The following is a 72,089-nucleotide window of genomic DNA, read 5'->3' on the forward strand; positions in this document are numbered from 1 at the left end:
GTAGAAGCCAGGTGAGGGCGGAGGGGGGCCAGGAGGAGGGACAACGACACGTACCGTGCAGAGTCCCAACAGGACGCCAGGATGGACAGCACAGTGAGCCATCACTGGACTAGCAGGAAGAGGCCAGGCTGGCGGACGAGCTGGACGTGGCGTCGTCGGTAGACTTACTTGAGACAAGGCAGATGGTGGCGTTGGAGGATCCACTTGAAACAAGGCAGATGGTTGTGTCGGCTGACCCACTCGAGTCAAGTCAGGAAACGGCGTCGGAAGTCCCACTGGAAGTGCGGGAGGTGGCGGCCGAGCCGGGCCCAGCAAAGTAGGCGGCGGCCGTGCCGAAAGGGAGAAGGGGTGAGCTTGCGGTGGGTTGGAACGGCACAAACCATCCATCCATCCATCCATCCATTTGCCTTCATATTGTGGATTGTCGCTATGGGGCCGGGCTGACCAGCGTCCTATTGGAGGTAAGAGGTGTGCCCAGGTTCAGCCCAGCAGACATGTGGCCCTAGGCAGAGTGGTTGAGGGGCTGTACATACCTGCAGTCCTCCTCAATCAGCTCGAGATGATAACAGCTGTGTTTAATCACCAATGGAGGACACCTGGGTTCTGATCAGCCTGGGCCATAAATGCAGCGGCTTGAACCTGGGCTCACTGTACCTCTGCATAGGACGCTGTCGAGTGGTAAGTTGCACACTCCACCTTCTTTCTAACAGAATGCTTGATGTATATACCGTGTGGACTAATTGATGCTTTGTCTGTTATCAGGCAACCAGTGTTGGACCAAACTAGTGCAATGAAATGCCTGATGAAAAGAACACTGACCGGGAGGATGATTTAAAGGCCTACTGAAACCCACTACTACCGACCATGCAGTCTGATAGTTTATATATCAATGATAAAATCTTAACATTGCAACACATGCCAATACGGCCGGGTTAGATTAGTAAAGTGCAATTTTAAATTTCCCGCGAAATATCCTGCTGAAAACGTCTCGGTATGATGACGTTTGCGCGTGACGTCACGCATTTTGGGACACCATTGTGGCCAGCTATTAAGTCGTCTGTTTTCATCGCAAAATTCCACAGTATTCTGGACATCTGTGTTGGTGAATATTTTGCAATTTCTTTAATGAACAATGGAGACAGCAAAGAAGAAAGCTGTAGGTGGGAAGCGGTGTATTAGCGGCCGGCTGCAGCAACACAAACACGTAGCCGGTGTTTCATTGTTTACATTCCCGAAAGATGACAGTCAAGCTTTACCATTGGCCTGTGGAGAACTGGGACAACAGAGACTCTTACCAGGAGGACTTTGAGTTGGACGTGAGTACGCAGCTGCGGCTTCCAAACATTTGATCGCTTGCCCGTACGTGCGTGCCGCTATGTGCATGTCACGTACGTAACTTTGGGGACTTTGGGGAAATATATGTGTTGTATGAACTTTGCGTAGGTGAACGGTACTTTGGGCTGTGGGATTGAGTGTGTTATGCGGGTGTTTGATTTGTATTGGCGGGTTATATGGACGGGAGGGGGGAGGTGTTTGTTATGCGGGATTAATTTGTGGCATATTAAATATAAGCCTGGTTGTGTTGTGGCTAATAGAGTATATATATGTCTTGTGTTTATTTACTGTTTTAGTCATTCCCAGCTGAATATCAGGTCCCACCCGCCTCTCACAGCATCTTCCCTATCTGAATCGCTTCCACTGCCCTCTAGTCCTTCACTCTCACTTTCCTCATCCACAAATCTTTCATCCTCGCTCAAATTAATGGGGAAATCGTCGCTTTCTTGGTCCGAATCACTCTCGCTGCTGGTGGCCATGATTGTAAACAATGTGCAGATGTGAGGAGCTTCACAACCCGTGACGTCACGCTACTTCCGGTACAGGCAAGGCTTTTTTATCAGCGACCAAAAGTTGCAAACTTTATCGTCGATGTTCTCTACTAAATCCTTTCAGCAAAAATATGGCAATATCGCGAAATGATCTAGTATGACACATAGAATGGACCTCTTATCCCCGTTTATATAAGAAAATTGCATTTCAGTAGGCCTTTAAGTTGACTACATTTCTTCCCTCCTCCACCGCCTTTGTTAAATAAACCCCTTTTTCTTGAGAACAGAAGCCTTCTCAGCATCTTGGTGTTTGGCAGTCCCCACAATATCCTCCAAGAAATGTGCGGTCCCAAACGTTGGCTACATGTCGCCAACAGGCGTCTCCGCGAGGTCCCTTTCTGGCTCAAGGATTCTGTCACGTACTCGCATGGCTGTGGTAGTCGTGACCCCAAGATGCAGGAGACAGGAGAATGACGTGCAGGTAAGACAAGCATTTAATGATATTCAACACAGAACGAGCAGTCATGCACACAGCATGCAGCTAACAGTAACAGAAACAATCCTTGAGCCGTGACGAAAGGGCGAGGCAGGCATTTGTAGAAGCTAGCTGATAGACAACCACGACCAGGTGTGGCCAGGCTGCTATACAGTGGCAGGTGAAGGGAAAGAGCGCTACACAGAAAATAAACACAAACGAAGGAGACATAACAGGACGTTACATGACAGACCGTCAAACTTGTGTGTTAGGCTTGTTGCTTTGTAAACAAACCTCTCCCACTGTGCTTCCTGCCATGTCTGCATTGAACTGCTGTGACGTACTTCCTAGGGTTACCGTAGTAATCGTACGTTACTCAAAAGTGCAGATTATAACCGTTTCTATAGTTTGCAAACATCCAGCAGGCTGCGTTGAAATCTTAATTTACCTTAAGTGAGTGTTGTGTTTTGAATCAGCAAATTTTTATACACTGAATTTTTCATACACTTAATTTTAAAACACTTTTTTTTTATACTGTATTATACACTGAATTTTAAAACACATATTTTGCTAACATTTTTTATAATGAAATTGTCAGAATAATTTGATTAGCTCACAAAATTCAAACGCAAAAAATTAAGTTACATAAATTCAGTGTCAAAAACAAAGCTTTCATAATAAAGATACAAATTAACCTCCATAGCAGACATCTACCATATTGTATGGGCATTTTAGAAGCAGTGCATAGACTTTTCTTTTTGCAGAATGCGAATGTGAAGAAGAATACGTTTTTTCACATATAGGAGACATGTCATTAATATATCTTCTACATGAAAAAAAGAACGTCATCAAAAAGAGAACAGTATCAGATACAAAACGCACCAATTAAATGTGTTTTGATCAGCCCCTTAAGTCATCCAGCAGCTATGAAATTTTAAAATGATATTGATGATTAGACAATGTCTTATACTTCTATTTTTGACAGTTCATATAGGCTGACAAGCATACTGCGCAATAGCCTCCTTTCTCACAGCCGTGTGTGTAATTGGGTCAGTTTGCACATACTTTTCAAACTTGCCAATCAAAGACAGTGCTCGCAGTTGAGTTTTATTCTTGATAAATTGAACTGCGTGTGCTAAATAATTATATTTGCATCTTTTCCCAGCATTGTGGCCGTTCAGATGATCGGCATACATTCTGCACATTCATGAAGACCGACACGCTAAATGAATTGCACTCCTTATTCTGCTCACTATAGAGATGCAATGTGCAAGTATAATAGATCAGCTTTGCACGTTTCCACGTATTTTAGTCAACACAAACCTTTAGTAGATCAGGCCAATAGTGTGTATTGAAAAAGCACACAATAATCAAAATGTTGACTTTGTAAATATGCACTGTATTTTCCGGATCAGAGGGCGCACCGGATTAAAAGACATACTGCCGATGAGCGAGTCTATTCAGGTCTATTTTCATACAAAAGGTGCACTGGATGATAAGGCGCATTTTTTTTCCTAAATTTAAAACGTTTCCTTGTGGTCTACATCAGTGTTTTTCAACCTTTTTTGAGCTGAGGCACATTTTTGGCGTTGAAAAAAACCCGGAGGCACACCACCAGCAGAAATCATTAAAAAACGAAACTCGGTTGAACTCAACGCAATTGTTGGATATGAACTTAAACCATAACCAAGAGTGCATCATTATAGCTCTTGTCTCAAAGTAGGTGTACCTGTCACATCACGCCCTGACTTATTTTTAGTTTTTTGCTGTTTTCCTGTGTAGTGTTTTAGTTCTTGTCTTGCATTCCTCTTTTGGTGGCTTTTCCTCTTCTTTTGCTATTTCCCTGTAGCAGTTTCATGTCTTTCTTTGAGCGATATTTCCCGCATCTACTTTGTTTTAGCAATCAAGAATATTTCAGTTGTTGTTATCCTTCTTTGTGGGGACATTGTTGATTGTCATGTCATGTTCGGATGTACTTTGTGGACGCCGTCTTTGCTCCACAGTAAGTCTTTGCTGTCGTCCAGCATTCTGTTTTTGTTTACTTCGTAGCCAGTTCAGTTTTAGTTTAGTTCTGCATAGCCATCCCTAAGCTTTAAGGCCTTTTCTTAGGGGCACTCACCTTTTGTTTATTTTTTGTTTAAGCATTAGACACCTTTTTACCTGCACGCTGCCTCCCGCTGTTCCTGACATCTACAAAGCAATTAGCTACCGGCTGCCACCTACTGATATGGAAGAGTATTACACGGTTTCTGTGCCGCCCTCCAGACAGCACCGACACTCAACAACAACACATCATTTGCAGACTATAATTACTGGTTTGCAAAAAATATCTTTAACCCAAATAGGTGAAACTATAGATAATCTCCCACGGCACGCCAGACTGTATCTCACGGCACACTAGTGTGCCGCGGCACAGTGGTTGAAAAACACTGGTCTACATAACATGTAATGGTGGTTCTTTGGTCAAAATGTTGCATAGATTATGTTTTACAGATCATCTTCAAGCCGCTTTCTGACGGTCGCTTCCGGATGCGCCGTTTTGTGGGCGATCTTATTTACGTGGCTCACCTTCGGCAGCATCTACTCCCCGTCATCTTTGTTGTAGCGGTGTAGCGTGCAAGGACGGGAGTGGAAGAAGTGTCAAAAGATGGAGCTAACTGTTTTAATGACATTCAGACTTTACTTAAATCAATAACAGAGCAGCATCTCCTCATCCGTGGCTCACTAGTGCAATAACAATGCCGGAAATGTGTCCTGTGAAAAACCGTCCAACCGGAACTCTCTGATAATAACTAAAGTTCCTTGGGTGAATAATGTAAACTCACTACACCGGTGGTTTTTAGCGCTTTCATAGCGAGTGTAATGACAGCTATAAGTTAGAACTTTATGCTACTTTATATTAGAAATGGCAACAGCTGAATGCCCCCTAACAAGAAGATAGAGAAAAAGAAGAAGCTTATCGTCTACGGTGTCGCCACGGACTCCAGTGACGGACGCGCGCAAATTTTGAGGATTTATGCAAATCCCAAATACTGTAGACATCAGCAGGTATCAGAAGGTAAAAAAAGTTGGTTTTGCATAACATTGCTAAACAAAACACTTGATAATATGTCTGCTAATGGGGGCCAATTTGCTGTCATTGTACACACACCATAATAATACTTGTATGTTGACATTCCATCAAGCGGTATGGCTTCATACCTAACCAAAGTCGTACTAAAACATTTTGACAGATTTTGGAGCGACGTGTGTAATGTTCTATATTCTCAATGGAACATTTAAAGTATTGGCGTTGTTTACTGACATCATCTTGCAGTCTACATGCATCTCTTATGTATGACTGCCATCTACTGGTTATACTTATCATGACATCATGTACCAATTAAAATAGCTGCGAGGTCGGTAAGAAAACCAGAATTATTCCGTACATTAGGCTTATCGGGTTATAAGGCGCACTGTCGATTTTTGAGAAAATGAAAGGCTTTTAATTGTGCCTTATAGTCTGAAAAATACGGTATCTCTATTCTGCTTTACAATACAGACAAATATGAAAACACACACAGTAACACATCACTCCTAATTAAAAGTGTCTACATACTTTGGTCTTGTATTGTCCTTTTAGTACCTCTTGGTCAACCTATAACTATGTCATGTTTACATTCCTTTGAATTGTTGCATAACTGACAGAAGATTTTCACTGCGTTTTTGGATTCTGACGTGCTCCTCCTTCATCCTCTCTTGCTCATGCAGCACCTCCTCCTGTAATAATAGTAAACACCATTTACGGGTGTGTCTACACATATATTTTGGACAGTGACATAGTTTTTATGATGAACCCCCTGAGTACACCAATTAAAGTTAAAGTTAAAATACCACTGATAGTCACACACACACTAGGTGTGGTGAAATTACCCTCTGCATTTGACCCATCCCCTTGTTCAACCCCCTGGGCTGTGAGGGGAGCAGTGAGCAGCAGCGGTGGCCGCGCTCGGGAATCATTTTGGTGATTTAACCCCCAATTGCAACCCTTGATGCTGAGTGCCAAGCAGGGAGGTAATGGGTCCCAATGTTATAGTCTTTGGTATGACTCGGCCGGGGTTTGAACTCACGACCTACCAATATCAGGGCGGACACTCTAACCACAAAGCCACTGAGCAGGCTACTATTATATTTGGATTGAAATAATCCACATGGGTTGCATCTTCCCGCTTATCTGAAGACGAGTCACGAGCGCAGCAGTTTAAGCATAGAAGCCCAGACCCTCCCTCTCCTAGGCTTCCTCGACCAGCTTCTCCCAGGGGATCACATGGAGTTCCTCGGCCAGCTGAGAGACATAATCTCTGCATCGTATCCTGGGTTTTCCCCGAGCCCCGGTTGTCCAGGGGGCATAACCAGGTGCCCGATCCCCCTCTTCCGGCTTATTATGATGTGGAGGAGCAGCGACTTTACTGTGAGTTCCTCCAGAATGACAGAGTTTCTAACCCTATCTCTAAAGGTAGAGCCCTGCCACCCTGCAGAAGAAACTTATTTCAGCCGCTTGTATCCACAATCTTGTCCTAACAGTCACTACCCAAAACTGATGACCATAGGTGAGTATAGGAATTTACTGTAGATCAAATGGTAAATTAGGAGCTTTGCCTTCCGGCTCAGCTCCCTCTTCACCACAAAGGACCGATGCAGGGTCCGCATCACTGCAGATGCAAGTCAAACTCATGATCCAAGTACTTAAACTCCTCTACTTGGGGCAAGATCCCTTTTTCCATTGGAGAACCATATGGACTCGGGACTTGGAGGTGCTGATTCTCATCCCAGTTGTTCAGATTTGGCTGCAAACCGATCCAGTGAGAGCTGAAGATCACGGCCCGATGGAGCCAGTAGGACCACATCATCTGCAAAAAGCAGAGATCCAGTCCTACAGCCAACAAACCGGATCTCCTCAACACCCTAAATGTGTCTAGAAATTTGGTCCACATAAGTTATGAACAAAATCTGCGACAAAGGACAGCCCTGGCTGATTATAACCCTTACTGGAAAGGGGTACGACTTATTGCCAGCAATGCGAACCAAGCTCTGGCACTGGTCATACAGGGAGCAGACCGCCAAAATCAGGTGGTCCAATGCCCCATACTCTCTGAACCCTGCGTTAGTCATTCCACATCGCTCACAAGGCTCACCAATGTCATGTGGAGCTGATTATGTTAAAGATGAAGTGCATGAACAGAGTTCATCTCCACTTAGCATTGCCTGGACAGATGTTGATAGCGGTTCAGAAATCTGTTCAGTCCCACTTTAGACACTCCAGCATTTTAGGGCTCTACTATGCAAAACCAACATTCCTTATCTATTGGTACCTGCTGTTTTGTATTTGAGAAAATGTGAAATCAAACCATGGAGGCATCACAAAGATATTAATCCTACTCAATGGCCTAGTGGTTAGAGTGTCCGCCCTGAGATCGGTAGGTTGTGAGTTCAAACCCCGGCCGAGTCATACCAACGACTATAAAAATGGGACCCATTACCTCCCTGCTTGGCACTCAGCATCAAGGGTTGGAATTGGGGGTTAAATCACCAAAAATGATTCCCGGGTGCGGCACTGCTGCTGCCCACTGCTCCCCTCACCTCCCAGGGGGTGAACAAGGGGATGGGTCAAATGCAGAGGACAAATTTCACCACAACTAGTGTGTGTGTGACAATCATTGGTACTTTAACTTGAACTTAACTTAATAAAACAACCTTACTTTCCTTTATACTTCCTCCAAAGGAGCTGTTTGGAATTTGCCCCATTTCAGACGTCCCACTGGTAATGTCAGCGGATTATCCATATATGGTAGAAATGGAGCCACGTAAATAAGACCGCCCACAAAACGAGACAGCTTTGTGGCAGCCAAACGTCTCCGCAAGTCCATCTTTTCTGAACATATCAACGGGCTGAGTCCATTTTTCTGTGGCCAATCAGGCACTGGGGGTCATTTTTCCAAATGCCTATTAAATGTCCAGCTCCATCTTTTGGCTGCCCAATAACAGCATGAATGCAAACTTTTCCTCGAAAAAGTGTCTGACAATCTTTGTGAACCCTTTCAAGTCCAGTTTTAGGGAAAATCATGAGACAGCCCTTACAAAAATGACTAATGATCAGTTGCTAACTAAGGATGCTGATGCATTACCTGTGTTGCTGCGACTTGATATCAGCACTGCTTTCGATACCGCTGATCATAACATTCTATTAGAACATATCAAAATATGTATTGGTATGTCAGACTTAGCCTTTTCTTGGTTTAACTCTTATCTTACTGACAGGATGTGGTGCGTCTCCCATAACAACTTGACCCCGGAGTATGTTATGGTAACGTGCGGAGTTCCATAACACTTCCCTTGTTTCTTTAATTACCATCCTTTGCTCGCCAGAAAGGAAGCTAACAAGCTAAATAATATAAGTTGTGGTTGATATAAAATTGCACGTTCAAATCTGGACCAAGGGGCCATTTGCGGAACTACCATGAGCAAGTCTAGACCAAAAAGTCATAGGACAATTTGTGTGTGTGTGTGTTTGTGTTCATTGACCCGCAATCTGTAGAGCTCCCTCCGCTCTTGGTCGTTCTCTTCAGCTCTGGCTCTAAGCCATGTTTCATTTTGAGAGCGATGTTTTTCCAGCATTTCCTGCAACTCCTGAGGCACACACATACACACACACACACACACACACACACACACACACACACACACACACACACACACACACACACACACACACACACACACACACACACTGATAGAGCACTATAGTTGAATATATTAGGCCTATTTTTTACTTCTGATACAATACAGATATAGAAGCCTTGAATATTGTCCGATACCGATATTAATACAATATCAGCACGAATCCTAACACCATATTTTCCGGACTATAGGGCGCACCAGATTATAAGGCGCACTGCCGATGAGCGGGTCTAGTCAGGTCTATTTTCATACAAAAGGTGCACTGGATTATAGGGCGCATTTAAGAAGTCATATTAAAAAAAACAATTCTAAATTGAAAACACTTCCTTGTGGTCACAAAACATGTAATGGTGGTTATTTGGTCAAAATGTCGCATAACTTAAGTTTTACAGACCATCTTCAAGCCCCTTTCTGACAGTCGCTTCAGGATGCGCCGTTTTGTGGGCGGTCTTATTTACGTGGCTCACCTTCGGCAGCATCTTCTCCCCGTCATCTTTGTTGTAGCGGTGTAGCGTGCAAGGACGGGAGTGGAAGAAGTGTCAAAAGATGGAGCTAACTGTTTTAATGACATTCAGACTTTAGTTCAATCAATAACGGAGCAGCATCTCCTCATCCGTGGCTCACTAGTGCAACAAAAACGCCGGAAATGGGTCCTTTGAAAACCGTCCGACCGGAACTCTCTAATAGCTAAAGTTCCTTGGGTGAATAATATAAACTCACTATACCGGTATGTTTTAGCGCTTTCATGGCGTGTTTACTGACAGATATAAGTAAGAACTTTACACTACTTTATATTAGAAATGACAACAGCGGAGGATGAATGTCCCATAACAAGAAAATAGAGAAAAAGAAGAAGCTTATCAACTACGGTGTCGGCACAGACTACAAAGGCGGAAGTGCGCACATTTTCAGGACTCATGCAGATCCCAAATACAGATCAGCAGGTACCAGAAGGTAAGAAAAGTTGCTATATATATTTATATTTTTGCTAAACAAAACGCCAGATATTATGTCTTACCTTATACACACACCATAATAATACTCGTATGTTGAAGCATAGTACAATCCATTAAGCGGTGCGGCTTCATAGCTTACCAAAGTCATACTAAAACATTTTGATAGACTTTTGAGCGCCATGTGTAATGTTCTATATATTCAATGGAACATATTAAATGTTGGTGTTGTTTACTCGAGTCATATTGCAGTGTACATATATCTCTTATGTGTGACTGCCATCTACTGGTCACAGTTATCATTTCACAATGTACCAAATAAAATTACTTTGAGGTCGGTAAGCACAACCAAAATTATTCCGTACATTAGGCACACCGGGTTATGAGGCGCGCTGTCAAGTTTTGGGAAAATTAAAGAATTTTAAGTGCGCCTTTTAGTACGAAAAATATGGTACATACTTTTATTTGTAATGTGGAATGTTAGAAAAGGCTTGACCAAGTTAAATGACTCGGAACAATGGTAAGAATGAAAAACACTAACCTAATATGCTTTTGAAATGAAATGGTAATTTGTTTTTGGAGGAGCTTCTATCCCACATTTTACACTAAAGCCAATATCATTCGATTCTTGTTTTTGTTTTTTGTTTTTTTTGCTGATAGCTGACTGATAACCCATGTCTATCCCATATCAGTATTAGACTGGGACATCTCAAGTAATGGAGAACATGTAGTAAATAATGAACCTGTTGATGTTGCTGCTTCTGTTTCTCCATGGCTTCTCTCTCTATTTGAAGAGCAGCAGCAGATTTGAACAACGTTGTCTTCTCCCTGCAAATATCAATTCAAATATTAGTAATATAATGAACTTATGGCTAATCAATTTATTATACAAAAAAAAAATTACCAAAAAACATTGTTGGTTGATCAGTCGTATACAGCATAATAGGTATTAATTACTGTATTTTCCGGACTATAAACCGCTTAATTTTTTCCTACTTTTTGCTGGTTCTACAGCCATGCGGCTAATCTAAGGATTTTTCTTCGGTAACGGCCATCAGGGGGCATCAGGAAGTGCAAAAACTAGAGATGTCCGATAATGGCTTTTTTGCCGATTTCCGATATTGTCTAACTCTTAATTACCGATTCCGATATCAATCGATACTGATATATACAGTCGTGGAATTAACACATTATTATGCCTAATTTTGTTGTGATGCCCCGCTGAATTCATTAAACAATGTAACAAGGTTTTCCAAAAAAAATCAACTCAAGTTATGGGAAAAAAATGCCAACATGGCACTGCCATATTTATTATTGAAGTCACAAAGTGATTTTTTTTTTTAACATACCTCAAAACAGCAGCTTGGAATTTGGGACATGCTCTCCCTGAGAGAGCATGAGGAGGTTGAGGTGGGCGGGGTTGGGGGAGGCGGGGTTGAGGTGGTGGGGGGGGGGTAGCGGGGGGTGTATATTGTTGCGTCCCGGAAGAGTTAGTGCTGCAAGGGGTTCTGGGTATTTGTTCTGTTGTGTTTATGTTGTGCTACGGTGCGGATGTTCTCCCGAAATGTGTTTGTCATTCTTGTTTGGTGTGGGTTCACAGTGTGGTGCATATTTGTAACAGTGTTAAAGTTGTTTATACGGTCACCCTCAGTGTGACCTGTATGGCTGTTGACCAAGTATGCATTGCATTCACTTGTGGGTGTGAAAACCCGTAGATATTATGTGATTGGGCCGGCACGCAAAGGAAGTGCCTTTAAGGTTTATTGGCGCTCTGTACTTCTCCCTACGTCCGTGTACACAGTGGCGTTTTAAAAAGTAATACATTTTACTTTTTGAAACCGATACCGATAATTAAGAAACCGATCCCGATAATTTCCGATACTACATTGTAATATCAGACTGCCGATATTATCGGACATCCCTAGCAAAAACCAAGATAGACGCAAGATAGACAGAATACCCCCCCCCCCCCCCCCCCCCCCCCCCAAACAAAACAAGCGGCAAGCGGGTACAGGTATGTCCCGGTTGCCAATCAAGAATGGATGTGGGAGCCAGCACTCAGTGGCCAGACAGGGGAAATGAAACTACAAAGGTAAAGGTACTGGACAGGAACTGAAACACCACACAAACAGGAAAAAACAACACAAGTCCAAAACAGTCACAAGAGTGTGACATTTGTGTTTTGAGCTGCACATCATCCGGTCAAAAGCTTCACCAATGGTGATTTATAAACGAGTGACCATGCCAAAAGAAAAACTCCCAAGAGACATAGTCTTTAAAGATGACAAAAAAGGGTAGATGATAGAAAGACTAATTGAATAATGGCTGACGGAGTGCTCAGGTGAGTGCCTGGGAACATTTTTTCATTTGAAATAACGATTGCTTGTTTTGGAAAGTTTACCATATAACAGATTAAAGCGACACTCCGAGGTGTTTGGGAGGCTTGGATGACCAGTGGCGAGAAATCATTCACAAAAACTGACATCACATGAAGAACATTCTCTTCTGAGGCTTATAGTCTTATAGTCCGCTGTGGCTAATATATAGTAAGTTTTATTTTAAAACTTAGTGGGTGCGGCTTAAATTCCAGTGCGCTCTTTAGTTCAGAAAACCAATTCCCAGCATGGATATCGGTACCGATTTTCGATACTTTTGTGTAACACGTAAATGTTAATTTGTTGAATAATATTATTTTCTATGTGAAATTAAACAGTGAGCTGATAATAACTGTGCTGTCCAGTTGTTTTATGGTATATCTTACACTTGCTGCGATGAGGTGGCGACTTGTCCAGGGTGTACCCCGCCTTCTGCCCGAATGCAGCTGAGATAGGCTCCAGCACCCCCGGCAACCCCAAAAGGGACAAGCGGTAGAAAATGGATGGATGGATCTTACACTTGTGAGTATCATTTTCAAGTGTGCATTCATTTCAGTTTGTTGTAGCTGTGTTGTCATAGTCAGGAAGTAGTCTTTGCCATTAAGTTGAATGTATACCAGTCTTGTCTTTTGTCTCACAGTGTTTATACTGTAAGTAAAGTACTTAGTGTACTGAGCCCTGCTGAACCGATTGTAATGTGCATCTTAATTGTATTTGCCATTACCAGATGAGGACGTGTTGAAATAGTCCTGAAAAATCGCTAATTGGAAGCATGTACCGTATTTTCCGGACCATTGGGCGCATCGGATTATAAGGCGGACTGCCGATGTATGGTCTATTTTCGATCTTTTTTCATATATAGGGCGTATTAAAGGAGTCATATTGTTATAATTTTTTTCTAAATGTAAAACACTTCCTTGTGGTCTATATAACATGTAATGGTGGTTCTTTGGTCAAAATGTTGCATAGATTATGTTTTACAGATCATCTTCAAGCCGCTTTCTGACAGTCGCTTCAGGATGCGCCGTTTTGTTGGCGGTCTTATTTACGTGGCTCACCTTCGGCAGCGTCTTCTCCCCGTCATCTTTGTTGTAGCGGTGTAGCGTGCAAGGACGGGAGTGGAAGAAGTGTCAAAAGATGGAGCTAACTGTTTTAATGACATTCAGACTTTACTTAAATCAATAACCGAGCAGCATCTCCTTATCCGCCGGAAATGTGTCCCGTGAAAAACCGTCCGACCGGAACTCTCTAATAACTAAAGTTCCTTGGGTGAATAATGTAAACTCACTACACCGGTATGTTTTAGCGTTTTCATGGCAAGTTTACTGACAGATATAAGTAAGAACTTTACACTACTTTATATTAGAAATGGCAACAGTGGAAGATGAATGTCCCATAACAAGAAGATAGAGAAAAAGAAGAAGCTTATCGACTACGGCGTCGCCACGGACTACAAAGCCGGAGGCGCGCAATTTTTCAGGATTTATGCAGATCCCAAATGCGCAGACAATCCATCAGTTTCATAGCTTACCAAAGTCGTACTAAAACATTTTGATAGATTTTTGAGCGCTCTGTGTAATGTTCTGTATTTTCAATGGAACAGCACATGTTGGTGTTGTTTACTTGAGTCATATTGCCATCATATTGCATTCTACATGTATCTCTTATGTTTGACTGCCATCTACTGGTCACACTTATCATTACACCATGTACCAAATAAAATTGCTTCGAGGTCAGTAAGCAAAACCAGAATTATTCTGCACCGGGTTACATCTTGAAAAGTGGAGCCTTTACTTTATGTGCTTTCTATTAGGCATGCTTGCTTTACTTAGAGGGAGTCTGCTACAATTACACCTGTTTACCTGTTAAGTGTTTGAACCTGCCCCTTGACATGACATCACATGCAACAATTGTATCGAACTATGGTATCATTTGATTTTATGTGAATTGAGACTCGTTGGATGGGTATAATTCGGTCAGCAGCTATAAAAGTACAGAATTCGGAAACCATACAAGTCAATTAAAAATACTTTATGTGGTTTTTAGTTTAAAGTTATGAATGCGGGTAAAACACTTTTTTTTCTGAATTCAATACTTTTCTTAAATTCTGTTATGGAATTTTGTAAAGTGAACTAATGTACCGATCCAGTTTCTGGAACTCCTGGTCCAGTAGAGTGAAAGCAGTCTGTATCAATGACATGGCTTTGTCTCGAACTACGCTGAAGTCTCTGTGGACAAAAACCTGCAGCAGGAACAAAAATATTGCAGTTTAATCACAAAATGTATCAACTACATCAGAAGCCCTCAATATACGGCCTGTGGGCCACGTCAACGTTATTTCATTTGGCTCACCAAACATCACACAAACACAGTGGAACTTTGATTTATAAACTTAATTGGTTCTTGAACAGGGTTTGTAAATAAATAAAAATCACATATTGAAGAAAATTTCTCAATAAGAAACAATGTAAAAATGAATAATGGGTTCCAGCCTTGACATTAGTCCATAATTTAGAAAAAGTTTGTACACGATCAGGGCCGTAACTAGGATTGGACAAATACCGAGGTCAAAAATCGGTGGTTAAAGAGGAGCTTTGAAAGGCTGAAATCATGTGTATCCCAGCACCATGTCAATAATATTACCTTGAGCAACACATTACATTTACAGAATAACAAAAACTTTCAGTTGAGGTAGAACTATCACGTGTTATATTATCTAACATATTTGACAATCAGCATGATTTTGTAACAGTCCACTTTTTTATTAATATGCTGAAGCTTTGCATATTAAACTATTTGAATAAAATATACAATTAACACCATTATATATCAATCAATCAATCAAACACTTACTTAAATAGCCCTTAATCACAAACTAACTTTCTCTTTTACAGTATTACAATACAAACATATTATACTTGCACTGTAAACCCATATTACAATAGTACCGAAACTGTTGTTATTGTAATTACTTTAGCTAGACTAAATCTATTTTAAACTACATTTTCCTATATTCATGTGTATTTATCCCTATTGAAATGAACATAAAGCATTTTAGACTCTTTCTGAGTACCCATCAATTACTTAGTGTGGCTTTAACTTCAACATCTGCTGCTCACTGCTCCCCTCACATCCCAGGGGGTGAGCAAGGGTGATGGGTCAAATGCAGAGAATAATTTCGTCACACCTCATGTGTGTGTGACAATCACAGGTACTTTAACTTTAACTTAACTTAACACACATATTGGGGGGAAAAAAAAACATTCATCACAGTCTAATAAATTAATTAGCCCTGGTGTGGGAACACAGTGTATTCGTTAGCTTAGCTTTACAATTTGCATAGTATTTCAGTGGACACAAGCATACACATATACTCTTTTCAACACATCTTTTGCCATCAACAATAGTTATACGTACCTCTTAGCAGTTATATTGTATACACTCATTCACAAACACAAAACATTTTTTGGCAAACAACAAAGATTGCCGCGAAGTACGAGTCTGCAATTTTCGGTACACAAGAAAGCATGTCACCCCAACGGGCTCATTAATGTATTCATTAATTCACAGTGAGAAGAGACGACATCCCTGCAGCAAACGCCTGCTGCGCGCGTCGTTCTAGAGGTGGGTGGTGCATCACTTTCGTGTTCAGATTACGGTTAAAGGCCTACTGAAATGATTGTTTTTTTATTTAAACGGGGATAGCAGATCCATTCTATGTGTCATACTTGATCATTTTGCGATATTGCCATATTTTTGCTGAAAGGATTTAGTAGAGAACACGACGATAAAGTTCGCAACTTTTGGTCGCTGATAAAAAAAAGCCTTGCCTGTACCGAAAGTAACGTGACGTCACAGGTTGAAAGGCTCCTCACATTTCCCCATTGTTTACACCAGCAGCGAAAGCGATTCGGACCGAGAAAGCGACGATTACCCCATTAATTTGAGCCAGGATGAAAGATTTGTGGATTAGGAACGTGAGAGTGAAGGACTAGAGTGTAGTGCAGGACATATCTTTGTTCGCTCTGACCGTAACTTAGGTACAAGCTGGCTCATTGGATTCCACACTCTCTCCTTTTTCTATTGTGGATCACGGATTTGTATTTTAAACTACCTCGGATACTATATCCTCTTGAAAATGAGAGTCGAGAACGCGAAATGGACATTCACAGTGACTTTTATCTCCACGACAATACATCGGCGATGCTCTTTAGCTACGGAGCTAACGTGATAGCATCATGCTTAAATGCAGATAGAAACAAAATAAATAAACCCCTGACTGGAAGGATAGACAGAAAATCAACAATACTATTAAACCATGGACATGTAAATTAATGCTTTCCAGCCTGGTGAAGCTTAACAATGCTGTTGCTAACGACGCCATTAAAGCTAACTTAGCAACGGGACCTCACAGAGCTATGATAAAAAACATTAGCGCTCCACCTACGCCATCCCTCATCTACTCATCAACACCCGTGCTCACCTGCGTTCCAGCGATCGACGGAAGGACGAAGGACTTCACCCGATCATCCGTGCGGTCGGCGGCTAGCGTCGGATAGCGCGTCTGCTATCCAAGTCAAAGTCCTCCTGGTTGTGTTGCTACAGCCAGCCGCTAATACACCGATCCCACCTACAACTTTCTTCTTTGCAGTCTTCATTGTTCATTAAACAAATTGCAAAAGATTCACCAACACAAATGTCCAGAATACTGTGGAATTTTGAGATGAAAACAGAGCTTTTTTGTATTGGATTCAATGGTGTCCGAATACTTCCGTTTAACTATTGACGTCACGCGCATACGTACGTCATCATACATAGACATTTTCAACCGGAAGTTTAGCGGGAAATTTAAAATTGCACTTTATAAGTTAACCCGGCGGTATTGGCATATGTTGCAATGTTAAGATTTCATCATTGATATATAAACTATCAGACTGCGTGGTCGGTAGTAGTGGGTTTCAGTAGGCCTTTAAGGTGCAGTGATAAAGTAACATTTAGATTGTTACATACAAACCCTTTATTTATTAAATCACAACTATTGAAATTCAAAGATTTGGTGCATTTGCAAACAGCTAAAAGGATGCACTAAGCAAACTATAACCTGCTACCCAAGAATGTACAGCTATTCTTCTCAAAAAAAGAGGAGAAATATAACCTTAGAGAAAAATCAAATTTAAAACATTTGTATGCTCGTACAACACTTAAAACTTTTAGCATATATGTATGTCATACTTGCTAACCCTCCCGATTTTTCCGGAAGACTCCCGAATTTCAGTGCCCCTCCCGAAAATCTCCCGGGGCAACCATTCTCCCGAATTTCTCCCGATTTTCACCCGGACAACAATATTGAGGGCGTACCGTGATGGCACTGCCTTTAGCGTCCTCTAGTGATGGGTCCAGCAACACAGATGCATCGGCGCATGCGTCGAGCTCATAGAGCGATACCCTGTGTCGGTGTGCGTATCGCTTTTAGAAAGTCACGTGACCGATCATGAGCTGCTTTGGTCACGTGACCGATACGCGAACTGTATCGCACTGACGCCTCCTCCGTGCCCTGTGAGCAACGTTCCCTCTAAGGTGCGCGCCTGCGCAATTGCGCACTGCTCAAGCGTCCTCTGCGCACACTGTGCGCCGCACAGCAAATATAAGCCGCACACCAAATCAAAGCCATCTGAATTCTAAACAAAATAAACACATTTATTCTGTGTAATTTTGAAATGCAACTTTGAGTGACAGTGACAACAAGCGGCCCTAACGGTGTTCGTCAACGACACGCATACCACTAAGCCACTGGTGCATTTATGGCCACACAAAAAGTCGGACAACTCAAACACCACACAAAGTTACACTATGACTCCTCAGTCATACGTGTGCTTATTTTTCTGTCACTTATTATTAATGTTCATTTATTGATATTAATCATGGAATGCTGTTACTAGAGAAAGGTTCAGGAATGACGGCGTGGCAAAGTTGGTAGAGTGGCCGTGACAGCAATCGGAGGGTCGCTGGTTACTGGGGTTCAATCCCCACTTTCTACCATCATAGTCACGATACATGTTCACATTATTTATTGACTGTATCTAAAAAAGATAAAAAATATCTTTTTATTTAAATTAAGATATGAAATAATCCTAAATGAAATACAATGACTTGGTTTATATTATTGTATATACTAGGTCGGGGGTCGGCAACCCGCGGCTCTAGAGCCGCATGCGGCTCTTTAGCGCCGCCCTAGTGGCTCTCTGGAGATTTTTCAAAAATGTATGAAGAATGGAAAAAGATGAGGGGAAAAAAATCAATTTTTTTGTTTCAGAATGTTTTCTGTGGGAGGACAAACATGACATAAACCTCGCTAATTGTTATAAATCACACTGTTTGTATTAAACATGCTTCACTGATTCGAGTATTTGGCGAGCGCCGTTTTGTCCTACTAATTTTGGCGGTCCTTGAACTCGCCGTATAGTTTGTTTCCATGTATAACTTTCTCCGACTTTCTAGGACGTGTTTTATGCCACTTTTTCTATCTCATTTTGTCCACCACACTTTTAACGTTGGGCATGAGTGCACAAAGGTGAGTTTTGTTGATGTTATTGACTTGTGTGGAGTGCTAATCAGACATATTTGGTCACTGCGTGACTGCAAGCTAATCGATGCTAACATGCTATTTAGGCTAGCTATATGTACATATTGCATATGCCTCATTTGTAGCTATATTTGAGGTCATTTAGTTTCCTTTAAGTCCTCTTAATTACATTCATATCTCATGACACATGTAATATGGCTTTTAATTTTTTGCGGCTCCAGACAGATTTGTTTTTGTATTTTTGGTCCAATATGGCTCTTTCAACATTTTGGGTTGCCGACCCCTGTACTAGGTCATAAAATCAGTGACAGTTGAGTCGGTCCATAGGTTGCCTTTAGGGATTTTTAATGTCCAGCAGATGTCAGTATTTAGTGACACAGTATCGACACAGTATCAATACAGTTTTGCAATGTGTCGAAACGCTTCATGACGCCTCATCAACCCATCACTAGCGTCCTCTAGAACCTGTCGTCGCGTCCGCTTTTTCTCCATACAATTAGCGTGCCGGCCCAATCAAATAATATATGCGGCTTTCACACACACAAGTGAACGCAAGGCATACTTGGTCAACAGCCATACAGGTCACACTGAGGGTGGCCCTATAAACAACTTTAACACTGTTACAAATATGCGCCACACAGTGAACCCACACCAAACAAGAATGACAAACACGTTTCGGGAGAACATCCGCACCGTAACACAACATAAACACAGCAGAACAAATACCCAGAACCCCTTGCAGCCCTAACTCTTCCGGGCTACAATATACACCCCCGCTACCACCAAACCCAGCCCCCCCAACCCCGACCACCTCAACCCCCCCCAATCATAACAAAACAAAAAAAAAAAAACGTGTGTGTGTGTGTGTGTGTTAAGATTCACCTGTACATTAGCATTTGTGCTCCTGAAATGGTTGGCTGGAGAAGTTTTGCTCAGCTCATAGCGAACATTTGGGATTTTAGTGGGAGTGAAACTGAGTTGTCCAAACCAGAATGAAACAAGAGTATTAAAACACAAATAGTATCAAAACATAACAATGTCTACAAGTGCACAAACGCATGCGCGCACAAACACACGCACGCACGCACACACACGCACGCACACACACACACACACACACACACACACACGCCCACACACACACACACACACGTACACACGCACACACACACACACACACTCACACACGCACACTCTTGTATTTGTTACCTTCTTGAGACCTTTGAATAACCTTTGAATAGGCTGACCATATTCTGAAATCCCAAATAGAGGACACATATATGCGTGCCAAGGCGGGTAGCACGCCAAGGCCGGGACTAGGTGAACATTTGCCAATGATAGTATCAAAACATAACAATGTCTACAAGTGCACAAACGCATGCGCGCACAAACACACGCACGCACACACACACACACACACACACACACACGCACACACGCACACACACACTCACACACACTCACACACGCACACTCTTGTATTTGTTACCTTCTTGAGACCTTTGAATAACCTTTGAATAGGCTGACCATATTCTGAAATCCCAAATAGAGGACACATATATGCGTGCCAAGGCGGGCAGCACGCCAAGGCCGGGACTAGGTGAACATTTGCCAATGATACTCGAACTTGCTTTATAAATAATATATTTATTTAAATACAGCATTTTTTCTCCTCTGTTGACAGCAGTGTTGGCGCTAGGAATTTTCCAAATGGGGTCGCTGGGACCCCATCAAGTCATAAAAATGGGGTCCCACAGTAAATTTTTGGGGTCCCACTTTTTTGTAAGCGTTTTGAAAAAAAATTATAAACGTATGCATTGTCCTGTTATATCTCACATTCTATATTGTGTTTTGGAAAAAGGTTGTCATAAACGTTACTTAATTCATTAAAATAAAAAATAAAAAAATTAAAAAAATTTGTATACATATGTAAATGTATTCAGTTATAAACGTTCATTCACTTTCTTCTTTCCTTCATGGATCTAAACTTTACTGCTGCTGGTAGTTTTTTCTATGTTTTTATTTAATAAGTTGTAGGTGTATTTATTTCAGTATAAAAGTGTAAAAAGTGTTTTGCTTTGGTCATGAAATGATGATAATGGTGTGCCAGGGCATACATACATTGTATATTTAACGCTTAAATCTCTGGAGTCTACATCAACTTCAGATCTATCCCTCATTTCAAAATGTTTTAGTTTTTTTTATGTTGTTTTTTTGTTTGTTTGTTTTCCACCCTTTTTTGTCAACAAAACTATGTTTTTAATGGCAAACACAAAAAATATGCAAAATCTTCCACCAAAAATATTTTTCAAAGTGGAATATTTGATGTGAAGTAATCGGAACCTTGGATAGGTCAATAATTCATAATAACATTGATTTTGATTCAATATTATGTTTTGAGCAATGACAGTTTGAAAGAAAAAAAACAGCTTTGTTTTATTAGTCAACATTGCAACTTTTTCTAAATTACATTTCACCTTTAAGCTTTTTTATTTCACTTTTGTTATGTTTTTGTTTATTTCATTAGTATTTTTAGAATGTGCCATGGGCCTTTAAAACATTAGCTGTGGGCCGCAAATGGCCTCCGGGGCCCACTTTTGACACCCCTGCTATGATAATAAAAAATTAAATCTGATAAATCTATCAATAAAAAGCAGAGCCTGGCGACGCATGTGCGTTTATCATAACTCTCTCGCTCTCTCTGTCTCTGCCCCTCCCTCACGAATGCTGCTGCGTGCACAACTTGTTTTGTTTTTAACCCCTTCTTAACCCTGAACGTACATTGAAAATACACGCAACCCTAACTCAAAATGCCGGACATTTGAAGCATTTAAGAAACTCCGCCCGGACAGCCCCACAAAAGAGGACATGTCCGGGAAAAGAGGACGTATGGTCATTCTACCTCTGAATAATGCCTCTTTAGGACCACCTTTTGTAGATATATGAAGATTTTTATTTACAACATTAATAATATATACATAATAAATATGTAAATATAAAAAAGCTTGTTGTGAAAAATGAGTTGGAATTTCACAAGAAAAAGATCACAATTTCACAAGAAAAAAAAACAGAATTTTGGCAGTATTACAATAGAAGTCATAATTTTACTCAACGCAAGTCAAAATGTTACAAGAAAAACTGAACATTTGTGCAATATTATGATAAAAGTTGGAATTTTACTCAATACCGGTCGCACATTTAGCAGAAAGTTAAACATTTTGGCAATTTTATGAAAAGAGTCGTAATTTTACTCGACAAAAGTCACAATTTTATAAGAAAACTGTAAAATGTTGGCAATATTATAACAATAATCGGAATTTCACTTGGCAAAATTGTGACAAAAGTCATAATTTTACTCAAAAAATATTTAAAAAATTGGCAATATTGTGATAAAAGTCAAAATTCTATACGACAAATGTCACCATTTTGCATTAAAAAGTATTAATTTTACATGAAAAAGTAATAATTTTACAAGAAAATATTGCAATATTACAGAAATGGAAAGAATATGAGAAATTGTTCTCAATTTTATCAGAAAAAAGTTGACACATTGTGAGAAAAAGACTGCTTTTAGTTAATTATTATTATTTTATTTTTTTCATTAATTTTGGCCATAGGGGGCGCATTTAAATTTTTTACACACACTTCTTATTTCCTATGTTGACCAGAGGGGGAGCACCTCCTTTTTGGGACCACCCTAATTTGGATTGATTTCACCACCAGGGATGCAAATGAGACATTCTCTATTAGATGCAATGGTTTTCCGTATTGGGACTACAATTTTGGTCGTAACTTGTTCACCGGTCCTCATATGGAAGGTACTTTTCCTCGTTGATGTCTCAAGAAGGGTAGAAATACAAGAACACACACACACACACTCACACACACACACACACACACACCTGTAGCTGGTTCCTTGTAGACCGAACTCCGACAGAATCTCCTTCATCACTGTGGGTTAAAGAAAGTATCTTCTAAAGCGTTAAAAATCAAATAAAATTAAATAAATGTTTCAATACCTGGTTGCCTTTCTGAGGGGTTAATGAGTTTCATGACTTTCAGGTCGTCAAACTCCTGCTCTTCATTCTTTCCTCCAAATATGTACAGCTGTCAACCCCACAAACAGTACTTTAACAAGCAAACAAATACATCACATTTATGACCAAGTATTATATTTGGCGTACTAACATGACTGTGAACAATGAAGGCGGTGTGTCCATTTCGCCGTGCCGGAGGAATGCCAACATACAATGGGATCTTCCACTTCAACTTGGCTAAGGACACAAAGGTTAAAGGGTAATGACAATGTGCACTATAATTAGATGGATACATACAAAGACAGATGGAGAAAGTTATCTTACGTTTCCAGCTATGAGGAGCGTAACTCTATAATGATACAAAAACTACACACTGATTATGCTCAGCTGGCATCCCAGACCATCGGTGCAAAAACTGCCCAAAAACTTAGGGCCTGATCTACAAAACCCTAAACCAGTGACGTTGGCACGTTGTGTAAATCGTAAATAAAAACAGAATACAATGATTTGCAAATCCTTTTCAACCTATATTCGATTGAATGGACTGCAAAGACAAGATACTTAACGTTCGAACTGGCAAACGTTGTTATTTTTGCAAATATTAGCTCATTTGGAATTTGATGCCTGCAACATGTTTCCAACAAGTGTCAAAAAAGACTGAGAAAGATGAGGAATGCTCATCAAACACTTATTTGGAACATCCCACAGGTGAACAGGCTAATTGGGAACAGGTGGGTGCCATGATTGGGTATAAAAGCAGCTTCCATGAAACGCTCAGTCATTCACAAATAAGGATGGGGCGAGGGTCACCACTTTGTGAACAAATGCGTGAGCAAATTGTCGAACAGTTAAAAACAACATTTCTCAACCAGCTATTGCAAGGAATTTAGGGATTTCACCATCATCGGTCCGTAATATCATCAAAAAGTTCAGAAAATCTGGAGAAATCACTGCACGTAAGCGGCTAAGCCTGTGACCTTCGATCCCTCAGGCGGTACTGCATCAAAAAGTGACATCAGTGTGTAAAGGATATCACAACATGTGCTCAAGAACACTTCAGAAAACCAATGTCAGTAACTACAGTTTGTTGCTACATCTGTAAGTGCAAGTTAAAACTCTACTATGCAAAGCCAAAGCCATTTATCAACAACACCCAGAAACGCCGCCGGCTTGGCTCATCTAAGATGGACTGATGCAAAGTGGAAAAGTGTTCTGTGGTGTGACGAGTCCTCATTTCAAATTGTTTTTGGAAACTGCGGACGTCGTGTCCTCCGGAACAAAGAGGAAAAGAACCATCCGGATTGTTATAGGCGCAAAGTTCAAAATCCGGCATCTGTGATGGTATGGGGGTGTATTAGTGCCCAAGGCATGGGTAACTTACACATCTGTGAAGGCACCATTAATGCTGAAAGGTACGTACAGGTTTTGGAGCAACATATGTTGGCATCCAAGCAACGTTATCATGGACGCCCCTGCTTATTTCAACAAGACAATGCCAAGCCACATTCTGCACGTGTTACAACAGTGTGGCTTCGTAGTAAAAGAGTGCAGGTACTAGACTGGCCTGCCTGTAGTGCAGACCTGTCTCCCATTGAAAATGTGTGGCGCATTATGAAGCCTAAAATACGACAACGGAGACCCCCGGACTGTTGAACAACTTAAGCTGTACATCAAGCAAGAATGGGAAACAATTCCACCTGAAAAGCTTCAAAAATTGATTTGTTGGAGTGCTGATAAAAGGAAAGGCCATGTAACACAGTGGTAAAAATGCCTCTGTGCCAACTTTTTTGCAACGTATTGCTGCCATTAAATTCTAAGTTAATAATTTTTTGCAACAAAAAAAAATTACGTTTCTCAGTTCGAACATTAAATATCTTGTCTTTGCAGTTTATTCAATTGAATATACACTGAAAAGGATTTGCAAATCATTGTGTTCTGTTTTTATTTACGAATTACGCAACGTGCCAACTTCACTGGTTTTGGGTTTTGTACTAAGACTGTGTGTACAAATGATAACAAGTGAAAAAGAGGTGCACAGCACCATATTTAAAAGAGAATTGTGTGTGTACTACCAGCTGTCATGGAGACACTCATTTGCTGAACATCCACAGCATCATGCTCCAACCTGCTGTGTTTTGTTATGTTGTGAAACATGCAGCACACAAATATGATCTGCGCTACCTTTTCTGTGTGCAGCATGTTGAGCTTTCCCACCCACTGTATGAATTACCTCTGGACTAAACTGATGATAGATAGCTGGAAGAAGCCTTGTAAATTGCACTCACCAATACTGAATTTATGAATTTCATTGGATGACGTCACTGTGCCATCATCGTTTATGCTTTTTCCTCCAAACAAGTAAACATCCTCCGATGGATATGGAAAAAAAAACAGATAAGCGTGTTGGCAACCACATCCAAACAAGTGACAGACATTTTGCACTCCCTCTTGTGGGTTAGATTAAACAAATATTAGAAATGCTGGACTGTTTATGAAGGATTTAGGCGCAAAAAACTATAAACGCCAGCCCAATCAGTGCATCAAAATTTCATTACAGTATTTTCCGGACCATAGGGTGCACCGGATTAGAAGGCACACTGCTGATGAATGGACTTTTTTCGAAATGTTTTCATATACAAGGCGCACCGGATTATAGGGCGCATTAAAGGAGTCATAATAATTTATTTTTTTCTAAATGTAAAACACTTCCTTGTGGTGTACATAACATGTAATGGTGGTTCTTTGGTCAAAATGTTGCATAGATTATGTTTTACAGATCATCTTCAAGTCGCTTTCTGACACTCGCTTCATGATGCACCGTTTTGTGGGCGGTCTTATTTACGTGGCTCACCTTCGGCAGCGTCTTCTCCTCGTCATCTCTGTTGTAGAAGTGTAGCGTCCAAGGACGGATATCCAAAATTTACTTACATCAAAACCGGGGCAGCATCTCCTCATCCGCCGGAAACGTGTCCCGTGTAAAACCGTCCGACCGGTAACTCTCTAATAACTTAAAGGCCTACTGAAATGAAATGTTTTTATTTAAACGGGGATAGCAGATCCATTCTATGTGTCATACTTGATAATTTCGCGATATTGCCATATTTTTGCTGAAAGGATTTAGTTTAGAACAACGACGATAAAGTTCGCAACTTTTGGTCGCTGATTTAAAAAAGCCTTGCCTATACCGGAAGTAGCGTGACGTCACAGGAGGAAGGATTCCTCACAATTCCCCGTTGTTTACAATGGAGCGAGAGAGATTCGGACCGAGAAAGCGACGATTACCCCATTAATTTGAGCGAGGATGAAAGATTCGTGGATGAGGAACGTTAGACTGAAGAACTAAAGAGGCAGTGCAGGGTGTATCTTTTTTCGCTCTGACCGTAACTTAGGTACAAGGTCTCATTGGATTCCACACACTCTCCTTTTTCTATTGTGGATCACGGATTTGTATTTTAAACCACCTCGGATACTATATCCTCTTGAAAATGAGAGTCGAGAACGCGAAATGGACATTCACAGTGACTTTTATCTCCACGACAATACATCAGCGAAGCTCTTTAGCTACTGAGCTAACGTGATAGCATCTGGTTCAAATGCAGATAGAAACAAAATAAATAAATCCCTGACTGGAAGGAATGTGAGGTTTTTTCCTCGGACTCAGTCTGGACCATTCCTGAGGGTCCAGCCTCAGACTGATATTTTTTTTACTCTCCCCCCCTTCCCCAATGTCACCTTTTTCCCACCTTTTTAAGGAGCGCCCTAAGTGGCTGATCCGTTGGCGGTCCCGTCTTGTCTCCCTGTAACGTATGTCTGCTCTTAGCAGGATTGTGCCGAAAATGTAATTTCAGTTCTTATGTGTCTTGTACATGTTAAGAATGGACAAATAAAGCTCCGATCCGATAGACAGAAGATCAACAATACTATTAAACCCTGGACATGTAACTACACGGTTAATAATTTCCAGCTTGGCGAAGCTTAACAATGCTGTTGCTAACGACGCTGAAGCTAACTTAGTAACTTAGCAACCGGACCTCACAGAGCTATGATAAAAACATTAGCGCTCCACCTACGCCAGCCAGCCCTCATCTGCTCATCAACACCCATGCTCACCTGCGTTCCAGCGATCGACGGCGCGACGAAGGACTTCACCCGATCATCCGTGCGGTTGGCGGCTAGCATCGGCTAGGCGTCTGCTATCCAAGTAAGTACTCCTTGTTGTGTTGCTACAGCCAGCCACTAATACACCGATCCCACCTACAACTTTCTTCTTTGCAATCTCCATTGTTCATTAAACAAATTGCAAAAGATTCACCAACACAGATGTCCAGAATACTGTGGAATTGTTCGATGAAAACAGAGCAGTTTGTGAGGTGACACATTGGGTACGAATACTTCCGTTACCGTCGTGACGTCACGCGCATACGTCATATCCAAAGGAGTTTTTCAACCGGAAGTTTAGCGGAAAATTTAAAATTGCACTTTATAAGTTAACCCGGCCGTATTGGCATGTGTTGCAATGTTAAGATTTCATCATTGATATATAAACTACCAGACTGCGTGGTCGGTAGTAGTGGGTTTCGGTAGGCCTTTAAGTTCCTTGGGTGAATAATGTAAACTCACTACACAGGTATGTTTTAGCGCTTTCATGGCGAGTTTACTGACAGATAGACAGGGGACGGCGTGGCGAAGTTGGGAGAGTGGCCGTGCCAGCAAGCGCACAATTTTTACCATCAACGCATCAGCCTCCCTTGCGCGCTCTTCATCAGACAGATTACGGTATTTTTCCTCGTGCTTCGTCGTGTAGTGGCGATTCAAATTATATTCTTTAAACACAGCAACCTGTGTACCACAAATTAAGCACACGGCTTTACCTTTAATTTCTGTAAAAAAAAACTTGGCAGTCCATGTCTTGTTGAAAACACGCCATTCGTCATCAACTTTTCTTTATTTAGCGTGAGCTGACATCTCGGTGGTAACTGGGCATCACTTGTCGCTGTGCACCTTCACTCACAGGTTACACCCGGACATACGTCCATAAATAACAATTTTCAAAATAAAAGCAGCACAGTTGTATTGCACGCATGACATAGATGTTTTTTTAAATTTATTTTGTCATTTGTGATTGCCGCTGTTCACATTCACTCACAATCACACACGCTCATACGTCCACACAGAAGTAATACAAATAACGCTTTTCAAAACCAAAGCAGCACCGTTGTGTTGCACACTCGACATAGATACTTTTTTAAATTTATTATGTAATTTATGACTGGTCTCACGGACGCGGGCCGCAGAATGCCCTGGTCTGCTCCAGGCGCACAATGTCAGCATTGTGCGTCTGTGTTGTCTATCTAAACTGGTTCCACTCTATTTGTGCATTGAAGCATACGTGTCAAACTCAAACTCTTCTTCACTGTTTCGGGGCTTGTCCGCACGGGAACGTTTTTAGGCGGGAAGTGTAAAGTAATGTATCGTGTCAGCCTTTCATCCACACGAGAACGGTGTTGTGGTTGGCCTGAAGCTATAGTTTTTGAGAACGGGGTCTTCAGAGTGGGAAAAGTCAGATAACGCGACCTTGTGGTTATCGCGGGGAAAAAGCGAACTATTACTTGTTGATAACAATAACATCTTTGTGTCATCATGTGACCAGAAAAAAAGAGCGAACAGCAGCAGCTGTTTTTTTTAATAATATGACCCATTTAATCACGGTACATCGTCCAAACAGAATGCTGCTTAAGGCTCTAACTTGGACAGGAGTGGCCCCAGGCATAATAATAATAATGATAGTACATAAATAAATTGCATGTGAGTTTCTCTGTGAGTGTGTGTTTGTATGTATATGTGTGTGTGTGTGTGTGTGTGTGTGTGTGTGTGCGTGTGCGTGCTTGTGTGTGTGTACTTTGTCATGGTGTGCCGTCACTGTTTGTCCACTACAGGCAGCAGGTAATTCTCCCTTTGTCTCCCATTTGTGCCACACCAGGTTTTCTGTAATTTAAAGAAATTTTAATAAAAAGCGTTCTATTGGTTTTTATAGTAAGATGTTATGCTATCCTGTACAATAGAAAAGAGCAATTTATGTAGAAATTGCGTGCGAATGCTGAAAAACTGAAGCCGAACCGAAATGCTAACAGGTAGCACGCTAGCCAATTAGCGTCAAGTAAGAAAATATATGACTCTAGGTTGTGTACCTGCAAAAAAAGGCGGTCATACTAACATGCTAACATTACCATGCTAAAAAATAGAAAGAGCAATTTATGTAGAAATTGCGTGTGAATGCTGAAAAACTGAAGCCGAACCAAAATGCTAACAGGTAGCACCCTAGCCAATTTGCGTCAAGTAACAAAATATATGACTCTGCGTTGTATACCTGAAAAACATGCTAGCATACTAACATGCTAACATTAGCATGCTAAAAAATAGAAAGAGCAATTTATGTAGAAATTGCGTGTGCATGCTGAAAAACTGAAGCCGAACCGGAATGCTAACAGGTAGCACGCTAGCCAATTAGCGTCAAGTAACAAAATATATGACTCTAGGTTGTATACCTGAAAAACTTGCTAGCATACTAACATTAGCATACTAAAAAATAAAAAGAGCAATTCATGTAGAAATTGCGTGTGAATGCTGAAAAACTGAAGACGAACCGAAATGCAAACAGGTAGCACGCTAGTTAATTTGAGTCAAGTAACAAAATATATGACTCTGCGTTATATACCTGAAAAAAATCCTAGCATACTAACATGCTAACATTAGCATGCTAAAAAATAGAAAGAGCAATTTATGTAGAAATTGCGTGTGAATCTGAAAAACTGAAGCCGAACCGAAATGCTAACAGGTAGCACGCTAGCCAATTAGCGTCAAGTAAGAAAATATATAACTCTAGGTTGTATACCTGCAAAAAAATGCTAGCATACTAACATGCTAACATTAGCATGCTAAAAAATAGAAAGAGCAATTTATGTAAAAATTGCGTGTGAATGCTGAAAAACTGAAGCCGAACCGAAATGCTAACAGGTAGCACGCTAGCCAATTAGCGTCAAGTAACAAAATATGTGACTCTAGGTCAGGGGTGTCAAACGTACGGCCCGAGGGCCGGATCAGGCCCGCGAACAGGTTTGCTAAGTATAAAAATTAACCTGAAATTTTTGAATGACATAAACAGCTGTTCTAAATGTGTCCACTGGATGTCGCAATAGGAATTCTTTGTATCTTTGTAGATGATGCTACATATGTAAAAAAAATTAAAATAAACCACATGATGTTAGTACATCAGTCGAAGAAAATGATCAAACTACATAAATAACATACTGTAATTTGATTTTGATATAATTTTTTTTATCTCGATAGATTGAAAATGAACACCAATGAGTTGAATGATGAACCTTATCACATAATTTATTCAGAAAATATAAACAACGACAAATAAAGATAGTATAATATTAACCGCAACATTTAAGTGTAAAAAAAACAACAACATTATGATTTGTACAATTTCAGAATTTGCTTGTTCTATTTTTAAACAAAGAAAACAATCTGAAGTTGTCTTTATTTTTAAGTTTTCGTGCTGTGATTTAACCAGTCCGGCCCACTTGGGAGTAGATTTTTGTCCATGTGGCCCCCGATCTATAATGAGTTTGACACCCCTGCTCTAAGTTGTATACCTGCAAAAAAAAAATGCTAGCCTGCTAACATGCTAACATTCGCATGCTAAACGTTAGCATGTGTGAAATAACAATACATTTGAATCTGAGGCAAAAATTGGCTAAAGAAGCTAGCATGCTAACAGTTAGCATGTGTCAAGTAACAAAATATTTGATTCTGAGGTATATACCAACAAAAAATTTCTAGCATGATGATGATTCCTAGAGGGTTCAGACCATCTTACCTGGGTTGAGGATATAAAGGTCTTTACAGAAGTCATCACTTGCTCCGTAACCACCAAACATAAAAATTTGATCACCAACCAGAGCAAAATGCTGATCTAACCTACACGCACACACACACACACACACACACACACACACACACACACACACACACACACACACACACACACACACACACACACACACACACACACACACACACACACACACACACGCACAAATTGATTTTAATTCGGTGTGATATTCAGCTAACCCTCCTTCAAAATACTGAAGAGTCTCACAGGGGTGGAGGTGTTGAGCCGCTTGTCTTAACCGGTGTCCAGGTGTGAGACACTGAATCATGTTTAAAATACATAACATAATTTTGACATATTTAAACATTCCCATCCTGAGGGTTAAAGGAAAACTGCACTTTTTTGGGAATTTTGCCCATCACCCACAATCCTTATGCGAGACAAGAACACACACGTCTGTAGCATACAGTCTAGTGTTGTCCCGATACCAGGCACGTGCACACATAGGGCCCTATGGGTGCTTGAGCCCCTGCCCTTTTTTGCCTCGTCTTAAAAAGTGCCCTCTGCCTGTGTGTGTGTTGTTTTTGTTGTTGTTGTTTTTTTCTTTAAACAACATTAATAAATTCCTGTCAGGGATGTAAAAATAAAAAAAAAACAGCGTTACAAAAACTCCACGTTTTCTTGTAATAAAACGTGGAGTTGTTTGAGCCTGCCGCTTCCGCCAGAGAGAGAGAGAGGGCGAGTGAGTGAGTAAGTGAGAGGAGAGAGAGCCAAGTGCGCCCCTAAGGAGACGTGACAGTGGAGCAACTTGCACCTGTGAGTTATGGTCTAGTCGCCGTCCACTTATTCAGCATCTAATATGGGTAATATTGCAGAAAAACGCTGTATTATTCTATTATTCAATGAGTCAGCTTTTGTTTTTGCCGGACGTCGGAGCATGGCGCATCAATTGAGCACGGCACATCAATTCCGCACAGAGCAGAGCGGATCGTGCGGGACAGGAAGTAGTGTACAAAATACAAAATAAAACACCGGGTTAATTTTCAAAATAAAATACATAAACATAAACGACATGTCATCGGCATGTGACTGTGAATTGTTTTTGTTTGCGGATGACTCTGCCCTGCTGGTATCCGGCAAGGACAAGTCACAGGTGGAGAAAATCCTCAGTGCTGAGCTCTGTAGAACTTGCACCTGGCTCGCTGACAACAAGCTATCCATCCACTTGGGTAAAACAGAATCCATCCTGTTTGGGTCCCACATCAAACTTAAGAGAGTCAATCACTTCACCATAAAAGTAGGTGACAGTGTCATCACCAGGAAAGATGAGGTCACCTACCTAGGTTCCATTCTAGAGGCTAACCTTTCCTGTGATAAAATGGCAACCAAGGTAATCAAAAAGGTTAACCAACGAACGAGATTTCTCTACAGAATTTCCTCTCTGGTCAACAAAAGCACCTTGAGGATTCTGGCGGGAACTCTCGTTCAACCCTTTTTCGATTACGCATGCACCTCCTGGTACCCTAGCACCTCCAAAACCCTCAAATCTAAACTCCAAACATCTCAGAACAAGCTAGTCAGGTAACTTCTAGACCTCCACCCCAGATCCCACCTCACTCCTACCCACTTCTCTAAAGTGGGCTGGCTCAAGGTGGAGGACAGAGTTAAACAACTTGCACTGAGCCTAGTCTATAAAATCCGCTACACCTCCCTGATACCGAAGTACATGTCAAACTACTTCCTTAACGTAAATGACCGCCATAACCACAACACCAGGGGGTGCTCCACTAACCACGTTAAACCCAGATTCCGAACTAACAAAGGTCTTAACTCATTCTCTTTCTATGCCACATCAATGTGGAATGCGCTCCCAACAGGTATAAAAGAAAGGGCATCTCTATCCTCCTTCAAAACCGCTATAAAAGTTCACCTCCAGGCAGCTACAACCCTAAACTAACACCCTCCCCGGATTGCTAATAATCAAATGTAAACAATCAAATGCAGATTCTTTTTCTTATGCCTTCTGATCTCTCTCTCTCTCTCTCTCTCTCTCTCTCTCTCTCTCTATGTCCACTACTTGATGTCCATATCCCCACCCCCCCACCCCACCCCCCCCCTCCACACTCCTGATTGTAAATAATGTAAATAATTCAATGTGATTATCTTGTGTGATGACTGTATTATGATGATAGTATATATGATAGTATATATCTGTATCATGAATCAATTTAAGTGGACCCCGACTTAAACAAGTTGAAAAACTTATTCGGGTGTTACCATTTAGTGGTCAATTGTACGGAATATGTACTTCACTGTGCAACCTACTAATAAAAGTCTCAATCAATCAATCAATCTGTGTTTACGGCGGATAACATTTCTCTCACAGTAGAGGTTTAGATATAAAGTTTATTGTGACTTTGCTATTACTGTGTGGGTTAACAAAATAATAATAATAATAATGATAATAATAACGATAATAAGAATAATAATAATGATAATAATAGTAATTTCAGCATTCTGGGGATATAAGATGTAGGTTATCTGTTAGGAATATTACCATCTGTATTTAAACTTGATTCATGTTGACAATATAACATACATCCATAAACGTGGACGCATGTGAAAAAGTGCAATATATTTATCTGTACAATAATCTATTTATTTATTTATATATATTTATATATATTTATTTAATTTATATATATATATATATATATATATATATATATATATATATATATATATATATTATATATATGTATTTATTTATTTATATATGCACCTTATTGCTTTTTTTTTATCCTGCACTACCATGAGCTTATGTAACGAAATTTCGTTCTTATCTGTGCTGTAAAGTTCAAATTTGAATGACAATAAAAAGGAAGTCTAAGTCTGAGTCTAAGTTATGCCTGCAGCACAATGCCTGAATTTACATTGAGGAGCATATTTGGGTATGGGTGGCCTCCATCCTACAGCCCTCTACTGGCCCCTGGTCCATATTTTTGGCCCCGTATTGCGTTTCAGTTGTTTAGTCTGAGCATTAAGTGGGAAAGACCATAAGTTACAACTTGATGGTGTTTTCATCAAGTTAAGGGAAGAAGGACAGATTTTCACATTGAAGTTTTTTCCATTTGGGTATTTATTTTTGTATTTTTTTTCAAAGTTCATGTTGCACTGTTCAATGTTCATTATTAAAGTGCTTATCTTTAACAATAAATAGCCTAATAATTAACCAGTGTTTTGTTGCTTTTCATGTCTTCAAAGCCTATGATAATGGGAATTAACTCATTATGACAATAATTTGTTGACACAAAAGAAATGGCAATCACTTTTACCTACAAAGGACACACAGCTAAGTAGTTAGCTTCCTATTAGCAAATTTAATTTTACATTAATTTCCATATTGTGTAAAGGACCAAAAAAAAATGTCCTGCCCTTTTCTGACTTTGAGCCCCTGCCCCACTATAATCATGTGCACGTCCCTGCCCGATACCAATATTTTGGTAACGGGACCGGTACCAAAATTATTTTGTTACTTTTCGGTACTTTTCGATAATTTTCTAAATAAAGGGGACCACAAAAAATGGCATTATTGGCTTTATTTTAACAAAAAAATCTTACACTACATTAAACATATGTTTCTCATTGCAAGTTTGTCCTTAAATAAAATAGTGAACATACAAGACAACTTGTCTTTTATTAGTAAGTAAGCAAACAAAGGCTCCTAATTTAGTCTGCTGACATGCAGTAACATATTGTGTCATTTATCATTCTATTATTTTGTCAAAATGATTAAGGACAAGCGGTAGAAAATGAATTATTAATCTACTTGTTCATTTACTGTTAATATCTGCTTACTTTCTCTTTTAACATGTTCTATCTACACTTCTGTTAAAATGTAATAATCACTTATTCTTCTGTTGTTTGGATGTTTTACATTAGTTTTGGATGATACCACAAATTTGGGTTTTAATCCGATACCAAGTAGTTACAGGATCATACATTGGTCATATTCAAAGACATATTTCCTGTCTTTATAAACATAATATAAATTTGAAAAACACGAAAGAAGATGTTGTGATGCCAAAAAATATCGATGTAATCATAGTAGCATGGACTAGGTACGCTCTGTACTTGGTATCATTACAGTGGATGTCAGGTGTAGATCCACCCATGGCGTTTGTTTACATTGTGAAGCCGGTGAGCTACGGTGTGTAGTGAAACATGTTTAGCTATTCCTCGTCCTGCAGGGAGGATACTTGTAAGAAACGTACTTTATTTGTCGCCATTGAGGCGAGGATTAGTGATTTAGAAGTAGCTAAAACACTGCAGACTGGGGCTGGATGTTAGCCGCTAGCTAGCTAGCCATGTCTTAAAGCACTTCTTCCTGAGGACGTTTCAGTGTTATAACTTCACCTTTATCTTTAGTTTTTAAGCCAAAATGCGTCCGTTCTCCCTTTTCTGTCTACACACTGTGTCTGCTTGTAAGTACTCTGTGCATGTGCGCTGCCGAACATGCTACTTTGCTCGTAAACCAGCAATGTCACGATGTGATGACGACGGGGGGCGGGGGGATGGATGACCGGTACATTACCGAATATGATTCATTAGTATCGCGGTACTATACTAATACCGGTATACCGTACAACCCTAATACAGTCTATGCTACTGGGTTGGTGTGTTAAGACAGTCGTGCGATGCCGTAAAGTAGTTAAATAAAGTTGTGTGGGCAAACTGTCGATGTCTGTACATCCTTGGACATAACATTAGCGACAAAGATGGTCTCCTTTGACTCCTTCCTCTCTCTGCTCGGAGAGCCGCCGATCTCGTGGTCCCGCTGGCATTTTTCTTTTGAATATTTTATGGCGGCCATCGAGCTAACTGATGCTAGAAATGCTAGGTTGCGCACAATGCTCGACCATAGCCTAGGCAGCAGGACATAGCGCACTTTTCACATTCTGGGACCTGCCATGAGCGGACTGTGTCGCTTTGCTGGCTGGATATTTTGCTGCCCTACAGAGCGTTGTAAACTTTGGTCAGCGCCAACAACATGCCGGCGAGTGGGTACACAACTACATCACCGACCTACGTTGCCTGGCTTGGTGGGTTACTGAAAGTTTGACAGTTTGGAAGATACAATTATTTGTGTTTAAATGGCTGAGCACACGACACTAACTATTTACCGTATTTTCCGGACCACAGGGCCCACCGGATTACAAGCCGCAATGCCGATAAATGTTCTATTTTGGATCTTTTTTCATATATAAGGCGCACCAGATTTTAGGGCGCATTAAAGGAGTCTTATAATTATAATTTTCTTCTAAATGGAAAACACTTCCTTGTGGTCTACATAACATGTAATGGTGGTTCTTTGGTCAAAATGTTGCATAAATTATGTTTTACAGATCATCTTCAAGCCACTTTCTGACAGTCGCTTCCGGATGCAGCGTTTTGTGGGCGGTCTTAATTACGTGGCTCACCTTCGGCAGCATCTTCTCCCCGTCATCTTTGTTGTAGCGGTGTAGCGTGCAAGGACGGATATTCAAACTTTACTTAAATCAATAACGGAGCAGCATCTTTAGATATTTAATGTTCGAACTGAGAATTGTTTATTTTTTTGCAAATAATCATTAACTTAGAATTTAATGGCAGCAACACATTGCAAAAAAGTTGGCACAGGGGCATTTTCACCACTGTGTTACATGGCCTTTCCTTTTAACAACACTCAGTAAACGTTTGGGAACTGAGGAGACCAATTTTTGAAGCTTTTCAGGTGGAATTCTTTCCCATTCTTACTTGATGTACAGCTTAAGTTGTTCAACAGTCCGGGGGTCTTCGTTGTGGTATTTTAGGCTTCATAATGCGCCACACATTTTCAATGGGAGACAGGTCTGGACTACAGGCAGGCCAGTCTAGTACTCGCACTCTTTTGCTACGAAACTACACTGTTGCAGAATGGGGCTTGGCATTGTCTTGCTGAAATAAGCAGGGGCGTCCATGATAACGTTGCTTGGATGTCAACATATGTTGCTCCAAAACCTGTATGTACCTTTCAGCATTAATGATGCCTTCACAGATGTGTATGTTACTCATGGCTTGGGCACTAATACACCCCCATACCATCACAGATGCTGGCTTTTAAAATTTGCGCCTGTAACAGTCCGGATGTTTTTTTCCCCTCTTTGGTCCGCAGGACACGACATCAACAGTTTCCAAAAACAATTTTAAATGTGGACTCGTCAGACCGCAATACACTTTTCCACTTTGCATCAGTCCATCTGAGATGAGCTCGAGCCCAGCGAAGCCGGCTGCGTTTCTGGGTGTTGTTGATAAATGGCTCTCGCTTTGCATAGTAGAGTTTTAACTTGCACTTACAGATGTAGCGACCAACTGTAGTTACTGACAGTGGTTTTCTGAAGTGTTCCTGAGCCCATGTGGTGATATCCTTTACACATTGATGTCACCTTTTGATGTAGTACCGCCTGAGGGATCGAAGGTCATGGTCTTGCCGCTTATATGCACTGATTTCTCCAAATAAGTGTTTGATGAGCATTCCTCAACTTTCTCAGTCTTTTTTGCCACTTGTGCCAGTTTTTTTTAAACAGGTTGCAGGCATAAAATTCCAAATGAGCTAATATTTGCAAAAAATGACAAAGTTTAACAGTTCGAACGTTAAGTATCTGGTCTTTGCAGTCTATTCAATTGAATATAGTTTGAAAAGCATTTGCAAATCATTGGAATAAGCGGTAGAAAATGGATGGATGGATGTATTCTGTTAGGGTTTTTTTACCATTTACACAACGTGCCAACTTCACTGGTTTTGAGTTTTGTACTTGGAGGACTAAGATCTGCTTAGCAGCACAGAGCTTCTAAAACTTGTAGCTCATCCTCTGCATATTTAGTCTAAAAAAGATAAGGTTCTGGGTCATCATTTGTCCCAAAGTAGTCGTTATTGTCCCTCATGAAGTCTGTCTTGATTAGTGGTAGTTGTTGTTGAAAGAAGTAGCATTAATTGCTATACGCTCTGTAAAATCGATGCGCCCAGGAAAGAAGTTCCAGTAATGCTTAAAACCGAAAAGAATACTGTAAATATTAGACGTTATCAAGAATGGGCTTGTTACTACATTATATACATACTTACAGCATGTATATAAAACATTGTTGGAGGGGTTTTAGAGGGCTTTATAGGCGGAATAGGTAAATCCCCATTACATGCATCGTTAGCTGCCTCTTGTTAGCAGTTTTTCATTATTGAAAATGCACAAAAAAGAGAAAGACATTTGTATTCTTTCGTATGACGGGCAAAATTCCAAAACAAGTGCAGTTTTTCTTTAAGTTAGTTATTATGAAAAAACTAATGACTTATAATTTGAAGCAGTGAAGAGAATGAAAAGGGATCTACTGTGTATATGGTTCTATTATTTAGACCTGTGTTGAAGACCATGAGGTCATCGGTTAGCGTTCCGGCCAGTGTGCCTCCATAGACGTAGATGTTGTCTCCCACAGCCACGGAGCTGTGTCTCAGAGTTCTCACGGTAACAATCCCGGTTGTCAAGTAATCCCAGGTGAGAGACACTGATAGAAATCAGAAACTTCAGAACTATTCTAAAGACGATCAATGTGCAAAAGCAGGTTAGAGGTCTGATCTGCTACATTACTGCTCACCGATGTCAAAACTGTAAACTCCTGGAAGACATTCGGTAGCCTTGGGATTGGACAGTCCTCCAAACAGATACAGTTTCCCTTTAACGACACTGAAGAGGATAAAAAAATGGTTACAGTCAAGTAAAATTTGTGTTGCCGTTTTACAATACAGATTTTTTAAAAGTTAAAATATAATGCTATATTACCAGAGGGTGTGTCCTTCTCTGGCTGAAGGAACTTCTCCATTCTGAGGAATCTCCTCCCATTTTATGTCATCTGGGGAAACTGCAAAACTGTATTGCTTCAATGCTGTACAGCACGTATTATTCCGTCACTTTGTGACTCTTCACTATTTCCACATTTCCGAATTAAACCTGTGGAAGAGGGTCTAGCCCCTCTCGAGAGAACTGGTTCCAGACCCCTTGCTGTGCGTCTAAGTGAGTCCGATTATATCTAGCCGGAACTTCTCCACCTCGCACACTATCTCAGGCTCCTTTCCCCCCAGCGAGGTGACGTTCCACGTCCCAAGAGCTAGCTTATGTAGCCGAGGATTGGACCGCCATGTGCCCTGCCTTCGGCTGCCGTCCAGCTCACATTGCACCCGACCTCTATGGCCCCTGCTATAGGTGGTGAGCCTCTGGAGCCAGGCCCGGAGGTGGCCTGGCTCCAGAGGGGGGCCCCGGTGACCCGCCTCCGGACGAGGGAAATCTGGGTCCTTCGTTTGTATTTTTCATAGAAGTCTTTGAGCTGCTCTTTGTCTGATCCCTCACCTAGGACCAGTTTGTCTTTGGGAGACCTTACCAGGGGGCTTCACGCCCCCGGACAACATAGCTCCTAGGATCTCTGGGACACGCAAACTCCTCTACCACGATAAGGTGGCAGCTCAGAGAGGAGTATGTGGAATTAAATTATGAAATGAATCAAGCAAAGACGTCAAACAATGTACTAATATGTGAAAGAAAGTGTTCACAAAGTACAAACCCTGTTTCCATATGAGTTGGGAAATTGTGTTAGATGTAAATATAAACGGAATACAATGATTTGCAAATCCTTTTCAACTCATATTCAATTGAATGCACTACAAAGACGAGATATTTGATGTTCAAACTCATAAACTTTTTTTTTTTTTGCAAATGATAATTAACTAAGAATTTCATGGCTGCAACACGTGGCAAAGTAGTTGGGAAAAGGCATGTTCACCACTGTGTTACATGGCCTTTCCTTTTAACAACACTGAGTAAACGTTTGGGAACTGAGGAGACACATTTTTTAAGCTTCTCAGGTGGAATTCTTTCCCATTCTTGCTTGATGTACAGCTTAAGTTGTTCAACAGTCCGGGGGTCTCCGTTGTGGTATTTTAGGCTTCATAATGCGCCACACATTTATTTTTTTTTTATTTTTTTTATTTTTATTTTTTATGTCCTGCCCAGCTTCTCAGGCAAATCATATAGTAGATGTAGATGCCCATATCGGCTGTTCAGATTTACTTTACAAAAGAGAAGTGTAGGATACTTCTCTTGTTGCCTTATTTGTATTTGACTTTATTAAATGTATTTATATTATCATTTGGTGCAGCCGGGCCGGAGCAGGAGGGGATAGAAAGAGAAAAAAAGGAAGACAGAGGGGGGAATTGTGGGGACAAGAGGGGGATTAGACAGAGAGACAAAAACAACAACAGCAAACACAACAACAACAACAACAACAACAGAGCAACATCAGCAAATACTACATGTACAAATATGATGGTAAAAGTAATAGCAAATAAGCAGTTAGTGAAAATAAAAAATAATACAGAAATGACAATGAGCATTATTACACTAAAAATGAAGCAATATGAATACCAATAGAAATAGCGCTATTGATAATAAACAATACCAATACTTTACCTTTATTATCAACAATACAATTGTTCAAATGCAACAATACATATACGGAATGATAGCTTGAGATACGAAAGAATACAGAAAAATGGAGGGGAAGAAAGAGAAGCAACCTACATTAACCTTTTAGATTGTTATAGTAACAATAGGCTAAGCTTTGTCAGTGTGCCATGTGTTATACCCAGTTTACCCTTGCGCAACAACGTTAATATATGTTTGATGAAACGTGATTATGTGCATGAGTGTATGTGTGTATATGTACTTGTATATGTACAGTATGTGTATGTGTGTGCTTGTACAGTGAAGGTATGTGTACAGTATGTGTATATGAGTGTTTGTACAGTGAATGTATATGTAACGCCACACATTTTCAATGGGAGACAGGTCTGGACTACAGGTAGGCCAGTCTAGTACCCGCACTCTTTTACTATGAAGCCACGTTGATGTAACATGTGGCTTGGCATTGTCTTGCTGAAATAAGCAGGGGCGTCCATGGTAACGTTGCTTGGATGGCAACATATGTTGCTCCAAAACCTGTATGTACCTTTCAGCATTAATGGCACCTTCACAGATGTGTAAGTTACCCATGTCTTGGGCACTAATACACCCCCATACCATCACAGATGCTGGCTTTTCAACTTTGCGCCTATAACAATCCGGATGGTTCTTTTCCTCTTTGGTCCGGAGGACACCATGTCCACAGTTTCCAAAAACAATTTGAAATGTGGACTCGTCAGACCACAGAACACTTTTCCACTTTGTATCAGTCCATCTTAGATGAGCTCAGGCCTAGCGAAGCCGACGGCGTTTCTGGGTGTTGTTGATAAACGGTTTTTGCCTTGCATAGGAGAGTTTTAACTTGCACTTACAGATGCAGCGACCAACTGTAGTTACTGACAGTGGGTTTCTGAAGTGTTCCTGAGCCCATGTGGTGATATCCTTTACACACTGATGTCGCTTGTTGATGCAGTACAGCCTGAGGGATCGAAGATCACGGGCTTAGCTGCTTACGTGCAGTGATTTCTCCAGATTCTCTGAACCCTTTGATGATATTACGGACCGTAGATGGTGAAATCCCTAAATTCCTTGCAATAGCTGGTTGAGAAAGGTTTTTCTTAAACTGTTCAACAATTTGCTCACGTATTAATTGACAAAGTGGTGACCCTCGCCCCATCCTTGTTTGTGAATGACTGAGCATTTCATGGAATATACTTTTATACCCAATCATGGCACCCACCTGTTCCCAATTTGCCTGTTCACCTGTGGGATGTTCCAAATAAGTGTTTGATGAGCATTCCTCAACTTTATCAGGATTTATTGCCACCTTTCCCAACTTCTTTTTCACGTGTTGCTGGCATCAAATTCTAAAGTTAATGATTATTTGCAAAAAAAAAAAAGTTTATTAGTTTGAACACCAAATATGTTGTCTTTGTAGCATTTTCAACTAAATATGGGTTGAAAATGATGTGCAAATCATTGTATTCCGTTTATATTTACATCTAACACAATTTCCCAACTCATATGGAAACGGGGTTTGTATAAGGAAGAGGAATACTGATAAAAACCTGAACCTGATTGATGAATGACACATAATCCATCACATATTCAGTAAATTATGTAAACCATACAGTAAACTAACTACCTAGTCATGTGAACTGTTTTGATGTCTATTTATTTATTCATTCATTGTTGTTGTGTTTAAGATCGAAGTGAACAATTGTGTTAGAAGTTATTTCCAGACATGAAAGGGGTAAGATTAAATAAGATCTGCTTCATCCTACCCCTTCTGGGACATGTTAGAATGTGAAGCTGTAAACATGTAACTGTAAACATGTTCGAAACATCACTTCAGTATTACCTTCTTTCAAGTCTCATTGTTGTTGCTGTTTTGTTTTGGGTTTCTTTTTCTTCTTCTTTTTTTTTTAAAACATGTTCGAAATAAATATTTACAAAATAATTGTTGTTGCAAACAATCCTCTATATACCTTTGTGGATACTCCAGTCCAAATTTGAAACAAACCAAATTAATTATAGTGTGGTGTAAATTCTGTTTGTACCTGTGAGCATGTAGAAGTCATTGAAGTAAACAGGACTGTCCTCCTAAATTAGTCACGAGAGACAAATTCACAATTCAAAAAATGACAATCACAAAAAAAAAATATTTGGTGTAAAGTCACCTCTTGGGTGATGTTGGAGGCTCCTCCAAAGAGAAAGGCAATGTTTCCCGCCACAGCTAAAGCATGACCATATCTGTCACAAAAACACAACGCAGGGAAGGAAATCAAACAACAAGCAACCACAACACAAAAGGATACACCCATCAGGGGGTCTTTCAGGCCAAGGACCTCAAAACTGAGACAGTGAGCAAGGACTTGCTACCAGTGGTGTGCCGTCAGGGCCAGCAAGGCCTTCTCTGCTGGCCTAACATAACCTGAAATCATGATCATAATGAAAGATAAAAGTATTTTTTTAATTAACTTTCCCTAAATGTCTAAAAGTATTCATATTCTCTTCATGTCATATTATGCTCCTTGCAGTGCTATTGTTTTTAGGTTAGAGTTTTTATCCAATCAGAACTCAGGTAGCTTATGTTGCCATGCTGTACGAAATCTGCCCGGGGCCTTCAGAATCAACAATGCGGGCGTCCGTGCACTGTAAGCGAAAGGGCACATACAGGTGATAGATAATTGCGATAGCCAATCACAGTGATTTTCAACCACTAGTGTGCCGTGAGATATTGCCTGGTGTGCCGTGGGACATTATGTAACTTAACCTAAATGGTCCAAAAAATATTTTTTGCAAATCAATAATCATAATAATGTGCCGTTGTCTAGTGCCTGTGCTGTGTAGCGCTTGGCAGGGTAATCTTGTAATACTCCATATCAGTAGGTGGCAGCAGGTAGTTCATTGCTTTGTAGAAGTCGGAACGCGTCGAGGATGGTTTGTCGTGATCCCAATATGCAGAGCACAGCGGGAGACAGTGTGCAGGTAAAAAGGTATGTAACGCTTAAACCAAAAATGATTAAAAGGCACTGAAGCATAGGAATGGCTATGTAAAACAAAAGTAAAACTGAACTGGCTACAAAGTCAACAAAAACAGAATGCTGGACGACAGCAAAAACTTACAGCGTGTGGAGCAAAGACGGCGTCCACAAAGCACATCCCGTACATGACATGACAATCGACAATGTCCCCAGAAAGAAGGATAGCGTACGCACAACTCAAATAGTCTTGATTGCGAAAACAAAGCAGGTGCAGGCAATAGCACTCAAAGGAAGGCGTGAAGCTGCTACAGGAGAACACCAACAAAACAGGAAGGGTCACCAAAATAACAGCGCAAGACAGGGACTAAAGCACGACACACAGGAAACAACAACAAACTCAAAATAAGGCACAATAACCTGGTGGAGTTGAATTTTGTAACCTTTTCTGCTGGTGGTGTGCCTCCGTATTTTTTTAATTAAAAAAATGTGCCTTGGCTCAAAAAAGGTTGAAAAACACTGGCCTATCAGATCACCGCGACCGTTAGCGGATGAATTTGAGAACACATAGAGTTGATAGACAGTTGCGATAGCCAATCAGATCACAAGTTGTTGACAGTAGCCTATCTAGGTAGCCTGATGTTAACGAGACTGTGATTGGATACTCACTTGTCATTCCAAAGTGAGTACCCAATCACAAGTTGCAATTTAGCAGGAAGCAGGAATCGTTGAACCACAAAGAAGGAGAACAAAATGTTGATTAGGTGGCAGATATATATTTGCAAGGCCATTTTCAAGAAGGATATTTAAAGAGAAACTACATCTTGTGAGACGATGTTGGCGATGAAATGGGGAAAATCCCGCCATTTCCACTCGAATCAACCGACTACGAGGGGTTATACGCCGTCGAATGGGTGCTACAAATTGTGAGTTCAAATATTTAATTTCTTTATTTTTTCACGTTTAATATGTTTTTTGCTATTTCAATTTTGACCGTACCACATAAGATATGTTTTAATTGCGGATGCGGGTTTATTGATTTTTAAATGCCCCCAAAAATTAACCCGTTTTATACACTGTTGATGTGATTCAATAGTAAATGTGTTTCTGTATCGTATTTCTCCAGCAATGGTCATGTGGTGACATCAATTATGGTATTTTGAGAGGTAATTATTGAAGTCGGACATCACTGAAGGCCTAGGTGGGAAACGCACAGCCCGCCACTGCTTTCTACATACTGTCTGATATGTAGGCGGTTCTCGTGTTTTGTGTTACAATGTTTTGCATTACAACGTTTCGCGTTACGTCGTTCCGTTTTAAGGCTTTTAGTGTTACGACGTTTCGTTTTGCGATGTTTTGTGTTACGACATTTTAAGTTAAAAAGCAAAATCCACTTACAGTACCGTATTTTTCGGAGTATAAGTCGCTCCGGAGTATAAGTCGCATCGGCCGAAAATGCATAATAAAGAAGGAAAAAAACATATATAAGTCGCATTTTTGGGGGAAATTTATTTGATAAAACCCAACACCAAGAATAGACATTTGAAAGGCAATTTAAAATAAATAAAGAATAGTGAACAACAGGCTGAATAAGTGTACGTTATGTGACGCATAAATAACCAACTGAGAACGTGCCTGGTATGTTAACGTAACATATTATGGTAAGAGTCATTCAAATAACTATAACATATAGAACATGCTATACGTTTACCAAACAATCTGTCACTCCTAATCGCTAAATCCGATGAAATCTTATACGTCTAGTCTCTTATGTGAATGAGCTAAATAATATTATTTGAAATTTTGCGGTAATGTGTTAATAATTTCACACATAAGTCGCTCCTGAGTATAAGTCGCACCCCCGGCCAAACTATGAAAAAAACTGCGACTTGTAGTCCGAAAAATACGGTACATAACGCTGATTCTGATTCTGATTAACATCGGCAAAGGAGCAGCTCACAAGAAGAGAGAAATGAACAGACAGAAGGAGATAAGGGAGAGGTTGGAGGGAAGGTTGGAAGAGACATCACTGGATGATAGGTAGTCTTCACCGCCGCTGTAGAATAAGTTCGCTTTGGCATTGTTTTCCAGGAAAGTCTGTTCTTATCAAAATTAAAAACTTGCTGTGGTACTGTTTCTCAGTCTCATCAATACAAGTAAGCGCAAAATGACACAAAATAACAAATGAAGCATTCGTACACAGAAACATGGTTTGTACACAGAGGCATATTTGGCGGACGCTAAAAGTTTGTAAACCGAAAAGTTTGCAAAGAGAGGGATTCGTAAATGGAGGTTCCACTTTTCCACCGTTACACCATTACAACATATCTGTCAGTAGACTCGATATGCTACGGGGAGATGACACAGTCCAAGTGGAGGCACATAAATAGGACCGCCCACAAAACCACATACCCAGACGAGACGCTCAGAAAGCTGTTTGAAGATGGTCTGTAAAACAAAATCTATGCAACATTTTAAATAAAGGACCACAATTAATACACATAAGTGTATTAAATGTAGAAAAAAAAAACATAACATGACACCTTTCGGGTATTTCGTGCACATTTACAATTACGTTTGGTGTACAATGTTTCGTGCTTCAACCTTTTGGGCTACAACCTTTAACGTTTTGTCTTTTAACGTTTTGTGTTATGACTGGTTGGGTCGGTTTTTGCTTAGGACCTTTATTGTTATTTGGCATAGTTTTCTGCATGGTAAGCTGTAACTGTTCTATAATACATGTGTTACAAAAAGAAGACGGTAAATCTGGGGTGTCCAAACTTATTCCACTGAGGGCCGTACACGGAAAAATTTAAGCATTTTGATATTTTTCATTTTCAAACCTTAACAAAATATATGGATTTTTTTTTTTAAACCTTTATGGCTCCCGGGGACTATAAAGGGTCTCAGTCATTAAACTGTTAAAAATAAGTCAAATTATTATTATTATTATTTATTTAACGCTTACAGTAAATCTCTATATCAACTTGAGGTTGATATAAAGTTAAAAAAAAAAAGGTTTTCTGTCAAAGACAACTTTGTTTTTTATAGTAAAACTGAAATACAGTATGCAGTATTTAGTAATTAGAGCCTTAAAAGATCAATAATGCAGGACACCATTGATTTTTGAGTAATCACAGTGAAAAGTTAAATAAAATCCTACTAAATATATTTGGGATCCAAAAGTTCCCCCATTCATAAAGTGATACATTTGTATTAGTTTTTTTTACTTTTAACACTTAAATTACGAGATCAACTTCAGATATATCTGTCGATTTTACGTTTGAATTATTATTTTGTTTGTTTTATGCTCTTTTGTCAAATAAAACTTTGATGTTTTTATATGGCAACCACACAATATATGCAATATTTTTTCCACATAAAACATTTTAAAGTGATATTTTTTAAGTAATAATTCATTATAACATAGATTTTTAGTCTTTTTTTTTTATAACAATGGCAAAAAAAAGAAAAGTAAAGACAAAAGAAAAAAAACAGCCTGCATGGCAGCTTTGTGTCAACATTGCAACTTTTTCTTGTTAGATTTCACTTCATTCCATCCATCCATCCATCTTCAACCGCTTATCCGGAATCGGGTCGCGGGGACAACAGCTCCAGCAGAGACCCCCAGACTTCCCTCTCCAGAGCAACATTTGCGACTTCCTCCTGGGGAATCCCGAAGCGTTCCGAAGCCAGAGAGGAGATGTAATCCCCCCATCTGGTCCTTGGCCTGCCGCGGGGCCTCCTCCCAGTGGGACGTGCAACGAGGACCTCCCTAGGGAGACGCTCGTGAGGCATCCGCACGAGATGCCCGAACCACCTAAGCTGGCTCCTTTCCAAGCAAAGGAGCAGCGGCTCTACTCCGAGTCTCTCTCGGGTGACTGAACTTCTCACCCTATCTCTAAGGGAGATGCCAGCCACCCTTCTGAGGAAACTCATTTCGGCCGCTTGTATCCGCGATCTTATTCTTTCGGTCATGACCCACACTTCATGACCATAGGTGAGAGTAGGAATGTAGATAGCTCGGTAGACCGAGAGCTTTGCCTTCTGGCTCAGCTCTCGTTTCGTCACAACAGTGCGGCAGAGAGACTGCAATACTGCCCCAACAGCTCCGATTCTCCGGCTGATTTCCTTCTCCATCTTTCCCTCACTCGTGAACAATACCCCGAGATACTTAAACTCCTCCACCTGGGACAGAGTCCCGTCCCCTACCCGGACTGTACAAACCATCGGTTTCCTGCTGAGAACCATGGCCTCAGATTTGGAGATGCTGATCCTCATTCCAGCCGCTGAACACTCGGCTGCGAACCGATCCAGTGAGAGCTGAAGGTCACGAACCGAAGGTGCCATCAGGACCACATCATCTGCAAACAGCAGTGACGCAACCTTTAGCCCCCCGAGACGTATACCCTCTCCGCCGTGGCCACGACTCCGCCTAGAAATCCTGTCCATGAAAATCACAAACAGGATAGGTGACAGAGCGCAGCCCTGGCGGAGACCAACCCCCACTGGAAACGGATCCGACTTACATCCAATCACCCGGACACAACTCTCGCTTTGGTTGTACAGAGATTGGATGGCCCTCAGCAGGGTTCCCCTCACTCCGTACTCCCTCAGCACCTCCAACAAGATCTCCCGGGGGACCCGGTCATACGCCTTCTCCAAATCCACAAAACACATGTAGACTGGATAGGCATACTCCCAGGCCCTCTCCAGGATTCCCGCAAGCGTAAAGAGTTGGTCAGTTGTTCCACGACCAGGACGGAATCCACATTGCTCCTCTTGAATCTGAGGTTCGACTATCGGCCGGACCCTCCTTTCCAGTACCTTGGCGTAAACTTTCCCAAGGAGGCTGAGTAGTGTGATACCCCTGTAATTAGCACACACCCTCTGGTCCCCCTTTTTGAAAAGGGGATCCACCACCCCAGTCTGCCACTCCCTCTGCACTGTCCCAGACTTCCACGCAATGTTGAAAAGGCGTATCAACCAAGACAGCCCATCAACACCCAGAGCCTTCAGCATTTCTGGACGGATCTCGTCAACCACCGGAGCTTTGCCACTGTGGAGTTGTCTAACTACCTCAGTGACTTCACTCCGAGAGATCGACGTCGATCCCCCATCATCCTCAGGCCCTGCTCCTATCAGGGAGGGTGTGTCTGATGTATTTGGGTTCAGGAGTTCCTCAAAGTGCTCTTTCCAACGCCCTACGACTTCCTCACTTGAAGTCAGCAAAGTCCCATCCTTGCCGTACACAGCTTGGATGGTTCCCTGCTTCCCCCTCCTGAGGTGCCGTATGGTCTTCCAGAACAGCTTTGGTTCCGCCCGATAGTCCTTCTCCATGGATTCCCCGAACTGCTCCCACACCCTCTGCTTAGCTTCGTCCACAGCCACGGCCGCTGCCCTTCGGGCCCGTCGGTACCTTGCAACTGCCTCCGGAGTCTCCCGGGATAACATACCCCAGTAGGACTCCTTCTTCAGTCGGACGGCTTCCCTGACCACCACTGTCCACCAGGGTGTTCGAGGGTTACCGCCCCTTGAGGCACCTAAGACCTTCTGGCCACAGCTCGCAGCTGCAGCTTTAGCAATAGAGGCTTTGAACATTGCCCATTCCTGTTCAAGGTCCCCAACCTCCACAGGGATGGCAGAGAAGTCCCGCCGGAGGTGGAAGTTAAAGTCCTTCCGGACAGAGGACTCCTCCAAACGTTCCCAGTTCACCCGCACTACACGCTTGGGTTTGCCAGGTCTGTCCAGAGGTTTCCCCCGCCATCTAACCCAACTCACCACCAGATGGTGATCAGTTGACAGTTCAGCCCCTCTTCACCCGAGTGTCCAAAACATACGGCCTCAGATCAGCTGATACGATTACAAAATCGATCATTGATCTTTGGCCTAGGGTGCTCTGGTACCAGGTACACCTATGAGCATCCTCATGCTTGAACATGGTGTTTGTTATCGCAAGTCCGTGACTATCACAGAAGTCCAACAACAATCCACCACTCAGGTTCAGATCAGGGAGACCGTTCCTCCCAATCACGCCAGTCCAAGTATCACTGTCATTGCCCACACACGCTTTGAAGTCCCCCAGCAAGACTATGGAATCCCCTGCCGGCGCCCCATACAGGACCCCATGCAAGGTATCCAAGAAGGCCGAATACTCTGAACTCTTGTTTGGTGCGTATGCACAAACAACAGTCAGAGTTTCCCCCCTCCAACCCTAAGGCGAAGGGAGGCGACCCTCTTGTCCACCGGGGTGAACTCCAACGTACAGGCACTCAGCCGGGGACTCGTGAGTATCCCCACACCCGCCTGTGCCCTCACACCCTGAGCAACTCCAGAAGTGAACAAGGTCCATCCCTTGTCCAGGAGTGTGGTTTCAGAGCCCTTGCTATGCGTAGAGGTAAGCCCCACCAGATCCAACCGGTAGCGCTCCACCTCTCGCACCAGCTCAGGCTCCTTCCCCACCAGCGTAGAGACGTTCCACGTCCCGAAAGTCAGCCTCTGCTGCCCCGAATTGGTCCGTCTGGAGCCTCCACTTTCACTGCCATCCACTTGGCAGCGCACCCGACCCCACTGGTTCCGACCGCGGGTGGTGGGCCCACGTGGCGGAGAAGATGGTGTGTCCACGTAGCTTCTTCGGGCTGTGCCCGGCCGGGCTCCGTGGCTAGCCCGGCCACCAGGCGCTCGCTGACGAGCCCTACCTCCGGGCCTAGCTCCGGAGGAGGGCCCCGGGCTTCCTCCGGGCCGCATCCTCTTTTAGTGTAGTTCATGGGGGGTATCGTAACCCTGATGGGGGGGGGGGGGGGGCATTCGGGTGCTACACCTTGCCCAAGGGTGACCCTTAACTTCATTCCACTTTTCTTAAATGTTTTTTTAAATTTTTGCAATATTATCAATTTTGCAATTTTTGCAGAACAATTAGCTGCGGGCCGCAAATGGCCCCCGGGCCGCACTTTGGACACCCCTGCAGTAAATGAACATATGGTATGTGGGTTATACTTGTATAGTGCTTTTCTACCTTCGAGGTACTCAAAGTGCTTTGACACTATTTCCACATTCACCCATTCACACACACATTCACACACTGATGGCGGGAGCTGCCATGCAAGGCCCTAACCACGACCCATCAGGAGCAAGGGTGAAGTGTCTTGCTCAAGGACACAACGGACGTGGCTAAGTTTGTAGAAGCTGGGGATCGAACCAGGAACCCTCAGGTTGCTGGCACGGCCTCTCTCCCAACTGCGCCACGCTGTACCCATGTATTTGAAAACGGTCTGAAGTGGGAAAGGGGTAGGATTAAATAAGCTTTGCTTCTTCCTACTCCTTTTCGGACATGATGTAAAGAGAAATGATATGAAATGATGTGTGATGTATTATACTGTAAGTGTGTTCATGTTCGAAATAAACTAAACTCAATCAATCAATCAATCAATCAATCAATCAATCAATCAATCAATCAATCGAGTCACTGACTTGCTTCATTTTGAGATATAATACACAGAGAGCCTGAAACAAGAGTGCAGGTTTAAGGTCTTCGCTATAGAGAAACAATGCAACCCACCTGGGACTTGGGACCTGCCCCTTCATCTCTTTCTCCAGCCAGTGTCCGCTGGCCAGCGCCATCTTTCTGTGTGCACACATGTAACTATTAAAACAAGAGGAATATTCCAACAATGATTCAGCAAAAACAGGTAGTACCAATAACTTATCTGTAAACTACCAAGAGATACATTTTATGTCCCACAACTAAAAATCCCATTTTTTAACAGAAGTTAATAATGTTGTTGGTGTTAGAGTATTTGCTCTTAGCGGGATGAAACCTACCTTTGTAAAGCTTCGAGGCTGATCTTTCTTGGCTACCCAAAAGAAATATTCACTTGACGCTGCACTAAACCACAGATGGCTGCTCAGGTGACAGGCAGGCTACACTTTCCTCTGCAGGTAACCCAGTTGCCTAGCAATGCCAACAAACATAGTGACTGAACTGAGCTATTAGACCTGGGGTGTCCAAATTTTTTGACTCGAGGGCCACATTGGGCTAAAAAAAATTTGGCCAGCTGCATATAAAGTAACAATTTACATACACCTACAGTATATACAGCCTATACATGAAAATGTGTACATATATAAATACAAATTCCATCCATCCATTTTCTACCGCTTGTCCCTTTTTGGGGTCGCGGAGGGTGCTGGAGCCTATCTCAGCTGCATTCGGGCGGAAGGCGGGGTACACCCTGGACAAGTCGCCACCTCATCGCAGGGCCAACACAGATAGACAGACAACATTCACCCTCACATTCACACACTAGGGCCAATTTAGTGTTGCCAATCAACCTATCCCCAGGTGCATGTTTTTGGCTAGAGCGGAATATACGTTAGGCCAGGGGTAGGGAACCTATGGCTCTAGAGCCGGATGTGGCTCTTTTGATGACTGCTTCTGGCTCTCAGATAAATCTTAGCTGACATTGCTTAACACCATAAGTAATGAATAATTCAGCTGGTAATCACAGTGTTAAAAATAACGTTAAAAATATAAAACATTCTCATGCATTTTAATCCATCCATCCGTTTCCTACCGCACCTGTTCACGAAGTCGCATTAATGGTAAGAAGTATTTTATTTATTATTGGTTAGCTTCAGAATAACAATGTTATTAAAAAGAATAAGAGACTTATTATACTCTAAAAATGTTGGTCTTACTTAAAAATGCACGCATCTAGTTGTATTCAGTGTTAAAAAAAATATTATATGGCTCTCACGGAAATACATTTTAAAATATTTGGCTTTCATGGCTCTCTCAGCCAAAAAGGTTCCCGACCCCTGCGTTAGGCTATATCACAAGAGGCTATATCATCCCTACAAGCCTGTTTCGCAGGTTTCCCTGATTTTGACGAGCAGGAAAACCTGCGAAACAGGCTTGTAGGGATGAAATGATTCCCGGGCGCGGCGCCGCTGCTGCCCACTGCTCCCCAAGGGGATGGGTCAAATATATATATATATATATATATATATATATATATATATATATATATATATATATATATATATATATATATATATATATATATATATATATATATATATATATATATATATATATATATATATATAATACACACACACAAACACATACAATGTCTATATATATAGACATTGTATGTGTTGGTGGTACAGTATATATATATACAGTACAGGCCAAAAGTTTGGACACACCTTCTCCTTTCAATGTGTTTTCTTTATTTTCACGACTATTTACATTGTAGATTGTCACTGAAGGCATCAAAACTATGACACCTGTGAAGTGAAAACCATTTCAGGTGACTACCTCTTGAAGCTCATGGAGAGAATGCCAAGAGTGTGCAAAACAGTAATCAGAGCAAAGGGTGGCTATTTTGAAGAAACCAGAATATAAAACATGTTTTCGGGTATTTCACCTTTTTTTGTTAAGTACATACAGTAAGTCCTTTTTTTTTAAAATTATTATTTATTACAACTATGTGTGCTGTCTCACAGTGATCTGTGATCATGTTTACACAGCTGTTTTTACACATAATCTGCAATCGCAATGCTTTAAGTCTGCATATTGATTTCATACCAAATTGAAGAGGGAAGTTTGCCAAACATGTAAGAATACAGTGCAACCTGCGGTAAAGCCATATTTTCGAAGGTAATCGTCAATACACTGTTATATGGCTGCAAGCACACACAGACACATAGACACACGCACACAAATACACCCATAATCACGTGTTTTTTTCACCACACAACACAGCGTTGATTGTGACGTAACAACAATCATTTGTTTTCCGAGTTTTCATCTGTGTTGTTGTGTAGAATGATGTCTGGAGCACACAAAATAATCATTTATCCCTTGACAAATCTTTTTTTATTGATTAGGTATGGGGATCTATTCCATTGCATGGTTGGATTTTTTGCTCATATCTGTTTTTTGCAGGAATATAATATAATTGTGTACCGCTGCTTGTTGCACAACAGTCATCTTAGCTTTTTTCGGACAATTCTTTGGTTGTCTGGAAGTGCCGGTGAGTCTCGTTTCCATGGCAACTTCACTTCATATCGCTTCTTTTTGTAACTGACTGATCTGTTGAAGTGTTGTTGAGCCTCAATGTCATCCGCTCGTTCCTTACCATTGTTGGAGATGCCTAGCGATTCTATTCCCCAGAATGCGCGCAGCTGTTCTGAAACTTGTTTAGCGTCATCGGCGCAGATCTTCAAGCGTGAAGCTTCATTCATGCTTGCCACGGGCACTGGCCTTTGCACTGTTCAGCTAAATAAGGTTTCTATGGCAACCCGAGACTCCGACAGCCGTTCCACCTTGCCCGAAACTATTTTCCACCACTGATAGTCACACACACTAGTTGTGGTGAAATTACCCTCTGCATTTGACCCATCCCCTTGTTCCACCCCCTGGGAGGTGAGGGGAGCCGTGAGCAGCAGTGGTGGCTGCGCTCGGGAATCATTTTGGTGATTTAACCCCCAATTCCAACCCTTGATGCTGAGTGCCAAACAGGGAGGTAATGGGTCCCATTTTTATAGTCTTTGGTATGACTCGGCCGGGGTTTGAACTCACGACCTACCGATCTCAGGGCGGACACTCTAACCACAAGGCCACTGAGCAGGTAGTCAGCACCAATCAGCACAGATAGCTCCAGTTCTTCATCTCTGGTGCCTGACATATCTGCTGTTGTCAGTCCCTTCTTTTGTAAGGCCCCGTTTACACTAAGGTTATCCAGGGTAAATCACACCTAACCTTATCCATGTCCACACACAACAATGCCACCGTTTAAGACCCCCGCCGCCCTCCGTCCCCCGGCGCGGAAAAAAAAAAAAAAGCATCCATCTGCTCTCCAGTAGATGACTTTACTTCACTGTGAAGTTATTTAAAAGAGCTATATTGTAAATAGTTTGCTGTGCATTTTACATTTGTTTGCTGTGTTTTGTGTGCAAGTTTTTAAAATAAAAGTTATCTCCTTTGAACAATTTCCAGTGTTGTGGTATTTCAATGAACTAGAATCCAGCGCTTTTGATTGATTTTTGAGCGCTTTGTGTAATGTCCTATATTTTCAATGGAACATATAAAATGTTGGTGTTGTTTACTTGAGTCATATTGCCATCATATTGCAGTCTACACATATATATGTTTGACTGCCATCTACTGGTCGTACTTATCATTATACCATGTACCAACTAAAATTGCTTCGAGGTCGGTAAGCAAAACTAGAAGTATTCCGTACATTAGGCGCACCATTTTATAAGGCACAGTTGAGTTTTGAGGGAAAAAAAGGATTTTAAGTGCGCCTTATGGTCCGGAAAATACGGTATTTGTTTTTAACATGTTATTTGCTGCTTGTGTTGTATTTTAACTGCATCTAACAGTAGCCACGTGTAATTTTGTCATGCTGTTTAATGGGCTCTGTACCGAGGATGTCGTTGTGGCTTGTACAGCCCTTTGAGACACTTGTGATTTAGGGCTATATAAATAAACATTGATTGATTGATTGATTGATAAATCTATTATATTCAATTATATTCTAATTACAATTAATTATTTATTGGCATTAACTATGGTGAAAATGTACGCATGCAACAGGAAAATGCTGCGAATTAAAAATATATATTGATATTGTTTTACTAGATATTTGGCTCAATCCGCCTATACCTATTTGACAGTTTATGTCATTTGGAGTTCACATCCGTGCACCACAGCAAATCATTTACAAAAGAGCAATTAAGATATTTTGTTATAATCATTTACAAAAGAGCAATTAAGATATTTTATTATGTATAACTTAGATTTATATATAACTCCAATTATAGATGTGCTTTCCACCAAAAATATTATTGTTTTTTTTTGTTTTTGTTTTTTTACAACTTTCTTGTCACCTTCATGAAACTTTTCATAATCACAGCTGTGATTGAATGATGAAGTAGGATCACATGGAATTGAAGACATTTGTAAAATCTAAATCAATCAAAGACATAAAATGTGATTGAAAAAATAAATAAATAAATTATATTATCATGTTATTGTTCACATATATGAATTAATTCGGGTGCTGATTGATGATCAGTGGCAGTCACGTTTTCCTGCATCATTTCTGAGAACCACTGTTACTTACACGTGATCTGGTTTAAAGACTATTATATATATTATATTACTGCCACACCAACCGGAATGTAATTTCAGAATAAGAGAAGCATGTGAGACACTTACTGAGGAAAATTTGCAGTTTACTGTTTGTACCTCATATTCATGTATATATTAAATGTTTACTCCCCCTCCAAACATTAATACAAATTATTAAATTCAATCGCGTTCATTGTTCGTATACGAGGATGATGGATTGTGAAGATACTGTGCATCTACTTCCGATGAAGTCGACAATGAGACAGGAAACAGTTGGAATTCTAAAAAAAAATAAGATAAATAACGTAATCAAGCATGCAAAAAAAAGGCTTGAAAACACCTGTGAACGTTTAGAATATTGTTTCAATACATAATAGTAAATCTGTAACATGTTTTTCTTGCATTCATTTGATTCTGACCTCATTTTAATTAGATAAATTACAAAATTAGCTTTATATTTAAAAATCACCCGGAAGTGCTGGGTGTTTTTTTCTGTCTAACTTTCCAATTCCCGTACGCGAATCGTCCAGTGAACCGCTGACTGACCTGCCTTAATATCCACACTGAGACAACCGCGGGGAGGTTTTTATTAACATTACACTGAATATTAATATTATTCTCTTATATCAAGCCCGTCTTTTCAAGGAGACATCCTGGAAGCACTCGGGGAACCGCGAATATCAACGCGGCAAGGATGCTTCGTGACCCGCTGCAGGTGTGACGAGATGCCGGGGGAGCCGCCGGTGGGCACCGGCCGAGTGGTGCTGGTCAAGAAGATCATCATGAAGGACGGAGCGGCGGTGCGTAGACGAGCCGCCATTTTTTTATTTCTTTTTCACGAACGCTATCAAGCGAATTTAATGTTAGCCGTCTAAATGTATGTATTGAATACTGATGAATAGTAACATATGGCATCCACTTCATCTTTGTCGCTATGTTGACGCCAACAACGGGTGTATTTGTCCTAATAATTCATGAACGCACACCTGACAGGCCTTTTTTAAATGAGCTGAATATGCCATTCCAATGAAATACATCATGACGTCACAGAAGATAATGAAGGGTTTATAGGAGAAAAAAGGTTCATATGTGAGAGAGCCATGGTGGAGTGTTTAGGATGGAGCCGTTATCTATTACGTAACATTTTGCCTCCTGCTTGCTCTGTCAGCGTCCATTTTAACATCTACTTTCAACTCTACGCACTAGAATCTATAAACACTCCTAAATAATTGAATTAATAATAGTATATTTGTATTTTGTTGTTTATCAGTGGATATGATCACGCCTATACAGTAGGCCAGTGTTTTTCAACCTTTTTTAGAGCATTTTTTTTCATTGAAAAAATCCGGAGGCACACCACCGGCAGAAATCATTGAGACAATTGTTGGATATTAATTTAAACCATAACCAACCATGCATCAATATAGCTCTTGTCTCAAAGTAGATGTACTGTCATGACCTGTCACATCACGCCGTGACTTATTTTGAGTTTTTCGGTTGTGCTCCCGTGCATAGTGTTTTAGTTCTTGTCTTGCGCTCCTATTTTGGTGGCGTTTCCTGTTTTTTTGTTATTTTCTTGTTGCAGTTTCATGTCTTTCTTTGAGCGCTATTCCCCGCACCTGCTTTGTTATCGCAATCAAGAATTGAGTGGACATTGTTGATTGTCATGTACGGATGTACTTTGTGGACGCCGTCTGCTCCACACGCTGTAAGTCTTTGCTGTCATCCAGCATTCTGTTTGTGTTTACTTTGTCACCAGATCAGTTTTAGTTTTGTTCTGCATAGCCATCCCTAAGCTTTAATTCATTTTCTTAGCGGCACTCACCTTTTGTTTATTTTTGGTTTAAAGAGCTACTGAAATGAAATTTTCTCTTTTAAACGGGGATAGCAGATCCATTCTATGTGTCATACTTGATCATTTCGCGATATTGCCATATTTTTGCTGAAAGGATTTAGTAGAGAACATCGACGATAAAGTTCGCAACTTTTGGTCACTGATAAAAAAGCCTTGCCTGTACCGGAAGTAGCGTGACGTCACAGGTTGTGGAGCGCCTCACATCTGCACATTGTTTACAATCATTCCCACCAGCAGCGAGAGCGATTCGGACCGAGAAAGCGACGATTACCCCATTAATTTGAGCGAGGATGAAAGATTTGTGGATGAGGAAAGTGAGAGTGAAGGATTAGAGGGCAGTGGAAGCGATTCAGATAGGGAAGATGCTGTGAGAAGCGGGCGGGACCTGATATTCAGCTGGGAATGACTAAAACAGTAAATAAACACAAGACATATATATACTCTATTAGCCACAACACAACCAGGCTTATATTTAATATGCCACAAATGAATCCCGCATAACAAACACCTCCCCCCTCCCGTCCATATAACCCGCCAATACAACTCAAACACCCGCACAACACACTCAATCCCACAGCCCAAAGTACCGTTCACCTCCGTGAAGTTCATACAGCACATATATTTCCCCAAAGTTACGTACGTGACATGCACGTAGCGGCACGCACGTACGGGCAAGCGATCAAATGTTTGGAAGCCGCAGCTGCGTACTCACGGTAGCGCGTCTGCTATCCAACTCAAAGTCCTCCTGGTAAGAGTCCAGCCGGCCGCTAATACACCGCTTCCCACCTACAGCTTTCTTCTTTGCTCATTAAACAAATTGCAAAAGATTCACCAACACAGATGTCCAGAATACTGTGGAATTTTGCGATGAAAACAGACGACTTAATAGCTGGCCACAATGGTGTCCCAATATGTCCGCACAATCCGTGACGTCACGCGCAAACGTCATCATACCGATACGTTTTCAGCAGAATCTTTCGCGGGAAATTTAAAATTGCACTTTACTAATCTAACCCGGCCGTATTGGCATGTGTTGCAATGTTAAGATTTCATCATTGATATATAAACTATCAGACTGCGTGGTCGGTAGTAGTGGGTTTCAGTAGGCCTTTAAGGATTGGATACCTTTTTACCTGCACGCTGCCTCCCACTGTCGTCTGCATATTGTGATCACGACAAACCATCGTCGTCTCACACGACGTGTTCCCAACATCTACAAAGCAATTCGCTACCAGCTTCCACCTACTGCTATTGAGGAGAATAACACGGTTCCTCTGCCGAGCTCTAGACACCACCGGCTTTCAACAACGGCACATTAATTGCGGATTATAATTACCATATTTTTCGGAGTATAAATCGCTCCGGAGTATAAATCGCACCGGCCGAAAATGCATAATAAAAAAGGAAAAAAACATATATAAGTCGCACTGGAGTATAAGTCGCATTTTTTGGGGAAATTTATTTGATAAAACCCAACACCAAGAATAGACATTTGAAAGGCAATTTAAAATAAATAAAGAATAGTGAACAACAGGCTGAATAAGTGTACATTATATGACGCATAAATAACCAACTGAGAACGTGCCTGGTATGTTAACGTAACATATTATGGTAAGAGTCATTCAAATAACTATAACATATAGAACATGCTATACGTTTACCAAACAATATGTCACTCCTAATTGCTAAATCCCATGAAATCTTATACGTCTAGTCTCTTACGTGAATGAACTAAATAATATTATTTGATATTTGACGGTAATGTGTTAATAATTTCACACATAAGTCGCTCCTGAGTATAAGTCGCACCCCCTGCCAAACTATGAAAAAAACTGCGACTTATAGTTCGAAAAATAAGGTACTGGTTTGCAAAAAATATTTTTAACCCAAATAGGTGAAACTACATAATCTCCCACGCACACCAGACTGTATTTCACGGCACACTAGTGCCGCGGCACAGTGGTTGAAAAACACTGCAGTAGGCGACTGTATATATTATTTCATACACAGTGGTACCTTGTTTTTTCTTAAGACCAAACTCAAAAATCAAAGCAATTTTTCCAATAGGAAATAATTTAAATTAATGATGGGTGATCCATCCATCCATTTTCTACTGCTTGTCTTTCTCGGGCTGCAGGAGGCCATCCCAGCTGCACTTATGTGTTTCTAAAATCTATATTGCCACCTCCTGCGATAATGATATGAATCACAATATATTGTTGGGCATATAAATGATAATAGACCAATTCAAAAACTGGTTTCAAAGGCTCCTAATTTTGCTGTTGACGTATGTGGTGGCATAATGCGTCATTTCCGGTTGTATTATTCTCTCAAATCTGATGTTAATCTACTTGTTAATTTACTGTTAAAGTACCAGTATAGTGGAATAACAAGTTGCTTCTATATTGAAGCGATTATAATATACAAAACCCAAAAACAGCGAAGTTGGCATGTTGTGTAAATGGTAAATAAAAACAAAATACAATGATTTGCTAATCCTTTTCAACCTATATTCAATTGAATAGACTGCAAAGACAAGATGCTTAACGCTCGAACTGGAAACCATTGGGTTTTTTTTGCAAATATTAGCTCTTTTGGAATTTGATGCCAGCAACATGTTTCAAAAAAGCTGGCACAAGTGGCAAAAAAAGACTGAGAAAGATGAGGAATGCTCATTAAACACTTATTTGGAACATCCCACTGGTGAACAGGGTAATTGGGAACAGGTGGCTGCCATGATTGGGTATAAAAGCAGCTTCCATGAAATGCTCGCTCATTCATAAACAAGGATGGGGCGAGAGTCACCACTTTGTAAACAAATGCGTGAGCAAACAGTTTAAGAACAACATTTCTCAACAAGCTATTGCAAGGAATTTAGGGATTTTACCATCTACTGTCCGTAATTTCATCAAAAGGTTCAGAAAATCTGGAGAAATTACTGCACCTAAGCGGCTAAGCCGGTAGTGCATCAAAAACCAACATTAGTGTGTAAAGGATATCACCACATGGGCTCAGGAACACTTCAGAAAACCACTGTCAGTAACTACAGTTTGTTGCTACATCTGTAAGTGCAAGTTAAAACTACTATGCAAAGCAAAAGCCATTTATCAACAACACCCAGAAACGCCGCCGGCTTCACAGGGCCCGAGCTCATCTAAGATGGACTGATGCAAAGTGGAAAAGTGTTCTGTGGTGTGATGAGTCCACATTTCAAATTGTTTTTGGAAACTGTGGACGTTTTGTCCTCTGGAACAAAGAGTAAAAGAACCATCCGGATTGTTCTAGGCGCAAAGTTCACAAGCCAGCATCTGTGATGGTATGGGGGTGTATTAGTGCCCAAGACATGGGTAACTTACACATCTGTGAAGGCACCATTAATGCTGAAAGGTACATACAGGTTTTGGAGCGATATATGTTGCCATCCAATCAACGTTATTATGGACGCCCCTGCTTATTTCAGCAAGACAATGCCAAGCCACGTGTTACAACAGCGTGGCTTCATAGTAAAAGAGTGCGGGTACTAGACTGGCCTGCCTGTAGTCCAGACCTGTCTCCCATTGAAAATGTGTGGGGCAATGTGAATGTTGAACAACTTAAGCTGTACATCAAGCAAGAATGGGAAAGAATTTCACCTGAAAAGCTTCAAAAATTGGTCTCTTCAGTTCCCAAACGTTTACTGAGTGTTGTTAAAAGGAAAGGCCATGTAACACAGTGGTAAAAATGCCCCTGTGTCAACTTTTTTGCCATGTGTTGCTGCCATTAAATTCTAAGTTAAAGGCCTACTGAAACCCACTACTACCGACCACGCAGTCTGATAGTTTATATATCAATGATGAAATCTTAACATTGCAACACATGCCAATACGGCCGGGTTAACTTATAAAGTGACATTTAAAATTTCACGGGAAATATCCGGCTGAAACGTCGCGGTATGATGACGTATGCGCGTGACGAAGTCAGTTTAACGGAAGTTATGGTACCCCGTAGAATCCTATACAAAAAGCTCTGTTTTCATTTCATAATTCCACAGTATTCTGGACATCTTTTGCAATTTGTTTAATGAACAATGAAGGCTGCAAAGAAGACAGTTGTAGGTGGGATCGGTGTATTAGCAGCGGACTACAGCAACACAACCAGGAGGACTTTGTTGGAGAGCAGACGCGCTAGCCGCCGACCTCACCTTGACTTCCTACGTCTCCGGGCCGCCAAACGCATCGGGTGAAGCCCTTCGTCCTTCTGCCGATCGCTGGAACGCAGGTGAGCACGGGTGTTGATGAGCAGATGAGGGCTGGCTGGCGTAGGTGGAGAGCTAATGTTTTTAGCATAGCTCTGTGCGGTCCGGTTGCTAAGTTGCTAAGTTAGCTTCAATGGCGTCGTTAGCACAGCATTGTTAAGCTTCGCCAGCCTGGAAAGCATTAACCGTGTATTTACATGTCCACGGTTTAATAGTATTGTTGATTTTCTATCTATCCTTCCAGTCAGGGGTTTATTTTTTTTGTTTCTATATGCAGTTAAAGCACGATGCTATCACGTTAGCTCGTAGCTAAAGCATTTCGCCGATGTATTGTCGTGGAGATAAAAGGCACTGAATGTCCATTTCGCGTTCTCGACTCTCATTTTCAAGAGGATATAGTATCCGAGGTGGTTTAAAATACAAATCCGTGATCCACAATAGAAAAAGGAGAGTGTGGAATCCAATGAGCCAGCTTGTACCTAAGTTACGGTCAGAGCGAAAAAAGATACGTCCATCACTGCCTCTCAAGTCCTTCACTGTAACGTTCCTCATCTACAAATCTTTCATCCTCGCTCAAATTAATGGGGTTATCGTCACTTTCTCGGTCCGAATCTCTCTCGCTCCATTGTGAACAATGGGGAATTGTGAGGAATACTAGCTCCTGTGACGTCACGCTACTTCCGGTACAGGCAAGGCTTTTTTTTATCAGCGCGCAAAAGTTGCGAAATTTATCGTCGATTTTCTCTACTAAATCCTTTCAGCAAAAATATGGCAATATCGCGAAATGATCAAGTATGACACATAGAATGGATATGCTATTCCCGTTTAAATAAAAAAAAATCATTTCAGTAGGCTTTTAATGATTATTTGCAAAAGAAAATTAAGTTTCTCAGTTTGAACATTAAATATCTTGTCTTTGCGGTGTATTCAATTGAATATAAGTTAAAAAGGATAGGCAAATCATTGTATTCTGTTTTTATTTTGTAAAACGCATTTTATAAATGATAGGACAATACAATTATAAAACAAAGAGCATTTTTAAAACGAGGCTTTCTTTTCAACAGTGTACACCAGATCATGTCTACAAATATACATTTAGAGATGGAATCTGTAATTTTTCTGTGTCTGCAGGACTTCTTGACCTAGACGGTGTTTTTGGATAACAACTCTATTAGGCTCGTTTGACATGTTTTTATTTTCGTCATTTTGTGGTTTTTAGGCAACGTTACTATTTTGTAAATGTTTACACTGTCTTTGTACTGTTCTTCTAGTCTTGTCTTCAAGTCATAGAAAAGATTAGACATGTTCAATTCACTGGGCGGTACAGCTCTGTTGGTAGAGTGGCCGTGCCAGCAACTTGAGGGTTCCAGGTTCGATCCCCGCTTCCGCCATTCTAGTCACTGCCGTTGTGCCCTTGGGCAAGACACTTTACCCACCTGCTCCCAGTGCCACCCACACTGGTTTAAATGTAACTTAGATATTGGGTTTCACTATGTAAAGCGCTTTGAGTCACTAGAGAAAAGCGCTATATAAATATAATTCACTTCACACAATTCACTTCACTGATAACCACTTGTTGGTGGCACGTTTTAGCAGGTTACTGTTGTTTGGTCAATGTCTGAGTTTTTAAAATCCAAACAAAGAAGTTACTCTTTTCTCTTTTTGGCACAAATTCCTCTCTGAGTGTTGTTGGTTTAGCTTCCATTGTGCTCTCCATCTCTGCTACATTGATTATATCTACGTATGTTTCCACCGGCTCTTGCCTTAATTTTCTTTAATGCTTAAATTATGACATAAACAATAGAGATATTACGATACTTTGATACAATAATACAGTATATATTGTAATATCGAAAGCACTAGTTGCTGCTACATATTCATTGAAGAATAATTTTGGTGAAAATTAGAGATGTCTGAAAATATCGGACTGCCGATATTATCGGCCGATAAATGCTTTAAAATATAATTTTGGAAATTATCGGTATCGGTTTCAAAAAGTAAAATTTATGACTTTTTAAAACGCCGCTGTACGGAGTGATACACGGACGTAGGGAGAAGTACAGAGCGCCAATAAACCTTAAAGGCACTGCCTTTGCGTGCCGGCCCAATCACATAATATCTACGGCTTTTCACACACACGAGTGAATGCAAGGCATACTTGGTCAACAGCCATACAGGTCACACTGAGGGTGGCCATATAAACAACTTTAACACTGTCACAAATATGCGCCACACTGTGAACCCACACCAAACAAGAATGACAAACACATTTCGGGAGAACATCCGCACCGTAACATCACATAAACACAGCAGAACAAATACCCAGAACCCCTTGCAGCACTAACTCTTCCGGGACGCTACAATATACACCCCCCGCTACCCCCAACCCCCAACCCCCACCTCAATCCTGCCCCCCCCAACCCCGCCCACCTCAACCTCCTCATGCTCTCTCAGGGAGAGCATGTCCCAAATTTCAAGCTGCTGTTTTGAGGCATGTTAAAAAAAATAATGCACTTTGTGACTTCAATAATAAATATGGCAGTGCCATGTTGGCATTTTTTTCCATAACTTGAGTTGATTTATTTGTAAAACCTCATTACATTGTTTAATGCATCACAACAAAATTAGGCATAATATTTTAAGGTAATTCCACGACTGTATATATCGTTATCGGTTGATATCGGAATCGGTAATTAAGAGTTGGACAATATTGGATATCGGCAAAAAAGCCATTATCGGACATCTCTAGTGAAAATGTCAAGGGAGCAAGGGAAGAGAGAGCCACAAAAGATGTTTTTTATTTTTTATTTCTGTTAAAAAAAAGTTGTCTTCCAACTGCAGTTGTGGGACCCGGCACGAAGAACGGCAGACATCTTCTAATAATCATAATTAAAAACGGTTTGATTTCTTTATAGGGTATGGCATGGTAGCATGCTTACACCTAAAGTCCGCATGTTTTACTTTTGCAAGTGGTCTGATCTGTGTTTGAGTTTGGGACACTGACTGTGTGCTCAAGCTCAAGTGTTGAAGTGGTCTTCGCCCATACTGATGGTTGAAGGTGTACTCCCTGGCCAACTGTGACCATGCTGAAGTACCCTTGCGCAAGATACTGAACCCTCAGTTGTTCCTAATGTTGCGTCATCATTAGGTGTCAAAGCGCTATACATTTACCATTTCTTTGGCACAATTGGAATAGGTAGGCTAGGGGCACTACACGATGCAGTGGCAGTTATATCAGTGGTACCTGCAACATAAGCTTTGAACAAAAAGTCTACCTTTTACTGCAATGGGTAATGTCAGTAACTAAGGTGGTGAGGTCATGCCTGTGTGATATATTATCTGGTGTATTATCACTACGACACCAAAGACACTGAGGTGTTCTACAAGTCTTCACAAGCTGTGCACAGTTAACTGTGACACTACACTTTGATGACATAGTAAACAACGAAATACAAAGGGATTGTGCGTCTCACTGAAATGTATATTCTCATTCATCAGGTCATTGTGTTCTCGAGGCACTGAAAACATCGCAACGGGACTGGCAAATTGTCTTAGAAAACGTTTCGCCTCTCATTCGAACAGGCTTAATTATTTCATGCTCACAGACGTCGATCATTGAAATGTTTTTGTATTTTTAATGTTGTTCTCTTTGTGTGTGTGTCAGCTCCAGCAGGGCATAGGCCGGCCCAGTGTGTACCATGCAGTGGTGGTCATCTTTTTGGAGTTCTTCGCCTGGGGTTTGCTGACTACACCTATGCTCACAGTGAGTTGTTGTTCCGCCGGTGTTCTGTTTTGTTTATATTTGCCGAGTCAAATTTCCGTCCCCGTTTATTGCGTTTTTATTGGTCGACTTCAAAGTAATCAACTTTCCGGTACAATTTCTTAAATTTTGATTTGCCGAAAGTTTTATCAATCACAAATACTGCATTTCCGGTATTAGTACTCCCGCGTGTAATTGTTTTTGTCATGGCGAGCAATAAACCCTAGAAGCTAAGCTTCAATGAAAAGTGGCTTCAGGAGCCACTTTTTAGCAAATGGTTCATTTATAAAGATGTTTTGCACGCCATGTAAACGGGCTAAGAAAAAGCACACCTTTACGACCTGGTGCATTGATTTTCAAAGATCCAGCCTCACCAGGCACCAAGAAACATAATTGTACACCTTTCCTGCTTGTCGGCTCCCAGACCGTGGTCGAGGAGCGCAGGGGAGACGTTCCCTCCAGGGCCGATGTATTGTCGGGGGTAACACCCTCCACTTTACCCAGCAGTGGGTCCCTATAGATCCACTCTTGGCTCGGAATGACGAGGCCGTTGATTCGTTATAACTCTTTATTTATGTTTTCCACAAAGCCAACCCGACATCCACTATGCTATTAAAACTCCTGCACATGCTAGCGCTCCCTCTACTAACTTGCCCACTCATTTACACACGTCACTCACCCCACATACCGCCATTCTTAAAGGAGCACACACATTTGCTACTCTCACAACAATCAGTTCACTAGTTGGCCGAATCGGCTGGGAAGCAGTTGACCAGCTTTTTTGGCGCTCTTAAAATAGAAGAGGAGGCAAGTAGAGACTGTGTTATTAACCAGTTGCGGACTGTGTATTACTTGGCCAAAGAGAACATCCCCTTGTCGAAGTTCCCAAGCCTGATTGAGCTGCAAAAGTCCAATGGTGCCAGCATACCGGCAGTTTATGGCCATCACAAAGCCAGAGATGAAATGCTAGAGGCATTGAGTGCCACTATACTAAATGGCATTGAAACTAACTTGCCAAAGTCTAAGTTAGTTGGCATTATTTGCCATGAAAGTGTAGATGTGGCAGTTTTTAAACGACTGATGATCTACATACAGGTGAGAATAATCAATTAAATTTGTCTTGATTGTATGCCCTGGCATTCAATTATCATAATTTCATGACCGAAGCAAAACACTTTTTACACTTTTATACTGAAATAAATACAAAACAACTTATTAAATAAATATATAGAAAAAAATTCCGGCAGCGGTAAAGTTTAGATTCATTCAATCAAGCAATCAATGTTTAATTATATAGCCCTAAATCACAAGTGTCTCAAAGGGCCAAAGGGCTGCACAAGCCACAACGACATCCTCGGTACAGAGCCCACATACAGGCAAGGAAAAACTCACCCCAGTGGGACGTCGATGTGAATGACTATGAGAAACCTTGGAGAGGACCGCATATGTGGGTAACCCCGCCCCCACTCTAGGGGATTCATTAAGGAAAGAAGAAAGTGAATGAATGTTTATAACTGATACATTTACATATGCATTAAAATTTGTTTTTTAAAATTATTTTTTGGATGAATTAATGTTTATGACAACCTTTTTCCAAAACACAATATAGAATGTGAGATATAACAGGATAATGCATACATTTATCATTTGTTTTCAAAACGGTTACAAAAAAGTGGGACCCCAAAAATGAACTGTGGGACCCCATTTTTATGACTTGATGAGGTCCCTGGGACCTCATTTTGAAAATTCCTACAGCCAACACTGCCTTGAAGTTTATACTTCTACTGTTTGCTCATAATTAATGCAGGTATTGTGTGTGTGTGTGTGTGTGTGTGTGTGTGTGTGTGTGTGTGTGTGTGTGTGTGTGTGTGTGTGTGTGTGTGTGTGTGTGTGTGTGTGTGTGTGTGTGTGTGTGTGTGTGTGTGTGTGTGTGTGTGTGTGTGTGTGTGTGTGTGTGTGTGTGTGTGTGTGTGTGTGTGTGTGTTTGTGTGTGTGTGTGTTTGTGTGTGTGTGTGTGCGCGCGCGCGCGCGTGCGTGTGTGTGTGTGTGTATATATATGGGGTTAGGTTAGGGTTATATGTATAATAATGTATTTAAAGTGGACATTTTTTTTACTGAAATGGGGACTTTTGTCAAGGTTAAAACCAATTATTCATGTTTACATTGTTTCTTACGGGAAATTCTTCACTATATAAACATTTTGATTTCAAGAACGTTCGTAAATTGAGGTTCCACTGTACTATACTAATGGATGGTTGGAAAATAATTGGATGGTGTCAGCTAAGGTGACTGTTTATGGAGCTCCGTAATACCCTACATTAAAGTTAAAAACATTACAAATGTCAATTATAATAATGAGGACGTGAGTATTTATCACAAGACTAATCTGTTGTATTGCCATTGTTTGTAGGTGCTACATGAAACATTCCCCCAGCACACGTTCCTAATGAATGGACTCATTCAAGGCGTAAAGGTAAGCATTATTTATTAGTCAGTGATTCTAAACAATAACACAAAGAACTTTAAATAAAATAAATTATTTCTAGTTTTAATTTAATTCTATTTAGCTATTATCCACAACACCCTAACATCCAATAAACAATTTTAGATGTTATGGGAAATGACATGTACATTACATATACCAGACATATACCATATATATACCATGCTGGGGTTTGGGCAGGTCTAAAACACATTAAACACATTATTTACGGGAAGATGACTCAGTATACGATCATTGCTCGTGAAGGTTTAGTCGTATAAATCCTTATGGGATTTTTTTTGGAACAAATGATCCCTAGAAGGAATGTGATACAATTGAATCATGGTGGCGTTAACATCATCTATCTATTCATTTTATACTGCTTGGCCACTCAGTCACAGAGCACTAGCAACCAACTGAAAAACAACTTAACCCCACATAAGCAAGCACCTTAGTAATGGAGGCAAAAAAAACTCATAAGGAAGAAATCTTGAACAGAACCAAGATTCAGTGGGAGGTAGGTGTCTGCCTTGACTGGTTGGGTTGTGATAGGTCAGATACGCTTTTTCCACTGTAGAGAAGAACTCTGGTGGTGGAGCTAGTTTAGTGTGGAACTCGTATTGGTCACAAACTGACTCTACACCAGTTTTGGTGTCTTTGCTCCAAAGCAGGGCTCTGTTAGGATACAACTATTCACGGTTCGATTCGGTGGAATCTGATTCAACTATCAATCTCGCAGTAAAATTGTCAGACATTGCAAAAGGCAAGATTGTTTTATAAATATCTCTGTCATGCCTTTATTGTTTGATTTCAAAATTTCCAGACTTATGGGGATCCCAAAATACACAAAAACAAGTACCAACTGGTAAAAAAAAATGGTTTTGCATAAAAAGGATCCTTTTAATAAATGAGAAAACAAAATTATATTTTAGCAATCATTTACTACATTGTTTGACATACATTGTGGAAGGCAGTGTGAAATATTTTCAGAAATGTTCACAATTAGACAGTCAAACTTGACATTTACCGAAACATAAGCGCTGCTCTGGCTCTCAAATTTACAACCAATACCAAGTCAAGTTGAAATGTGGTTAACAGAGGTTTTCTTAAAGTTAATCCTCCCTCACTACATTATGTGAACGATCCAGCCCAGCAATCTTTTGGAGCCAGATGAGAACAAATAAAAACACCTCTAGCTCTGTGGAGACTTGATAAAGGAAAACAAAAGCTCAGAGAACCTTCTCTGAACAAGCTCCGGAACAGCCACAACTATGAAGATTAAAGATTAAAGATTAAAGTACCAATGATTGTCACACACACAAGGGTTAATAGTAACAGAGAGCAGTAAAGACAGAAAAAGGGAAAGAGGGAATGGGAAAATATTATAAAATAATGTATTTAACAAGAGCCATCCATCCATCCATTTTCTACCGCTTGTCCCTTTTGGGGTCGCGGGGCGTGCTGGAGCCTATCTCAGCTGCATTCGGGCGGAAGGCGGGGTACACCCTGGACAAGTCGCCACCTCATCGCTGGGCCAACACAGATAGACAGACATAATTCACACTCACATTCACACACTAGGGCCAATTTGGTGTTGCCAATCAGCCTATCCCCAGGTGCCTGTCTTTGGAGGTGGGAGGAAGCCGGAGTACCCGGAGGGAACCCACGCAGTCACGGGGAGAACATGCAAACTCCAAATAGCGCTAACCATAAAATGTATTATTAATTATATTATTACTAAGAAGTAATTATATATATTCAATTTAAGTCTCAAAATCATTGGTTTGTATTGCAGTTTTTTTCTCCTGTCACTGACTCAATCTTTTTCTGTCAAGGGTCTTCTGTCGTTCATGTCTGCTCCCCTGATTGGTGCACTGTCAGATGTGTGGGGGAGACGATCTTTCCTGTTGGTCACCGTCTTCTTCACCTGTGCCCCAATACCCCTCATGAGACTCAGCCCCTGGTAGATCACATGTTTTACAACTTACAGCTCAATCATATTCTGTTTTTTGCCTGAATGCATTTGCTGTTCAATCGGTGTGTCTAGTGTTCTCCTATTATTGTGGTTGTATCGTCAATTTTCCATCTATTTTCAAAACCATTTGTTAGATTATAGAAACTACTGAAATTACCTTGAACTGCACTGATTTAATCTTCCTCAACCTACAGGTGGTACTTTGCCATGATCTCCATGTCTGGAGCATTCTCTGTCACCTTCTCAGTCATATTTGCCTACGTTGCAGATGTGACAGATGAAAGAGAGAGGAGTACAGCTTACGGTCTGGTCAGTACCTGAATTTTGTATGAATATGCATTGTTGGAAATATGATAATTAGAGCTGGCTTCGACTAAGGATTTTCATAATTTAAACTAATACGCTTAGTTTTGCCCATAGTCGACGATCAGTCAAATCTATAGCTTTGCTAATGGGGATGTATCCCAACACACTGTACTACACCCTGGTCATTAGGTGTCAGTAACATTACATGGATGTACATGCAGCCTTTACAGAAAGGAAGAAAAAGAATAACAAGGAATTTGATGGTAATGTGATCTTCCCAAAGTTAATAAAATAAATGCAACGCTATGAATCAAACACAAACATAATATTTAAGCCTAAATTATGGTTATACAATTGAAAATAACAATAAAATCCACTGTTGTAACCTATCATCAGTCTTCACTATAATGTCACAGTTGTTACTTGATTGACAAACACGGCAACTAAGACTCTTGTGAGATGGCCCCTGGTTAGTGCGAGTTCAGTATGAAAAAAAAACAGCAGGCAGGAACTCAAGAACCACTTTTTATTTCAACACAGACTATTTCTCTTACGCACCTCCCATCAAAAGTCTAGAGACCAATGGCACAGTTTGTGTCTTCACAATAAAAGAGCTGCGTCATTCTGCTTCCTGCTTCATCCTATTTATTTTTGTAATCAGTCTGACCTCAGCCTTGTTTGGCATGTTTGTTGTATGTGTTAAGTAAATGATAGACATTGTGATTATTCATATCATTTGACAAGGTAAGTATGTTCGATATAACTTTTGAATACAGGTAAAGTCAAGACTAAGATTACTAATTCAGTGTTAATATTTGATTGGGCCCCAAGACCCTCTTTACTGGAAAGGTTGGGCCCCGAGGGCAAAAAGGTCAGGAACCCCCATCCATATGACGGTGCTCTAGTGTTTTTTGGAATCTGCTGCAAAAATGTGAGTGTCTTCCAAGTTTATTCAACTGAACTTTGACTCCAGGGCTGCCAGTTGAATAGTCCTTCTGTAGAGTGATCTGAAGGAGATAAACAACACACTAGAAGAGGAGCATGATGTATGATATTAAAATGTTATCAAAATCTACCAGCAATCATGTCAAAGAACTGAAGGGTTAGATTGTATCAAATTGCATACAAAATGTTTGGCTGGAAGAAAAAGGGGATGCTGCAAAGAAGCAGAAGGATGAAAAGGATCAGAATATTTTGCAATTGGCGTGAAAAAATAGATGAGTTGGAGCACAACGCGAACATGAATGATGTGATTGTGACCAGGCTTCACATTACACGCAGGGCAACTGCGAACAAAAGAGGAGAAAAAGTAGGAATTGGTGGTGCTTCAACAGAGCAACAGGTGGCCAACTTTCAATCAAAAGGGGTGGATGTGGATGTCAACAACATCAATACAAGTATTCTAATGTCTGCCTGCCAGCATCATACAGTTCACCAACAAAAACTATTAAACATCATTGCTGTAACAGAGAAGTAAGCTGATAGGAAACAATGAACGCAACGGCGACATAGAAAACGCGTAATCTGAGGTACCTGGGAAAACTCAAGCCTCTCGCAGCGCCAGCTGCAAAATCTTCAACCACAGAAAGCCGAAGTACTTGTTCTTTAAACTGAACACATATTGAAGGCTACATCATCCTCCATCACTGGTCACTGGTGACGTAACTTCCTGTCAAGCTCGCACAAACTGTCATATTGAACCTTTGACATTTTTTGACAATTTTTTGGATTACTCATCTTGATTTTGGATTACAAACTCTTTGTAAAGCTTTTTTGGAGAACGGCCCTTGTGAGATATTTCAAGAAAAGAAAGACTCAAAGAATGACAGTCTGACGGAATTGAATCATCAACAATTGACAGCTATAATTCAAGAGTCTTTATTGTTAATTCACATTGTGTCCAAGACACACAAAACACAGAAACTAAGTTTTCCTCTCTCTGCAGTGCGTTACAATGGAGT

General features: G+C 40.9%; 2 protein-coding genes across 3 annotated transcripts in view; one reads left to right on the forward strand and one right to left on the reverse strand.

The window, feature by feature from the left end:
* Positions 1 to 5,911: 5,911 nt before the first annotated feature.
* zmp:0000001301 (uncharacterized) lies at positions 5,912 to 50,991 on the reverse strand. The gene is made up of 18 exons (XM_062032059.1): positions 50,930 to 50,991; positions 42,568 to 42,640; positions 42,448 to 42,487; positions 38,717 to 38,795; positions 38,532 to 38,620; positions 38,295 to 38,441; positions 31,134 to 31,185; positions 30,852 to 30,952; positions 28,866 to 28,951; positions 25,252 to 25,333; positions 23,118 to 23,203; positions 22,949 to 23,036; positions 22,832 to 22,880; positions 19,812 to 19,902; positions 14,488 to 14,588; positions 10,715 to 10,799; positions 8,863 to 8,967; positions 5,912 to 6,060 (listed from the first exon to the last, which is right to left on the reverse strand). The coding sequence occupies exons 1-18, from the start codon at positions 50,989 to 50,991 to the stop codon at positions 5,956 to 5,958; spliced, it is 1,521 nt and encodes a 506-aa protein (XP_061888043.1). The 3' UTR covers positions 5,912 to 5,955.
* Positions 50,992 to 55,871: 4,880 nt separating this feature from the next.
* Positions 55,872 to 72,089, forward strand: part of mfsd14ba (major facilitator superfamily domain containing 14Ba) — a 29,867-nt gene continuing 13,649 nt past the window's right edge. The window contains exons 1-6 of one of the 2 annotated variants that reach the window (XM_062031528.1): positions 55,872 to 56,098; positions 56,162 to 56,316; positions 65,270 to 65,368; positions 67,776 to 67,838; positions 69,683 to 69,810; positions 70,017 to 70,131. In XM_062031528.1, the coding sequence (XP_061887512.1) occupies positions 56,242 to 56,316; positions 65,270 to 65,368; positions 67,776 to 67,838; positions 69,683 to 69,810; positions 70,017 to 70,131 (480 nt within the window). In that variant the 5' untranslated portion in view covers positions 55,872 to 56,098; positions 56,162 to 56,241. Of the gene's footprint in view, positions 56,317 to 65,269; positions 65,369 to 67,775; positions 67,839 to 69,682; positions 69,811 to 70,016; positions 70,132 to 72,089 lie in introns of both variants that reach the window. The other variant, XR_009823666.1, reaches the window with a different exon arrangement.

The sequence above is a fragment of the Entelurus aequoreus genome, linkage group LG21 (genome assembly GCF_033978785.1).
Source record: "Entelurus aequoreus isolate RoL-2023_Sb linkage group LG21, RoL_Eaeq_v1.1, whole genome shotgun sequence".
NCBI classification, from domain to species: Eukaryota; Metazoa; Chordata; class Actinopteri; order Syngnathiformes; family Syngnathidae; genus Entelurus; species Entelurus aequoreus.

Bases quoted from the DNA above. Each gene is read 5' to 3' on its own strand.
- zmp:0000001301 (XM_062032059.1), bottom strand. From the start codon at position 50,991: ATGGCGCTGGCCAGCGGACACTGGCTGGAGAAAGAGATGAAGGGGCAG. The intron at 38,442-38,531 runs GTGAGCAGTAAT...GATTTCTATCAG, and splicing joins AGTTTACAGTTTTGACATCG to TGTCTCTCACCTGGGATTAC. The intron at 22,881-22,948 runs GTATTGAAACAT...TTTAACCCACAG, and splicing joins CCCCTCAGAAAGGCAACCAG to TGATGAAGGAGATTCTGTCG.